This window comes from Protopterus annectens, chromosome 2.part1 (assembly GCF_019279795.1).
Source record: "Protopterus annectens isolate FY-2018-M chromosome 2.part1, PAN1.0, whole genome shotgun sequence".
Classification (NCBI taxonomy): domain Eukaryota; kingdom Metazoa; phylum Chordata; order Ceratodontiformes; family Protopteridae; genus Protopterus; species Protopterus annectens.
This window is the reverse complement of record NC_056729.1, coordinates 1,681,713,024-1,681,785,112: the sequence shown is the minus strand read 5'-3', so window position 1 is coordinate 1,681,785,112 and position 72,089 is coordinate 1,681,713,024.

The following is a 72,089-nucleotide window of genomic DNA, read 5'->3' as shown; positions in this document are numbered from 1 at the left end:
GAACATAATTCCTGTTTCAGAAAACAATAAAAAGGTTTCCTTACCCTGCTCGCATTTCATTCAGTTAAATCCGTTCAGAGTGCCGTTCCCGCTCGCAGAGCATTTGAACAGCCGGAAATGCGTGCAAGACATGAGCTCCTTGAGCTCAATTTCGACAGGCTGGTAGCCCTGACAGAGCTGAGGTCATCATGCACGTGATGACATCAGCTCACAAAGCGCAAAGTGCGAAAAATAAAAAACAGAGAGAAAAAAAATTGGAATTTGGATCCAAAAACCAAGTAATGCAAAAAGTAATGCACATTTGCATTACTTGTTACTAAAAAAAGTAACATTACTATTACTGCGTTACTATACTGAAAAGTAATGCCTAGTATTACTAGTTACTAAAAAATGTAATGTATTACAGTAACACGTTACTTTTGTAATGCGTTACTCCCATCACTGCATATGTATCCTGGGTAACATGACTTAAGTGTCTGGTGACAAGGGCACCCATAAAGAGATTTAAGGCCATGGCTGGAAAAGGAATGTGTACTAATTAAAATCCCATAAACTTATTGTTCTTTGTAGCTGGAAAATAAGCATAGCATTGTGGGCTACAGGAGCTGTGTTCAAATGAAACGTGGGCTACAGGAGCTGTGTTCTAATGAAACGTGGGCTACAGGAGCTGTGTTCTAATGAAACGTGGGCTAATGAAACGTGGGCTACAGGGGCTGTGTTCTAATGAAACGTGGGCTACAGGAGCTGTGTTCTAATGAAACGTGGGCTACAGGAGCTGTGTTCTAATGAAACGTGGGCTACAGGAGCTGTGTTCTAATGAAACGTGGGCTACAGGAGCTGTGTTCTAATGAAACGTGGGCTACAGGAGCTGTGTTCTAATGAAACTTGGGCTACAGGAGCTGTGTTCTAATGAAACGTGGGCTACAGGAGCTGTGTTCTAATGAAATTCAAATGCTCACATCAGACAAACTGAAACACTGTGTTTCAAACATAGTGCATTTTCTGAAATCACCAAATAAAAAAAAGACAAATATTTGATTTTTTTTTCTGAATAACAATATTCAACTGCAGTTATAAAGGGGGTTTGATGAGATGCAACTTACTCTAGTGTACATACATAGGGGGTGTTGCAGGTTTGCCTCCATAATAAAACATTTACCTCCACATGCAAATTTAATTTCAATCAAATATCCTTTTGCAGTTTTATGGATAGAGCTTTGTTCACTACAGGTGGAATGTTAACTGTTTACTTGGTCTATTGATAAGAATCCATTCCAAGGTGTGGTGATTCACACTAAAGGTATCTAGCCTGGTGAGTGTGGTGACTGTTTGATCAAGGTTTCGGTTAGTAAATAACTGACCAGTTGTGGACGTTACCTATTCTCATAGCTATGGCTGATTTTAATGTCTTCTGTGAGTAGATGGTGCTCTTTACCTAAATGTAGAAGGATTTTGGATGGTGCAGTGGTGCAGCGGTAGCAGTCTCCCTCACACTAAGAGGTTCTCCAGTTCAATTCTTGGCTGGGGTGCCTTCTGTTCAGAGTCTGTATGCCCTCCCTGCACTTGCGTGGGTTTAGTCCAGGTGCTCCAGTTTCATCCCACATTCCAAAGACATGTGTCTGGAGCATTTCTCCCTGGGCCTCTGCTGAAAATGGGCTTTGTTTCAAGTCAGACTTTCCCGGTAAACAAATGTTAAATAAAAAAATAATTTTATCCAGGCTGTTTAGTACAATTTGTGACCAGGTGAGTTACACCATATACATTTATGTAGGTATGTCTAGTATGTATCTATGTATGTGTGTATTTATGTATATGACTATTTATTGAGTGAGTATGCCTCACTGAGAATAGATCATTTAGAGGGAAGCCCATGGAGAAAAGCTTCACAAAGAGACAAATAAAACACACAGTAACATAAACAATATTATTAACTGTAATGCAATCATGCTATTACTTTTCATACTATGTGTATAAAATGTGAAGACCTTCATACATCACAACAATTCATAGGAGAACATGCAAATAGTCAGATAATAGAAGCAGTATATAATTTAGGCAAAATGTATAAAATATATAAAGTACCTTTTAATGTGAGCATGTCAGTCCATCGAAGGCAATTTCAGCAAAGGTGAAGAATCCAAACCCAGTTCACTGAAACCACCTTTGATGAAAATGAAGATTGCCTTTTTCTCCACTGTTGTGTGACTTCAGAGTTGGTATATATAATTCCAGGGGGCCTTCCCCCCACCACATATTGGGTGTAGTGGGGCTTGCCCTCCTGCAAAAAAGAAAAGTTACAATTTTCTCTGAAGGCAGTTTCAGCAAACTGATTTTGGTTTATTTGCATTTGACAAAACTGCTTTGGATGGATTGGCATGAACTCCCTTTAAGTATACTGCAGTTTGGTGTGTCAGAATATTCTCATAGCAGTAAACTAGCTATCAATTTTATTTATCCTTTGTTGACTTGGTTAGTACCACTAGGCTAGTAGCTTCTTTTTAAGGGATATCCAAGGTGGTAGTCATAATACAGTTGTTGTTGTGTCTTTCGGCTTTTCCCGGTTAGGGGTTGCCACAGCGGAACTCTGGTCCGCTAATGATTGGCAGTAGATTTTTACGTGCCGAGTTGCCAGCCCTGATGCACAACCTTCAGTGAAGGTATGCCCATTCATGCATGTCTCCACACAGAAGACGCTCTAGCTGAGAATCGAACAGGACAACGTCTTACTGTGAGGTGACAATGCTACCGCAACACCACCACCGCAGTTGGGTATTCATAATCCAGTAATTGAGGAAATTTGGTCAGGACATTGAGGACCTTCCCCTAATCTTTTTGATTGGTTCCATGGGATCTTTTACATTGACCTGAGCTACCACCAACTCACGTAGATAGGTCATCAGTTGAATGTCTCCTGAAAAGGACAACACACTCAGAAGTGTAGCACACCCCTATGCTACACTGCCAGAAATCTGTCTGCCTGGTTTGGGACTAGAACCTACAGCCTTCAGCTCCAAAGGTGAGTATGCTACTTGTTGCACCACTAACACTGACAGACTCTCTGATTGGCTGTAGATGCTGTATATAAGGAGACTGGTTGACAGCAGCAAAGCACAAAGTTAGTTTCTCATCTGAAAGATTATATGAAGAAAAACCTTGGAAGCATGTAGCAGAAGAGCTCAGTTGGGCTTAACCTATGGAATGTGCCTTCTGCCAAATAACTTGCTTACACAGCTTGAAGGAGGGATTCGGAGAGGCCTACAGCCTCGTACTTTAAAAAAGTAGCCTGTATGCTGGAGGCTTTCTGTGAACTGTTAATATTTGGGTGAAAGCAGCCTAAGGGACTGTTATTATTATATGACAATAGAAAACAAAGTGGGTTATTATTTTGGTTTTCTTTTTGACTTGTGGTAATAAATTTGTTCTTTTATGTCTCCAGTGTCTAGTCTCATATCGGACTTACACTGGTGGTATGCGAATGAGCAGGTGGTAAGACACTTGCCAATTTTCAGCTCCTGTCAGTACCTATGCTGGGTTTTAATTCCCTCCCTGCTGCACCACGACTGTTGTTTTCCTGGCATGGCTAACTGGACACTGCAGCCAGGGAGTAATGATTAGCAAAGCTGTGGAATCATAGGCTGGGACTGATCAATGCTATACTTCTCAAATGTTGAGATTTTGCAGGAATGCTCTTAGATTCTTCTCAATTTTTGTTCCATCTGTCCTAAACTTAGAAAATATTTTCAGACGTTCTAAGCTAGCAGTACCATAATTTAAAAAGTGTCCACAATTTGGCTCATTTTCCCTTATTATTTGTTCTTTATCCTTAAATCTGTAGCTCACAACTGACACTGCTACAGCTACTTCACTGATATGTTATTTATTTATGTTATACTTTTGTTGGCTGGGTTACTCCCACTAGGACAACAACCTTTTTTCAGGATTGACTTCAGATGGTACTCATACTAACTAGGGAGATTTAGTCAGAGCTCTGGGGAACTTGACCTATTCTTTTTTAGATAAATGGGGTGGGATCTTTTACAATCACTTGAACTACCACCAACTCAGGCAATGGAAATGCCAAAACTAGAACTGTACTGTCTCTGAAGAACCTAATTAGGGAGGAAGCACTGATGTTTATTTGATGGCATTTGAGTTCTATGCCACCACAGAGACATGGAGCTGAAGACACTGGGAAAAATGTTTATCCCAGCTGAGGGAAAAGGCAGTGAAAACACATATGGACTTTTAAAAACTGACTGTATGGGCTATGATAAATTAGAAATAGTGTAGTTAGGGCTTATATAACTCCAGAATTGCAACCGATATTTTATAAATGGAGTTTTAATGTGGAAAGCCTAGAAAACTCTGAGATGCATTTCAGGTGCATGTTTTAAAACATACTTTAAAGGTCTATCTGCATTAGATATCAACAGTAAAGCAAAAAAAATTTAGAATGTTTCGAAGTAGAGAGGTTTAAAAGTGCTTTACCTAGTAATAAGAAAATGGGAAATGCACCTTGATCACAAGAAGTCTAATAAGTCAGTATCTTTAGTAGAACTCTCATTTGCTAATGTTACAATATTTAAAACTGATTTGTCTGCTTCAAAGGCTAACAATGTAGTAAGAAATATAACATTTGTGAAACAAAAAAGCAGGAAGTAGTGTTTTAATTTATTATAAGTGGTGGTAATGGGTCCCACTGCTACATTCTATGCCACAAACACTAAAAGTGCTACTGTCAGCAGTGTGAAAGCTGAAAGGCATGCTTTAGATAATGTAGTTTCTGTCAAGTGTGATAAAAACTACACCTAGAATAACTGAGCCTGGGGCGGAGCCTAAATGGCCAACTGGTAACAGCTTTTTTCTTGTGCTCCACATCAGTTACTAAGAAACAGGGACATTATTATTTAAAATTCTATTATCAGCTCCTTAAAAGTTATACAAACTGTTTGAGAAACTATAATCTACTAGTCTTTCAATTATGGAGCCTTTTCCTAAAAAAATTCCTGTCAAAATTAATGATTATACAACTGAACAGAGATGAGCAACTCAAAAATCTTCACACGCTGATTCCACACTGAGGAAAGAGATCCAGTCTATATCTGCCACATTCCAGGAATTATCCTTAAAAATGGATAGATTTACTGATAACCTTGAAACTTTAAAGATGAACTGTCAACAACAAACTGATGTTCTGAAGGAAATTCTCCAACAGCAACAATCCAAAAATTCTGAACATTGAAACTTCACTGAATAATTTAGACAAAAGACTTAAAGAAGATGAATCCCACTGTGAGACCATCTTGCAACAAAATAACTGGCTGATAAATAAGGTAGATGATGTTGAAAACAGAAAGAGGAGAACAAATATTAGAATCTTTGGTCTCCCTGAAAAAACCGAAGGAGAAGATATTATTTCCTTCCTAAATTCCTGGCTGCTTGAATTCTTGGACTTAAAAGAAGGTTTGTCCTATGGGATTGAAAGAGCGCATAGAGCCATTGGAAAATCTATTCCTTCTTCCACTAATGCTTCTCCAAGATCCATAGTTGTGAAGTTCCTATCCTTCTTAGATAAAGAACTTATACTAAAAACAGCTTGGAGGAAAAGTCCCTTGTTATTCAAAGGAAATCAAATAAGGTTTGACAATGACTACTCCACAAGAGGCCTGGAAAAGAGAAAAAGTTTTTGGCCACTGGTAAGGCTATTAAAGCAAAATAAAATTAAGGCATAATTAGTCTATCCAGCTAAAATCAAACTCATTCATCAGAATGAGATGAGATCTTTTAACAGTATTGAGAAAGCTGTCTCTTTCATCCAAAACAACAACATCATTACAATCCCAGAAGGCATGGACTGGTCACCATCTACAACCCTTAAAAGAACATCTGAGAAAAATAATTGGATGGATGTAAGACAGAAGAAATTAAAAACTGGTTCTAAAAATACTGGACTTCCTAGTTCTCTCAAAGATCAAACTAAATCATAAAATGTGTATGGAGATTTAAAAGAAGTATGTATCATTACTTTATTTGTTTGAATACTTCTTCATTTATTTTACCAGTGAAATTTGCAATCTAAAATTAATATTACTACACTCGTATTAGATATAAATGCTAAGAATACCTAAGATGTATAGTTAATCAGACCCTGCGCTTCCTCTCTTGAATTGTCTGTTCCCCCTTTATTTCTTTCTCTTTTTTTCTTTATTAAGTGAGGAAGGGAGAAGGGAAAGAAAGTGAAGAAGAGAAAAGGGAAGGGTTAAATTACTGATTATTTAATCGGAAACCTGATATAGGTATTATCAAAACTTGGTTTATGTATGTATTACAAAGTAACATCTGTTTTATTGAAGTTGTTTCAAGCATTTTCTATCAATATAAGGTTTAAACATGACACAGTCTCTTTTTCCATTATCCAGACCAGCCTAGTGTTTTAACATTCTAAACTTGTATTCATGAAACACTAACCACGAGTGTTACTTTGAAATGAAGAGAAGTTTCTACATTCAAGTGCACTCATGGTTGTCTGTGAGCTAACTTTGTCTAATATAAAAAAGCTTGCTTTGATCGTACTTTGGGTACTGTATTGGATTCCCATGTTTTTGTTGAGCTAGTGCTACTGACATGTAACATAATTAGTTTTATCTGTATTACTGCTTCAGTAGTTTGAAAGTTGTTTTGAAGTATAAAATGCAAAAGAATTACATATTTAAGTGCTAGCAGTTTGAAGAAATACTGATCTGTTCTGAATAAATCCCGTTAGTAATGGGCTCTACAGCAACCAGGGCGGAGTTATGCAAAGCACGATGACCTCATCACTGCAACCTAAAAATCCACGAGTGTCTGAGGAAATTAACAGTTCAATAAAATAAGCAGCTTGACTTTCATAATACGGTTTTAATAGTCTAACACATTAGTACCCTTGTATGTTCATGGGCACAACTTTCAACGAAGGTACGCCCATTCATGCATGTCTCCACACAGAAGACGCTCTAGCTGAGAATCGAACAGGACGATGTCTTACTGTGAGCCGACAACGCTACCGCAGCACCACCACCGCAGTAGTTACTTTTAAAAGTAATAAGTTAATATTACTAGTTACTTTTAAGCGAAAGTAATATATTACTATTACTTATTACTTTTCTAAAAAAGTAATATATTACTATTACTAGTTACTAACTAAAGTAGTTACTTTTAGTTACTTTTGAGTTACTTTTACAAAAGTATAGTTTATCAATTCTCATATTCAGATTTACTCAAACAGTACTTGTGTGTGAGGAATACATGCTTACTGCACACGAATACAAGTGTATTAAAGTTGTATACACAGTGTTACTATAATGATGAGTAGCATTTTACAGTTTATAAAGTCCCACAGACTAGTCTTTATAGTCAGAGTCACAATTTAATACTTAAACCAAAGTACATACAACTAGCAACACAAGACCTATAACAAGTTACAACCCATCAAATTTTCAACAACATACATTAGGCTAATCTGCTAAAGCTTTCAACCATAAAGGGCCACTCAAACATCTGTCATTTCATTACAATCCACCAATATCAGTCAACAATAAGCACATTCTCTGTGGAAGTAAAAATTGTCTGAATATTTCCACATTAAAGAGAAGTGTAACTAATGAAGAGGTTGCTACGAGCAAAGAACTTTTCATTTACAAATTCAGTGCCTGCTGCCCTTGAAGAATTAAATTGCTGATGTTACATTAAATGAACTTTCAGCAGTTGTTTTCGCATGTTCTAAGTTCAGTGACTACATTTATGGTAGACCTGATCAAACAGACACTGATCATCAACCTTTAGTCACTATTTTGAAAAAGACTTTACACCCCCCCCCCCATGACTGCAAAGCACTTAAAAGTATGTATAGCAGGGGTGCAGGGGAGCAGCAGCCCGCTTGCTGGATGTATGTAGCCATCTTTCCAAGACACTGTGCCACTGATGCCTGATATTAGAGTTTTAATTTTTACACTTTAACCTTAATAAACTTTTTAATGTTCAAGAAATGTAGAATTAGAATAACATTTAAAAGATGTGCAAACTCTTAACTGACAGCCCCATCAGGATGCTAATTAAGTCAGCATGCTCACATCTGCATGACATGTGATGATGTGAATTAAAGTAAATAAATCACTACCGGGAAAATGTATGTCAGCAGATCTGTATCTAGGTCAGCTCACTGGGGTGTGTCCAGACTGACAACCCCTCATCCCAAAGATGAGGACCAAAAAAATAAATAATAAAAATGATCCTCAGAAAATGGACTTGGAACTGCATCAAAGAGTTTACATATGCTCCTTGCTATAATTACTAACACCCTGAGCTACTAAACCCATTCGTTTAGGGAGCCATAATATCACCAGTGGTGTCTTAAATCAGTCTATTACATTTTCACCCAATCTGGAGCTTCCAATTGCACTTCCTAACAGTTTGCACCCAGGGCAGCTATCCTTTTGCCCAGCCCTAGTCATGGCTCTGCATATAGGATTGCCATTAACTAACAATATCATTTATATGTTCTTCATTGGTCTGTTCTGGTATACTCAACTACTCAAACAATAGGCTTGAACTCAATCAATGAAAATTTACTAAGAGAATCCTATTATGTGTGGACTAGCATTATGCAGCAAGGTTACATTAACTGAACCTTCACAATATCAACTACAGACGTATAAGGGGAAGACACTTCCTGGTTTACAAGGCCTTCAGTGATGAGATACTAACATTAACTTTATGTCTGAAAATGTATTCTAGGATATTTAAGCATGTACATTCTATGTTTGCTATCCATTTCAATAGGACTAGTAAGGAAAGTGTTTTTTGAACTCCGTTTATTCTCATACTGTGAGATAAAGTCTCCAATGATATTCAGACATCTAAAACTTTAAACTTGTTTAAAAATAAATTGGATTTATGTACGGGTATTAAAAAGCTTCAGTACAAAATTCTGGAGTTTGTGTCCCATGCTGGCCTACAGGCCTGAACACTGGTAACTCAAACCTGACGATCTATTCTTTATGTGTAATGCAAACATGGAGTCAGCACTTTGTGCTTGGCATAAAGGGTTCATGAGTCCTGGCCTTTCTATTTACTAAGTCAACCATGGAGTGCATGTAGTGCCTGATGTCAAATTATTCTACTTCTGAAATTTAACATTTGTAAATCTTTTACATATATATTTTGTTCTGATGCACTAGATAAATCTTATTTAAAAATGTTTTAATATATGTGTGTAGATTAATAACGTAAAGGTGAAACACAAATTTTTATTGAAATACAATACTAAACATGAAATTCTGAAAATATGACCAACTTTTGATCCTTGTTAAATGAGGTTTGCCATACAGCTTCTGCCAATAAAGTTCACAGTATAGATTTATGCCAGAAGGTACTCATTGCAGTCTAAACAAATATAGGATCACAGTACGTCCAACCATGATAACATTGATTTGAGAGTCAAAGGGCTGACTTTGTTTAATGAGTGTTTGTTTGCAGATCTAACAGGGATTGCAAATGCGCTTATACTGCCCTCCCCAAAACACACACACACACACACACATAAACACACACACACACACACACACACACACACACACACACACACACACACACACACACACACACACACACACACACTCCCTTCCCTGAACATAATTCCTGTTTCAGAAAAAAATAAAAAGGTTTCCTTACCCTGCTCGCATTTCATTCAGTTAAATCCGTTCAGAGTGCCGTTCCCGCTCATAGAGCATTTGAACAGCCGGAAATGCGTGCATGACATGAGCTCCTTGAGCTCATTTCCGACAGGCTGGTAGCCCTGACAGAGCTGATGTCATCATGCACGTGATGACATCAGCTCACAAAGTGCGAAAAATAAAAAACAAAGAGAAAAAAAATTGGAATTTGGATCCAAAAACCAAGTAATGCAAAAAGTAATGCACATTTGCATTACTAGTTACTAAAAAAAGTAACATTACTATTACTGCGTTACTATACTGAAAAGTAATGCCTAGTATTACTAGTTACTAAAAAATGTAATGTATTACAGTAACACGTTACTTTTGTAATGCGTTACTCCAATCACTGCATATGTATCCTGGGTAACATGACTTAAGTGTCTGGTGACAAGGGCACCCATAAAGAGATTTAAGGCCGTGGCTAGAAAAGGAATGTGTACTAATTAAAATCCCATAAACTTATTGTTCTTTGTAGCTGGAAAATAAGCATAGCATTGTAGGCTACAGGAGCTGTGTTCAAATGAAACGTGGGCTACAGGAGCTGTGTTCTAATGAAACGTGGGCTACAGGAGCTGTGTTCTAATGAAACGTGGGCTAATGAAACGTGGGCTACAGGAGCTGTGTTCTAATGAAACGTGGGCTACAGGAACTGTGTTCTAATGAAACTTGGGCTACAGGAGCTGTGTTCTAATGAAACATGGGCTACAGGAGCTGTGTTCTAATGAAACGTGGGCTACAGGAGCTGTGTTCTAATGAAACTCAAATGCTCACATCAGACAAACTGAAATCACCAAATAAAAAGAAGAAGACAAATATTTGATTTTTTTTTCTGAATAACAATATTCAACTGCAGTTATAAAGGGGGTTTGATGAGATGCAACTTACTCTAGTGTACATACATGGGGGGGGGTGATGCAGGCTTGCCTCCATAATAAAACATTTACCTCCACATGCATATTTAATTTCAATCAAATGTCCTTTTGCAGGTTTTATGGATAGAGCTTTGTTCACTACAGGTGGAATGTTAACTGTTTACTTGGTCTATTGATAAGAATCCATTCCAAGGTGTGGTGATTCACACTATAGGTATCTAGCCCGGTGAGTGTGGTGACTGTTTGATCAAGGTTTCGGTTAGTAAATAACTGACCAGTTGTGGACGTTACCTATTCTCCTAGCTATGGCTGATTTTAATGTCTTCTGTGAGTAGATGGTGCTCTTTACCTAAATGTAGAAGGATTTTGGATGGTGCAGTGGTGCAGCGGTAGCATTCTCCCTCACACTAAGAGGTTCTCCAGTTCAATTCTTGGCTGGGGTGCCTCCTGTTCAGAGTCTGTATGCCCTCCCTGAACTTGCGTGGGTTTAGTCCAGGTGCTCCAGTTTCATCCCACATTCCAAAGACATGTGTCTGGAGCATTTCTCCCTGGGCCTCTGCTGAAAATGGGCTTTGTTTCAAGTCGGACTTTCCCGGTAAACAAATGTTAAATAAAAAAATAATTTTATCCAGGCTGTTTAGTACAATTTGTGACCAGGTGAGTTACAGCATATACATTTATGTAGGTATGTCTAGTATGTATCTATGTATGTGTGTATTTATGTATATGACTATTTATTGAGTGAGTATGCCTCACTGAGAATAGATCATTTAGAGGGAAGCCCATGGAGAAAAGCTTCACAAAGAGACAAATAAAACACACAGTAACATAAACAATATTATTAACTGTAATGCAATCATGCTATTACTTTTCATACTATGTGTATAAAATGTGAAGACCTTCATACATCACAACAATTCATAGGAGAACATGCAAATAGTCAGATAATAGAAGCAGTATATAATTTAGGCAAAATGTATAAAATATATAAAGTACCTTTTAATGTGGGCATGTCAGTCCATCAAAGGCAATTTCAGCAAAGGTGAAGAATCCAAACCCAGTTCACTGAAACCACCTTTGATGAAAATGAAGATTGCCTTTTTCTCCACTGTTGTGTGAATTCAGAGTTGGTATATATAATTCCAGTGGGCCTTCCCCCCCACCACATATTGGGTGTAGTGGGGCTTGCCCTCCTGCAAAAAAGAAAAGTTACAATTTTCTCTGAAGGCAGTTTCAGCAAACTGATTTTGGTTTATTTGCATTTGACAAAACTGCTTTGGATGGATTGACATGAACTCCCTTTAAGTATACTGCAGTTTGGTGTGTCAGAATATTCTCATAGCAGTAAACTAGCTATCAATTTTATTTATCCTTTGTTGACTTGGTTAGTACCACTAGGCTAGTAGCTTCTTTTTAAGGGATATCCAAGGTGGTAGTCATATTACAGTTGTTGTTGTGTCTTTCGGCTTTTCCCGGTTAGGGGTTGCCACAGCGGATCTCTGGTCCGCTAATGATTGGCAGTAGATTTTTATGTGCCAAGTTGCCAGCCCTGATGCACAACCTTCAATGAAGGTATGCCCATTCATGCATGTCTCCACACAGAAGACGCTCTAGCTGAGAATCGAACAGGACAACGTCTTACTGTGAGGTGACAATGCTACCGCAACACCACCACCGCAGTTGGGTATTCATAATACAGTAATTGAGGAAATTTGGTCAGGACATTGAGGACCTTCCCCTAATCTTTTTGATTGGTTCCATGGGATCTTTTACATTGACCTGAGCTACCACCAACTCATGTAGATAGGTCATCAGTTGAATGTCTCCTGAAAAGGACGACACACTCAGAAGTGTAGCACACCCCTATGCTACACTGCCAGAAATCTGTCTGCCTGGTTTGGGACTAGAACCTACAGCCTTCAGCTCCAAAGGTGAGTATGCTACTTGTTGCACCACTAACACTGACAAACTCTCTGGCTGTAAATGCTGTATATAAGGAGACTGGTTGACAGCATCAAAGCACAAAGTTAGTTTCTCATCTGAAAGATTATATGAAGAAAAACCTTGGAAGCATGTAGCAGAAGAGCTCAGTTGGGCCTAACCTATGGAATGTGCCTTCTGCCAAAGAACTTGCTTACACAGCTTGAAGGAGGGATTCGGAGAGGCCTACAGCCTTGTACTTTAAAAAAGTAGCCTGTATGCTGGAGGTTTTCTGTGAACTGTTAATATTTGGGTGAAAGCAGCCTAAGGGACTGTTATTATTATATGACAATAGAAAACAAAGTGGGTTATTATTTTGGTTTTCTTTTTGACTTGTGGTAATAAATTTGTGCTTTTATGTCTCCAGTGTCTAGTCTCATATTGGACTTACACTGGTGGTATGCGAATGAGCAGGTGGCAAGACACTTGCCAATTTTCAGCTCCTGTCAGTACCTATGCTGGGTTTTAATTCCCTCCCTGCTGCACCACGACTGTTGTTTTCCTGGCATGGCTAACTGGACACTGCAGCCAGGGAGTAATGATTAGCAAAGCTGTGGAATCATAGGCTGGGACCGATCAATGCTATACCTCTCAAATGTTGAGATTTTGCAGGAATGCTCTTAGATTCTTCCCAATTTTTGTTCCATCTGTCCTAAACTTAGAAAATATTTTCAGACGTTCTAAGCTAGCAGTACCATAATTTAAAAAGTGTCCACAATTTGGCTCATTTTCCCTAATTATTTGTTCTTTATCCTTAAATCTGTAGCTCACAACTGACACTGCTACAGCTACTTCACTGATATGTTATTTATTTATGTTATACTTTTGTTGGCTGGGTTACTCCCACTAGGGCAACAACCTTTTTTCAGGATTGGCCTCAGATGGTACTCATACTAACTAGGGAGATTTAGTCAGAGCTCTGGGGAACTTGACCTATTCTTTTTTAGATAAATGGGGTGGGATCTTTTACAATCACTTGAACTACCACCAACTCAGGCAATGGAAATGCCAAAACTAGAACTGTACTGTCTCTGAAGAACCTAATTAGGGAGGATGCACTGATGTTTATTTGATGGCATTTGAGTTCTATGCCACCACAGAGACATGGAGCTGAAGACACTGGGAAAAATGTTTATCCCAGCTGAGGGAAAAGGCAGTGAAAACACATATAGACTTTTAAAAACTGACTGTATGGGCTATGATAAATAAGAAAGAGTGTAGTTAGGGCTTCTATAACTCCAGAATTGCAACCAATATTTTATAAATGGAGTTTTAATGTGGAAAGCCTAGAAAACTCTGAGATGCATTTCAGGTGCATGTTTTAAAATATACTTTAAAGCTCTATCTGCATTAGATATCAACAGTAAAGCAAAAAATTTTAGAATGTTTCGAAGTAGAGAGGTTTAAAAGTGCTTTACCTAGTAATAAGAAAATGGGAAATGCACCTTGATCACAAGAAGTCTAATAAGTCAGTATCTTTAGAAGAACTCTCATTTGCTAATGTTACAATATTTAAAACTGATTTGTCTGCTTCAAAGGCTAACAATGTAGTAAGAAATATAACATTTGTGAAACAAAAAAGCAGGAAGTAGTATTTTAATTTATTATAAGTGGTGGTAATGGGTCCCACTGCTACATTCTATGCCACAAACACTAAAAGTGCTACTGTCAGCAGTGTGAAAGCTGAAAGGCATGCTTTAGATAATGTAGTTTCTGTCAAGTGTGATAAAAACTACACCTAGAATAACTGAGCCTGGGGCAGAGCCTAAATGGCCAACTGGTAACAGCTTTTTTCTTGTGCTCCACATCAGTTACTAAGAAACAGGGAAATTATTATTTAAAATTCTATTATCAGCTCCTTAAAAGTTATACAGACTGTTTGAGAAACTATAATCTACTAGTCTTTCAATTATGGAGCCTTTTCCTAAAAAAATTCATGTCAAAATTAATGATTATACAACTGAACAGAGATGAGCAACTCAAAAATCTTCACACGCTGATTCCACACTGAGGAAAGAGATCCAGTCTATATCTGCCACTCTCCAGGAATTATCCTTAAAAATGGATAGATTTACTGATAACCTTGAAACTTTAAAGATGAACTGTCAACAACAAACTGATGTTCTGAAGGAAATTCTCCAACAGCAACAATCCAAAAATTCTGAACATTGAAACTTCACTGAATAATTTAGACAAAAGACTTAAAGAAGATGAATCCCACTGTGAGACCATCTTGCAACAAAATAACTGGCTGATAAATAAGGTAGATGATGTTGAAAACAGAAAGAGGAGAACAAATATTAGAATCTTTGGTCTCCCTGTAAAAACAGAAGGAGAAGATATTATTTCCTTCCTAAATTCCTGGCTGCTTGAATTCTTGGACTTAAAAGAAGGTTTGTCCTATGGGATTGAAAAAGCGCATAGAGCCATTGGAAAATCTATTCCTTCTTCCACTAATGCTTCTCCAAGATCCATAGTTGTGAAGTTCCTATCCTTCTTAGATAAAGAACTTATACTAAAAACAGCTTGGAGGAAAAGTCCCTTGTTATTCAAAGGAAATCAAATAAGGTTTGACAATGACTACTCCACAAGAGGCCTGGAAAAGAGAAAAAGTTCTTGGCCACTGGTAAGGCTATTAAAGCAAAATAAAATTAAGGCATAATTAGTCTATCCAGCTAAAATCAAAATCGTTCATCAGAATGAGATGAGATCTTTTAACAGTATTGAGGAAGCTGTCTCTTTCATCCAAAACAACAACATCATTACAATCCCAGAAGGCATGGACTGGTCACCATCTACAACCCTTAAAAGAACATCTGAGAAAAATAATTGGATGGATGTAAGACAGAAGAAATTAAAAACTGGTTCTAAAAATACTGGACTTCCTAGTTCTCCCAAGGATCAAACTAAATCATAAAATGTGTATGGAGATTTAAAAGAAGTATGTATCATTACTTTATTTGTTTGAATACTTCTTCATTTATTTTACCAGTGAAATTTGCAATCTAAAATTAATATTACTACACTCGTATTAGATATAAATGCTAAGAATACCTAAGATGTATAGTTAATCAGACCCTGCGCTTCCTCTCTTGAATTGTCTGTTCCCCCTTTATTTATTTCTCTTTTTTTCTTTATTAAGTGAAGAAGGGAGAAGGGAAAGAAAGTGAAGAAGAGAAAAGGGAAGGGTTAAATTACTGATTATTTAATCGGAAACCTGATATAGGTATTATCAAAACTTGGTTTATGCATGTATTACAAAGTAACATCTGTTTTATTGAAGTTGTTTCAAGCATTTTCTATCAATATAAGGTTTAAACATGACACAGTTTCTTTTTCCATTATTCAGACCAGCCTAGTGTTTTAACATTCTAAACTTGTATTCATGAAACAATAACCGCGAGTGTTACTTTGAAATGAAGAGAAGTTTCTACATTCAAGTGCACTCATGGTTGTCTGTGAGCTAACTTTGTCTAATATAAAAAAGCTTGCTTTGATCGTACTTTGGGTACTGTATTGGATTCCCATGTTTTTGTTGAGCTAGTGCTACTGACATGTAACATGATTAGTTTTATCTGTATTATTGCTTCAGTAGTTTGAAAGTTGTTTTGAAGTATAAAATGCAAAAGAATTACATATTTAAGTGCTAGCAGTTTGAAGAAATACTGATCTGTTCTGAATAAATCCCGTTAGTAATGGGCTCTACAGCAACCAGGGCGGAGTTATGCAAAGCACGATGACCTCATCACTGCAACCTAAAAATCCTCGAGTGTCTGAGGAAATTAACAGTTCAATAAAATAAGCAGCTTGACTTTCATAATATGGTTTTAATAGTCTAACACATTAGTACCCTTGTATGTTCATGGGAATCCACTTATATATCAAAACAGAAATGCCTGCAAGAATTGGAAAAATATATATATATCTTCTATTGAACAGTTGATTGATTACAACTGCCATTGTTTGAAAGGTCTGATCATTAATGACAAATACAATTTAGAAATGAGTAAATACTTTCCTATTACCTTTGCTCTCAGTTCTGGTAAAGACAGAACTTTTTCCACTTTGTTTTAAAATATGGTGCTTTTCCGTTATTGGGGCACCATTTAAAAAAAAAAAACTGCTTGAACCTAAAGAGGAGTTCGCAGTAATCTGATGACTGATGCTGAACTTGGCGACACACACTTACTTTTTCCTGTCTATAATAATTATTGTATGTGAGCCATAATGCTAGAGTACCCTGATGTGTCTACTTCACAAAAAATACCATTACAAAAAGAAGTTAAAAAAACGTATGCTGGGAATAATGTAAGTGATGCAAAGTCAAGCGTTTCATCGTGCAGGGATTGATGTACAATCACTTTGGGCTTCTGAGTAGACTCTCAGTAGAATAACAAACACCTAGAAGTACACATGTCATGGCAGTTTACTATGTCAGTACAATTACAAGCACTAAAAATTATACACATTGGGGTAGTTTTACTCTGTTGGTAGAATAAGAAACAGTGAAAGTACACACCTCAGGTTTACAGATTCAAATCAGAAAATGGTCTGATCGTGAACCAGTATTCATTCTCACAACTGACACCTGAGGGAAAAGAGCAATCCTAATTGCTGTTCAATTCAATCTCTCTCTCTCTCTGCAATCACTAGTAGGTTAGTAAAACTCAAAATTGCAATGTAGCTGTCACCTTGCACATGCTATTTTCTGCCATTCAATGAGTATAAGAAATTTGAACATCACATGGGGCAGTGTCGTATTAAATGAAAAGCAATCATTATAACTGTTGCCCTGACGATGGAGGAGTACCAAAAATATATATTAAAGTACTAATTACTTGAAGATCTATTAAAACCTTATTGAGACATACCATTCATTCCCTGATTTGTTTCTTTCGAGGTATTACATTTAAACTTAAGAATATGAAACACAGAAGGTTGTCTCACTATAGGAATGTTTATATTATGGTTTCTTTAATAAGGTTTCATACATTTAAAAAGATTTCAGGGGAAGTGCTGTTTTCATCAAGTTGCATGACCTCAGTGAGGAAATACTACAGCACACTGTAATGTTTGCTTTTACATACTCCTTATTACACACCACAGAGGTCCAGGAAAGTACAGCAAAGGAAATAACTTGACAGCAAATTATTAAAATACGACATTAGTATTTCATTAAAATTGACTCTAAACACACCTAGACTACTCTTGCTAAAGCCTCCTCAATGAGTAAAATAATAAGTATTGCCAAACGGAAGCGTATAAATTTGCTTCCTAGTACCACCACCTCATGTTTGGGCTCTGGTATTTTCAGATTCATGTTGGGGTGTTCACTCTATTTTGCTGTGGCTTGCTGCACCCTATAGTATTCTTAATTGAGGAGATGCATCATACTGTTGTTATAAGGGCTGGTTCAAGTGACACACATGCCCAGGTCATTGATAACTCTTTGTTTGTCATGCTTAGTGCTAAGACAAATAAACTTTACTCTGCAGCTTGGAATTTGAATTAGTTAAACTAATCTCAAAATGATAGGGCTTTAGAAAATTGCCACTGTTAAATGACATTATGTTCTCATATGAAATAGTAGGGGAAAAGGGTGAGGAATAGATATTTAGCTAGATAGGTGATTTATGTTTGCCTTTGAATTGTTTGTGTCTTTCGGCTTTTCCCGGTTAGGGGTCGCCACAGCGGAACTCGGTCCTCTAATGATTGGCAGTTGATTTTTATGTACCAGCTTGCCAGGCCTGACAAACAACCTTCAACGAAGGAACACCCATTCACACATTTCTCCATGCAGAAGACGCTCTAGCTGAGAATCGAACTGGACAGCGTCTTACTGTGAGGCGACAACGCTACTGCAGCACCACCACCGCGGGTTATATATTTCTTGAAATTGGGGCTAAATGAAAGTGAGCCTACCTTATTATTTACACAGAACAAAATTCGCAATATAGACTCTAATAATTCATCAAGACAAACGCTAAGGATTATAGGGTGAATTTGTTTCATTTCATTAAAAACAGGTTGAGGGAAATGGAAAGAGAAAGCAGATAATGAGAAGAGGAGCAAATATATATATATATATATATATATATATATATATATATATATATATATATATATGTATATAAACTCTTGACAGCAGCGAGACTAGCTGCAATAGGTAATATGATATTTAAACATTATTGTGCCAAACCAAATCTGCAAAGTATAGAAGACCTAATCCCATTAATACAGTGTAAATTGGGATGTCTCTCACAAGAAAACAATAACTGACTAATTCATTTTTTTTTAGTTGTTATATTCATGGTTATCACATAGTTACACACTACTTTATAACTGTAATGCCGCTCATTTGTTTGAAATAGTAGAATGAATAAGAAAGACTCTTGTAGTGCAGTAAAAACTAAAAAGCATTTAGAAGAGAGAGAATCAGCAATCTGAAATAATTTTGCAGACTTGTTGGTACATAAAAAAAATCCTCTGAATAAGTAATAGATTCTTTATTTAAATATATTTGAAACTGCTTAATCCACCAAGTTTAACCTCATAAAGGTGAAAATTATTTGATTGTTGATGAAATATTGAAACATGCTTCTGTATATATATCTGTACATAAATTTAGAAATCAAATTGGTGTTTGTTAATTAATGTTGATATCTCTCCATGAATAATTGAAATTTATGAAGTTTGAAGATAGATAAGAAACACTTGAGCAGTTTTCTATTCCTTCAATCACCACCAATTGCAGATGTACACTCTAATTCCATATGCCTTTATACATGATTATAATATTGTAATGCTGTCAATGATTAGTGACAGTAGGGCAATATGGGAAATTATTATATAGAGAAGTACCATTTATAAAACACTTCATAATAAGGGAAGTGATTTAGTCAGTTATATAGAATATTTGTCACTATAAAAAAAATTAAATGCCGATCTACTACTTTACTGAATCATTCTAGTAAATGTTGTTGTTATTTACCCATCTTTAAATTTAATAGAATATTTATGTAGCCAATTATCTCTAGAACTCTTTCTTTGATAACTCCACTTGTACATGTTCACTGTTAAACTATTAGTTCTTTGACTCTATAACTACTCATACAATAGTGAGAATATAAATCCTTTAAACAAATAGAAGTTAATTAGTGAAATCTAAATGCACTGATTACAATCAAACTATATATTACACCAACATATTGTTGTTCTCTCATACCAATTAGTCTAAAGAATTTTATAAAAAGCATACTCCGGAGCCTCAAGCTGAGCAAATCTTTTTTTCAAAATTTTGGAGTGATGGTTAATCTGACTGGATATTTTTATTCTGTCAGATTAGGAATGTTCTACATTCCATGTCAGTTAATGGATTTACTGAGTACAAAACATTTAGTTTTAAATGTTTTTTTTTCTTTTATAAGGCCTCAGTCAAATATTAAGTTGTATTTTTTATTGGGAATTAGCACCTTCTCATCAAAACATAATTTTTCTAAAAAGGATATACGAGTTTTAAATATTATGAATGTTTGCTGTCACATCATATTAATACTCTAAACCTTTAAACAAATATGACGGCTTTGACCTTTCTTTCTTTAAATGTTAATGGTTTAAATAGTCCAGGGAAAAGATCCAAGCTACTAAAATACTTGAAACTAAATAAAGCACAAGTAATATTCTTACAAGAAACCCACTTCAAAATGAATGATAGCTTTAACTGGATCCCAAATGAATACCTAAAATTATCTAATTCTTCACACACCAAAAAGACTACAGGTGTTCTAACATTGTGGAAGAAAAACATTATCTCTCCTCAAATTATATATAATTATGAAGATAAGGAAGGACTTTTGTCAATTATAATAATAACATTTAGAAACAGAATTTGGACACTGATTAATACTTATTGGTTCCTGGGAATTGGGGTAACAACAATAAAAAAACACTTAGAACGTATTATCAACAATACTAAAGGTAGTCTGGTTTTAGGAGGTGACTTTAATTGTTTATTTAATGAATGAGAAACTACTAATAAGAGACCTTTTTTGTATTACTCCTATAGGGATAAATCTCAAAAAATGGACAGATAATTTACAACTATATGATTTATTTTATCTCAAAAATGATAATTCGCTAGAATTTTCTCACTGCGATTTTAGATACAGGACTCAAACCAGAACTGATAAGATTTTTATATCCCAAGACCTAAAAACAAAAATATCACACTTTGCAACAATCCTGTGCCCTATATCTGATCACAACGTTCTTATTTTTAATCTTCAAATGGATTTTAAAAAACTGTCTTTCACTAAAAGAATACCAGCCTATATTACTAAATTGAAACAGTTCAAACCTTGGCTGGACTCAGAAATATAATTCTTCCTAGATACAAATCTAGCCAGTGAAGTAAATGTAGTAATCCTCTGAGATTCATTGAAAGCCTATCTATATGGCAAAATTATTGCATGGTTTAATAATAAAATGAAGGAATGGGAGTCTGAATTATCTAATATACAAAAACAAATTGTATTAATTAACAAAGATAATACAAGAATCATTTTGCATAAGAAAAAGGAAATTGAATCCTTAAATAAAAAATATAATGACATCCTAACTCATAAAACCAATTTGGCACTAGAAAAATTAAAACTAGATTATTTTTCTGTATCTCCAAAATATATGCGTAATCTAACATTGAGAGTGAAAAGAAATTCCATTGAAAATAATATTGTCAGTATGTTTCATGAAGAGAGAAATAATAAAAAAGTTTCCGATATAAGTGATATCTTAGATGCCATTAAATATCATTTTTCGGAACAGTACAAAAACAAAGACTCTCAACATGAAATCTCAGACCTCAGTCTGGACCTCCCGGAATTACAAATCTACCAGAGAATTTGATTAATGAGATTCAGAAACAAATCTCTCTTAAGGAAATTAATGAAAAAATTAAAGAATGCAAAAATAATAAATCACCAGACATTGATGGTATTATTAATGAAATATATAAACTCTTACCATCTTCAGCTATATCAGTCTTACACAAAGCTCTGAATGAATCTTATTTGCAAGGTAAAAATCCACCCTTGTGGAGATAATCATTAATTACTCTCATACTAAAAGAAAATAAAGATTCTCATTCGTGCAAATCATATAGGCCAATTTCTTTGATTAACAATGACTATAAACTATTAACGTCTATTCTAGTTAACAGATTTAAGAAATCATTAACCCATCTTATCTTTCAGGATCAAATGGGATTTATTTATAATAGACACACTCAAGACAATATTCAAAGAATTCTAACTACTATAGATATCTTAAATAGAGATAACCAAGAAGCTCTTATAATCACTCTTGATACTGAGAAGGCCTTTGATTCAATAACCTGGAAATATCTTTTTAAAATTCTTGAATTATATAAATTCCCTACTCAATTCATTACTTTTATAAAAAATATTTATTATAACAATCTAGCATATGTAAAATTAGGTCTATTTATGTCAGAATCTATTAAAATTACTAAAGGTACCAAACAGGGTTGCCCAATGTCTTCAATTTTATTTGCTTTAGCAATAGAACCCCTTTTCTTGGCAATTAATTCTGATTTTAAAATTCTAGGCTTAAATATAAATAAACAATTTAATTCTAAAATAATGCTATTTGCAGATGATATCTCACTTACTTTAATAAATTCAGAAGAATCCTTACAGGAATTGGATTTACTAGTCAAAAAATGTTATTGTATTTCTGGCCTAAAAATCAGCAGCTCTAAATCTAACCATATGCTTTTAAATAAAAAAAAACCTTAATGATAATATTAATTTGACTACTAATGAAATAATTGGGAAACAGTTTTTTTTCTTTGAAGTACTTAGGGATTGACATATGTGAAAATACTGATCTAACTTTAAACACAAACTATAAAAACATTATAAGCACATTAAAAATTTCACAGAGAAATGGAATAAATTACATTTCAAATTTGAAGATAGATTACAATTAATTAAAATGATCCTGTTGCCAAAAATAAATTGCATAGCTCTCTGTATTCCTATATTACCCAGTAAAAACGTTTTAAAAGAAATAAATAAAATTCTCTTAAAATTTTTGTGGTTTCCTAAGAAACATAGAATAGCTTTATCAAACCATATTAGGCCATGGGAACTTGCAGAAATAAATTTCCCAGATGTAGAATCTTACATTAACGCTTCTAACCTTAAAGCAATATTAAAATGGATCCCCTAATATTCTTCAGATTAGAAATCATTACATGCAAGTATTATCCTAAACGAAAATAAATTAATAACAGAACTGCAATTAAGCAATCTAAGTAACAAACTTTGGCACGTACTCTGTATCAATATACAATATAATACTATTAAACTCACTAACCTAGATTATTTAAACCATATTTATAAGTCTTTAAGAAGCTTTGTTAACAACAATATTGATATTAAATTATGGATCCAGCTTATATTCCTCTTTAAGACTACAAAAAACATTTTTGATAATATTAATGTAGATACACTCAGTTACTGGGAACTGAAAAAAATACATGTTGGTATCATTGCACAAAGAACCTAGTTATTCTAGATGCACAAAATTTGATTAAAATGTATGATCTACCATCATCAGACTGGCTAGTCCTCAATAGTCTACTTCCCTTCACTAAAGATTTATGCAGGACAATACAGAGCTTTTCCTTTAACTCACCACCCAAATTTATAATTCTTATGCATGAAATTTTACATGGTGAATTAATTTGGAAAAAATTTTATCTCAAAAATATATAAAATTGTTATTAATTATAAATCTATTCCTAATCAGAAATTTGGGGATTTTGTTACTAGAGACTACACATTATCCTTAACCCCTACGAATAAATCTAATTTTTTACACTCTCTTAAATTAACTTCTAATTTACAAGTATGGAAAATGTTCTCCTGGAAATTTCTACATAGAGGTTTTTACACCCCTAGTAAAAATGCTAAATTTAACTCTTCTGAGCAGGTAATATGTTGAAGATGTTCTTTAAAGTGCAAGGCTGATTGGTCTCATATCTTTTATGATTGTTCTCACATTAAGAATTTTTGGAGTGAAGTTGAAAAATTTCTTCAAGCCATCTTTACTGATTCCTTTATATTATCAAAACCTTTAATTTTCTTGTATGTAAATGAATCTACTACATTGAATAACAAAAATAAATACCTTCTTTGGACAATTCTAGCAGTAGCCAAATAATGTATTACAAGAAGATGGAAGTCATCTTCCACTACAACCTTGCAAGACTTCATGAGCCTATTGGATGAAGTAGTGTCAATGGAAATAAAAGTTAAAGAATCAAGAATTTATCCCAGAAAATGGACTAACAACCCTTGGACAAAAGTTCTATATCTTATTAAGACATTGAATCCAGATATGTCATCACCTAATTAGTCATATTGCAAGCATGAAGTAGTGAATATTGTATGGCCTTCTTTAAATATTTATATTACTTGCTGTTTCCCTTTCCCCTTTTTTTTTCTTCTTGTACTTGAGGCCTTTGTAAAATTTGCACATAGTTTTATCATAATTTGTTGTTTAAATGAAAATCGTTTTCTCCTTTGTTTTATTGTCACTGAAAAATTAATAAAAACTTTTCAGTATAGAATAACTGAGCCTGAGTTAGCTCTGTGCCACTGTGTTGCAACCAACCTGGTAAAATATGATAAATATTTAAAATGTTGAGTCCTGGAATGTGAAGACTTTATGATCAAAAATGCAGATTTATATACTGCAAGTCCAAGATTACGATTTCTTAGAATATTCCTTTTCTCAGTGGTATGGCAGTCTTGGAGGTGTGTGTGTGTGTGTGTGTGTGTGTGTGTGTGTGTGTGTCTATATATATATATATATATATATATATATATATATATATATATATATATATATATATATATATATATATATATATATATACACACACATATATATATATACACACACACATATATATATATATATATATATATATATATATAAAAGTATGAATGTATATGGATATATACATGTTTTGAGGGTAGGGGACTTGCTGCACAAATTGATGGGTGCAGGGGAGCTTGTTCTCTGGAAAAACGAAGTTTAAATGAGAAAAGCAATGTTTACCATTTGCTGATTTTTCTGTATTTTTTTATCTTTTTTTTTTTTTTTTTTTTGCATTTTGAGATTGTGTTTGTGAGTGTCAACATTTTACTAGAAAGCTATAAATGTATTGCATTGCATTTCAGAAGGAAGGAAGGGAGGTTTAAGTCTTGTAGGATTCCAAAAGCATGATCTCCCTTCTCAAATGCTTGTTTCAAGTCTGCTAAATTGATCCATAAATGAAAATAAATTGCCCTTGCTATGGAAAAAATCATTCATTATTCCATTGCACAAGGGTGGAATCAATACACATCTTTCAAACTATAGACCATTTACCATTTTACTGCCCCTAACAAAACTACATTAAAAAAGCATTCGTAAGCCACTACTCAGCTATCTAATATGATGTCAGCTTATGTCTTCAACCTAACATGGCGTCCATCCTCATCAAGGCACGACTACTAGTTTGCTAAATTATGTTAATACTGTCAACATCCATAGAAATGCTGGAAGCCTAGTCTCCACCATCTTCCTAGACTTATCAGAAGCATTTTATACTGTCTCCCACCAAAAGCTCTCATCCTTAGGATCATCAACTCTTCACTGTTAGAGTTTCATTGCTACTTCTCAGAGCAGTGAAATAAAAAAAAATGGTGTCACGCAAGGATCTATAGCAGGCCTCATACTTTTCAACATATTCATCAAAGATCTCTACATTGTTGCAAAAATGCTATCCAAGTGCAATACACTAATTACTCGACCCTAATCGGCTCTGCCAAATCTCCTCTAAATTCCAAGACCTTAGACAACAATGCTTATTATCGATCGTAAAATGGCTAAATAATTTACAGCTACTTCTAAACCCTAAAAAAAAATAAGTTACTGCTCTTCACCCCAAAACACATCTTTACCAAAAGAACACTATTCACTATTTCTACTGCCAGCAACACAATGTATTTATTTATTTATTTATTTTATTTTACATGACCGGGATAGTCCGACTGGATATATATCCATTTTCAGCGGATGCCTGGGAAGAAAAGCTCCAAGATAATAATACACATTGAACATTTAGTAAATGCTAGTTTCAAGCAGATTACAGTCATAAGCAATACCAGCATTTAACATATAGTTGTTGTTGTTGGTCTTTCGGCCACAAGGGGTGGCCACAGAGGAACTCCGGTCTGCTAATGATTGGCAGTAGATTTTTACGAAATGCCTAGGTGCCAGCTCAATGCCCAACCTTCAATGAAGGCACGCCCATTTATGCACGCATGTCTTTCAAACGCTACCCAACCGCAGGGAGGACATGCAGACTCCACACAGAAGGCACTCCCAAGCCAAGTTGAGAATCGAATGGGAGAACCTCTTTCTGTGAGGTAACAATGCTACTGCCTATAGTACTAACTTATTATAAAACACTTTACAAAACATAACATTATTTTCAAAGTTATATATACATAACATTACATACAGGGTTAAGACACATTGAGCAGCAGCTATACAATTGACCCCACAATGATAGAACTAGTAAACCACACAAAATTACTTGGTGCCATCATACATGACTGGTTGAAATTCAACCACCATGTATCTCACATGAGTAAAAACAACTCATAAAAATAGGTATGTTATACAGAGCAAAAACCTGCCTCACTCACATATCCAAAAGATGTATAGCCTCTAATTTCTTACTGTCATTTCTTCTCTATGCTTCTCCAATCTTCACTAACCTTTAAGTCTCACAACTGTCCAAACTTGACCACTTTTATAATAAAATAGCCAAATTTGCAGCAAACTACAGCAATAAAATACAGTGCTGCCTAACCCTCAGAGAATTAAATTAGTTAGAACTATCGCATCACTTAGCACTTTCTCAGCCAACTACAATACAGAAACTTCTCTACAGCCAGAACATTGCCCAGCCCTTAACAAATTAATACAACACCTGTGCCCCAACAGAAATTTACAGTCTAGAGATAAATCACTAATCATTATATCCAAATCATCTAATACTACAGGTGAATGTCATTAATCAAATTGTGCAGTTAAACAATGGAACTACTCCCAGTGAAATCGATTCAGAATGTAAACTCATTTAAAAACAATTAACACTTCACTTATAAAACCAGCGGATCTGCTTCTGTACATCTCCAGGATAAATGCCACTATTATCTCCAGATCTCCATATTGTCCAACTACTTCGCTTCACTCAGAATCTTACACCCTACAACCAGTGGTCACCAATAGCTGAATAGCTTTCCTAGCATATCCCATCTATATACATTATTTGTAACACTGTTGACCCCCCACACATCTGTACTTCAAATAAACATGTTATGATATCCATACATATAAATATATATATAGATAATTGGTGCAGTGTTGCAGCGGTTAGCATTGTCACCTCACAGCAACTGGTTCTATGCTTCACTTCTCTGCTGGGATGCCTCCTCTGCGGAGTCTGTATATCCTCCCTGCATTCACATGGATTTCCTCTGGGTGCTATGATTTCCAACCACATTCCAAAGGCATGCATCTGGAGTATTTGTCCACAGGCCTCTGCTGAAAACAGGTTCTGTCCCAGTTGGACTTTCCCAGCAAACAAATAAAAATAAATACAGTTGTCTTTAAATCTCCTTTACAACCCACTTTGTAACTACAATATTAACATTATCTTCCCTACCTAGTTCCTTCCCTCACCACAATGTCTTTGATTTTCTAAGCACTAATCACATGATCTGTTATCTACCTGACAAACACACTAATATACCTCTTCAGTGCTCACTGATCAACATCTATTAATGCATAAGCATTTTTTATGATATAATAGTTGCCACTGCTTTCATATGAATGTAATCAATTAGTAGATGTATGTTATTGAATGTCTGTTTATGTATATTACTGAATGCCTGTTTGAAATGTTTGTAACATGTTTGAGCTTTTTCTCCGGGCCTCTACTGAAAAGGGTTTTTAATTTAACAGTCGGATAAACCTAGTAAGGCAAAGCAAAATAAAATAAAAAAAAAACTTCATAAAAGGTTTTCCCACACTAATTTCTGGCATAACTATTCCCTATTCTCTAGTTATTTCCTCAAGTCTTCCATTGTCACATGACCCATTTCCCATCCATCCCCATTCATCTGCTCATCTTCTGTCACAACCTTAATCCTTGTTTGCACAACATCATTTTCTCTCTTTTCTACCTCATCCTGCACATGATGTCTCCCCTTGAGATACTCCCCTTCTATATATAATTTTTTTTGCCTGTCTGTTAATGTCGTCTCCTATACAAGTACCATGCTCTCTATCTGACTGATTTGCTTAACACTCTACACTTTTTAAGTGAGTTTAACAGCTTTCCCTGTATTGCATGTAATAACTTTCAGACCACAATTTTGTACTCAGTTCTACCTCCCATCGTCCCGCCACTTCCTATGCACCTCCTCTTTCTCCTTACATCCTACCTTACCTCTGACTGAGCTACCCATAGGTACCTAGTCCTTTCATAAGCTCACAGCAGTCACTTCTCTCCTTCCTGTAGTTAATATTTCCATTCCTGTGTTATATTTATGCTCTCTAACTCTTCGAAGTAGCTAATTAAGTATTCTGTTCCTCTCTCTAACCCACCTAATACCCTTATATTGTTTCCTTCCTATTCTCCCCTGCATCTTCTTTTTCTGCTCTAACCCCTAAGTCTGCATCTCCTCTCATCTACAATGTATAGTTTTTTTTTTGAATACTTCCTGTCTACAAAACTCTTTTTATATTTTCCACTGCTCTTCCTCTCCTCTTCTTCTAATTCCCGTTCTTTCTTCCTTTTCCACTTGCTGTTGATTTCTTCAATTTTATTTACACCCAAGAGTTTGCCCTTACCTGCCCAAACCACTGAAGCAGTGGCCTTCCTCTCTACTAATTCTTCTGTTTTCATCCTTTACCTCTTTCATCCTCATTTAACCAGTATACATGTGGTTGCGACATATTAAGTTTCTCTGTGCTTTGGATGGCATGAATTAGGCCTGCAGACTAAATATCAAATAACCCCACACTGCTCCTTGTTATTATAATGGAGTCCATATGTCTGTATCTCAGCTTTTCTGATACTGACCGCATCTTACCCCTTTATTCAAAGCATCAGCTGAGTCTACAAGGCCACTCTGGGCCTTTATCAGTGCTCCTTGGTCAGTATCATTTATTTTTTTGCCTGATAAGTGAACTAGTCTGAGGAACATGTTTAGCCATCTTTGGAGCCTGAAGGCACTGAACACAATTTTGTAAAGTTATGTTGCATAAACATGTTCAGTTACATACAATACAGTCATAGAAAACAAAAAAGCACTGTTAATTGTCCATATCCTGTCCACAGCAATGGATGCTGTAATGTGCTTGTTACCAAGTAATATCAGCACTGCAGTGTACCAGACTGCCCCCACTTCCAGGACATCTGCATCACAGTATACCAGACTGTCCCCACTTCCAGGATGGGCAGACAAGTGACAAGCAGTTCCTCCAGATTCTAGGCTACCATTCTAGCTGGAATTGAATGGTTCATAGTCAGGGCTTCATTCCTCTTTGGATTTCTGAAATATTTTTGGAAACACTTGCTTAAATGGTTTTGTACTGATTTAATTTGGTTAAATTGCCATCTTCCCTCATATAAATTAGGATAAAAAAACTGGTTTGGTACATAGGGTTTTCCATCTTTCCACAAATCACTAACTCTTCAATATTTTGTTTTATAGGTTCATAGGTTGGTACTAGGCTTTCGGCCCTAGGGCCTATACAAGCCTATCCATAACAATTCCCTGGCTATTTCTTCCACAGTATTTACTTCTCTGGACCCCTGTCTATCAGGGTGACTGACATGATCCCTGGGGTGAATTTCCTATCTCCCATCCAATCATCAAGATTCCTTTTGAAGAGGGCCAAAGAGGCACTCGGCTTGACATGTATGGGCAGTCTGTTCCAGAGTCTGGGGAGTCTCTCGGTCAGGAACCTATACCTCCAGCATATTTTGTTCATTGTGATGACAAAGTTTAGCTCCCAGGAGTGTGTGGCTTTGAGGGTTAAGTGTAGCATGTCCAACAGCTCTGGGTTTGACATGGCCTTGTATGTTAAGCAGAGATCGCCTCTGAGTAGACAATATGCGACAGAGTATAGGTGGAGTTGTTTTAGATGGTCAGCATAGGGCATCTGCTTTAGGCCAGTGATTCTTTTAGTGAAGTATCTCTGTGGCCTTTCCAGTTGTTGCAGATGTCTTGAGAGGTACATACTAAACGGGGCGTTGTATTCTATAATGGGTCTAATGAGGGATGAGTACAGTGGGACAATGACCTCCTTTTTTCTGGACGAAAAGCCCTTAGTGATGAGGTGTGCCACATAAAAGGATTTCCTGACTGTTGTGGTGATGTGGTTATCAAAGGTGAGACCACTGTCCACCTATGACAATAAGTCTCTTATCACACTTTCGGTGTTTAGTGTACTGCCACCTATGTGGTAATTCACGGGTACATGTTTTTTCCCAAAGAGAATAACTATACATTTCTTGGCATTGAGCTTGAATCCATGGCACTAGTACCAAGCATCTGTTTCTGTAAGGCCCTTTTGTAGACTATCCACATCATTTGGGGATTCAATAATGGCTCCCAGTTTGCAGTCATCTGTGAACTTTGTTAGCCAGAGTCCCTTAGTGTTGGCCTGTACTTCAGAGAAATAGATGCCAAACAAGAGCAGTCCCAGGACTGAACCCTGAGGTACTCCACTTGTCTGGAGCTGGATTTGGAGTCGGCTTTACAGTGTGGGTTCTGTCAGTAAGCCAGTTGGGAACCCATCGAGTGATATAGGGATTAATCCCCAGCTTAGTAAGTTTATCTATGATTCCAGAGTGGGGGATGGTGTCGAAGGCCTTGGCGCGGTCCAGATAGGCTGTGTGGACCACCTTACCCTTGTCCACGGCTCTGGAGACTGTTTCGAAGAAGTCAATCAGATTCAGGAGATAGGATCGGCCCTTCATGAACCCAAACTGCGTGGGGTCCAGTGTTTCAAGGTTGCCAATGTCTTTGTTTATAAGTTCCATGATAATACGTTCCATGGCCTTGCAGATCAGACTCATCAGACTGATGGGGCAGTAGTTCCCAGGATCCAAGGTGGATCCCCCCTTGTGGAGTGGGATAACTGTAGATGTGCACCACTCAGTGGGCACGAAGCCTGAGGTGAGGCTATGATTAAACATGACACTTAGGTGAGGTGCCAGTTAATTTTGTAGTTCATGTAGTACACAGCATGGGATGTCGTCTGGTCCCATGGATGCTGTATTCTTAGCTTTGGAGAGTGTGTTTTTTACTTGTGTGGCCGTTATTACAGGAATTTGGCAATCTTTCGGTTTTGAGATGGGCCATTTAGGGTGTGAGAGGGGGGTGAAGTTTACACTGAATCGATCTGCCAGGATATTGACAATATCCTTGGAATCAGTATATTTAATGCCATTCCATTGTAGCTCAGAGCAGATCTGAGCATTGCCATTTAGATTCTTGACATAGGTACAGAATGCCTTGTGGTTGTCTTTAGAATCTTTGGCAATTTTATTTTCGTAACTAGCTTTGGAGGATATTATAAGGGATCTCAGCTTCTTACTTGTGGCTGATAAGGGTGTTTTTTGCATCCTCGGATTTTCCACTTTTCTGCAACAGTTTCTTCCTTTTGTTGTAAAGTTTGTTAATGGCAAGGGACCACCAGATTGGCTTCCTTTTTTTGGAGGAGAGCATCTTGGTTCTATTGGGCATGGCGCAATTCATGTATGAGTGGATGTGCTCGTACAGTGCCTTAGTGTAGGATTTAGCAGTCAAACTTTCAGTTCCCATCTGCATGGGTGTCATGAAGTTTGTCACTTCTGACTTGCGTAGCATGAAGTTGGCTTTAGGGAAGTTTTTATGGAGGTTTCCTTACTGCGGGGTGGAAGTGACATGTGGATGTCAAGGTTGATTAGCTTATGGTAAGACCTGACCACAGGTGTGGAGCATCGATTTCCCATGTTGGTAATGACCAGGTCTAGGATACTGGAGTGGGACTAAGGATTAGTTGATTCAGGGCATTGGAATTTATGAATTCTAAGAACCGTTGGGCAAAGGTGTTGGTATACGAGTAGTTTTTCCAGTTAATGGCAGGATAGTTGAAATCACCCAGTATTAGGGTGTTTGGTTGTATCTTAATATTTTCCAGTATGTTTAGAAAGGTGTAGTGAGAATCTTGGGGCATGGCGGGGATCTGTAGCAAGCTACAATTTGGATTGAAGTCTTACCTAGTGTTAGTTGCACCTGGAGAATTTCAGATGCATTGTGTTGGGCAACTAGCCTGGTGTTGTGAATATCCTTGGTGAATATGGACACTCCTCCACCTTTAGTGTTTCGATCTTGGTTTGGTGGCCGAAAAGTGTGGTAAGAGTTGTAGCCTGGTATTGCAGGGGTGCTCTCTGGAGCCTTGAACCAAGTCTCAGTTACTGCACAGATATCAATGTTCTCCATTTTTAGGAGTGTCTCGAGAGAGAGTGCATTTTGAAGTTTAGATTTCCAGCATTGAGTAGCATTACCTTCAGATTTTGCATGCTTGTACCTGTTACGGTGGTGGTTTTGTCCTTTGAACGTTGCCTAAAAATGTCACTATAGGGGTGGCAAGAGCCTTAGCCAGTAAGCTGAATCCCAGGGGCGCCAGGTGCAGACCATCTCTGGCAAAGCATCGTGGTCTGTCGGTCATGTCATCCCAGGCAGACAGATAATGGACCCTTTGAATGACACCAGAAACTTAGCCAATTGTTGAAGTCAATCATTTTGTCCTTATACTGTGGTATCATTTTGGGTGAAGGCAGGATGCTACTCAGGGCTACGGTCCTACCTGCCTGGGCTACATGATCCGAGAGCTCTTCCATGTCTTTTTCATGTAGTCCAAGGAGGTATGTCTCAAGTCATTCACTCCAACATGGACAATGACAGAGTCGTATTTGTACTTGCTGTGGAGTGACTTGAGTGCATGCATTATGTGGCGGGTCCTGGCACCCGACAGGCAGCTGACTGTAATTTTCTCCTTGTTCAGCCTGGTGAGTGGGACGTCAATGTGCCTGACTATAGAGTCACCTATGACTAAAGTGTTGGGTACGTTGTCTTGCCTTAGGGGCTTTTGTTGAGTGGCACACTGGTGTTGTGAGCTATGTGTCACTTTGGTTGTGACTGGTGTTTGTTTGCATTTCAGCTTCAGAGATCCTTGTTGCTTGGGCAGGTTACTGTTAGTTTCAGTTTCTTATTTCTCCCCTTCTCCATTGTTTTCCTTCCCACTGTCAACCTTTAAAAGAGCAGAGGGAATTCTTAAACATCTGGTGAACTAATAAGCATTAAAATATTTTGATAAAACATTTGTGGATATTTGTTCCATCTTCTAAAATCCATCTTACTGTAATAGTCATTAACTAATATTTAGTAACAGGAGACTGGTGTTCTATTCTATAGTTCTATCTGAAACAAGGCAAAAAAAAGGCCACAACCATTGGGAGTTGACTGTGCTCACCATACCACTACCCTTAAATATACCAGTTCCAAGGTCACACAGTATCAGAGAAAACAGGAGTATTTAATTTAGAAAATAAACTGAAATTCCATGTTTATATAATGCTGTCTGCCCAAGAAGTGTTTGCCTGATGGTGATCATCTCAGAAAATGAATGCAAACTTTTATAAATCTGTAGTCTAATGAACTCGCAATTGTCAGTAAGGCTAAGAAATGCCACTAGACTATATGATTCCATAAATGTCCACTAACATTTATTTTTCCTCTAATAAAGTCACTCAGGCAAACCAAAGCATCAGAGTCATCCCAGAAAAGAGGCATTCAAGTCTTGTGAGTCTTAGGTTCATAGGTAGGTACTAGGCTATCTGCCCAAAGGCATTTATAAGCCTAGCCAGAATGTGTTGGCTTTCGCTGCCCCCTTAGATTAGTTCCCTGTGCCTCTGTCCAGCAGAACCACTGAAGTGATCCCAAAGGTAAACTTTCTGTTTCCCATCCATTCGTCAAGGTTTTTTTTGAAGAGTGTTAGCAAGGAGCTCTGCCTAATGTAGCTTGGGATCTTGTTCCAAAGCATGGGAAGTCTCTGAGACAGGAATGGTGAGGTACTTCTGTGGTCTTTCCAGCTGTTGCAGGTGTCTTGTAAGGTACATCCCAAATGGGGCGTTGTACTCTATGATGGGTCTGATGAGTGATGAGTAGAGGGACACAATGACCTCTTTTGATCTGGATGCGAACCCTTTTGTGATTAGGTGGGCCATGTAGAAGGATTTTCTAACCACTTTGGCAATGTGATTATCAAAGGTGAGATTACTACCTACTTGGGTCCCCAGATCCCTTATTACGTCTTCCGTATTTAGGGGACTACCACCTATGTGGTAGTTTGTGGGTACTTTTTTTTTCCAAAGGGGATGACTATGCACTTTTTGGCATTTAGCTTGAGGCCATGATTTTGACACCAGGTATCTGTCTCGGTGAGACCCTTTTGGAGGATGTCTGTGTCAGCCGGAGAGTCAATTATAGCCGTTAGTTTGCAGTCGTCTGTGAACTTGGTCAGCCATAGTCCTCCCGTGCTTGCCTGTACCTCTGAGAAGTATATGCCGAACAGGAGGAGCCCTAAGACTGAGCCCTGGGGAATGCCACTTGTAACTGGTTTAGAGTCGGACCTAGCTCCCGCAACTCTCACCAGTTGGCAACCTATCTTGTGACGTAGGGGTTTATGTTCAGGCTGATGAGCTTGTCTATAATACCAGAATGGGGAATGGTGTTGAAGGCCTTTGCGAGGTCTAGGTAGGCTGTGTCTACCACCTTTCCCTCGTCTATAGCCTTGGTAACTGTCTCAAAGAAGCCAACAGGTTTAGGAGGCATGATCTGCCCTTAACAAAGCCGAGCTAGGTAGGGTCCAGTGTTTGGAGGTTCCCAATGTCTCTGCTAATAAGTTCCATGATGATGCGCTCCATAGCCTTGCAGACCAAGCTAGTCAGGCTTATAGGGCGATAGTTCCCGGGGTCTGTTGTGGTTCCACCTTTGTGGAGCAGAATAACCGTTGCTGTGCGCCACTCTATGGGTGAATAGCCTGTGGACAGGCTGTGTTTGAACAGTGTGTTTAGGTGATGGGTTAGTTCGTCTTTGAGCTCATGTAGGACGCAGCCCGGGACACCGTCTGGTCCCATTGATGCTGTGTTTTTGGCTTTGGAGAATGCTGTTTTAACCTAATGTCTGTGATTTCAGGGACTTTACATTCTTCTGGTATGGTTATGAGCCCTTTTGGGGGTGAGAGGGGGGTGACGTTTGCGCTGAATCTGTCTGCCAGGATGTTGGCGATATCAGTCAGTTCAGTGTATTTTGTGCCATTCTACACTAACTCTGAGCAGATCTGAGCATTGCCACTTAGATTCTTGACATAGCTAAAGAATGCCTTGTGGTTATCTTTGGAGTCCTTGGCAATTTTTTCTTTCAAAGCTCGCCTTGGACAATTTTATGAGGGATCGTAGTTTCTTGCTGATACTGATCAGGGATGTCTTCCCTTCTTGGGATTTTACTCTTTTCTGTACTAGCTTCCTCCTTCTATTGTATAGCTTGTTTATGGCAGGAGTCCACCAGACTGGTTTCCTTTTCTTGGAGGAGTGAGTCTTCATTTTGCTTGGGATGGCATGATCCATGCATTCTTGTAGGTGCCTGTAGAATGCATTAGTAAAGGATTTTGCAGCTTGCACAGCGTTATCCTTCAGCATGGGGGCTTTGAATATTTCCACCTTGGTCTTAAGTAATGTGAAGTTTGCTTTTGAAAAGTTTTTCACAGTGGTTTTCTTGTCCGGGGGTGGTGGCGGAATGTGGATATCCAAAGTGATTTGTTTATGGTCAGATCTAACCAGCGAGGGGTTGACCTCCGGTGTGGAACACCGGTCGCCCATGTTGGTGATGACCAGGTCCAATATGTTGTCACCTCTGGTGGGAGTGTTGACCAGTTGAACCAGGGCATTTGAGTTTATAAATTCTAGGAAATGTTGGGCAAGGGAGTTAGTACTTGAGTGGTTCTCCCAGTTAATGTTTGGGTAATTGAAATCACCCAATATTAGGGTATTTGTTAGGACCTTTATGTTTCCTAGTGTTTCCTGAAAGGCGGAATGGGGGTCCTGGGACATGGTGGGTGATCTGTAGCATGCTACAATTTGAATTGCAGTTTTGCCCTTGTTAGTTGCATGTGGATGATCTCTGAAGCATTGTGCTGTGCCACTAACCCGTAGGAGTATCCATATTCTTCAAAGATACCCACACCTCCAGGTTAGTGGCACTGCATGAAGCATCGGAGACCATCCATGTGAAACTAACAGTGGGCAAAACTGCCTTTCTGTTTGTAGCCTGCTACAGACCCACCTCCCAAACTCAGGAACCCCACTCAGCTTTCCTGAGAACACTGGGGAATATGAAGGTCTCTCCAAACACCATTATATTGGGTGACTTCAACTACCCAAACATAGACTGGGAGCACTACTCAAGCCCCAACACCCTCGCCCAACAGTTCCTAGAATTTATAAACTCAAATGCTATGGAACACCTGGTCACCACTCCCACAAGAGGGGAAAACATATTGGACCTGATCATCACCAACATGGGGTCTCTATGTTCCATACCAGAGGTATACCCCTCATTGGTAAGATCTGACCATAAATTAATCCCACTGGACATCCATATCCCGTCCCCACCCCCAGCCAAGGAAACCACGGTGAAGAACTTCTCAAAAGCAAATTTCACACTTCTCAAAACCGAGGTGGAATTCTTCAAAGCCCCCGGGCCACTGGAAAATACGGCCCAAACCACAGAATCCTTTACAAACGCTTTCTATGGACACCTACAGGGATGCATGGATCATGCTATCCCAATTAAAACCAAGACTCATTCCTCCAAAGTCAGGAGACCTGTCTGGTGGACCCCAGCCATAAATAAGCTATACAACAGAAGGAGGAAGCTACTACATGATAGAGCAAAATCCCAAAAAGGGAAGGCATCTCTGATCAGTACTAGCAAGAAACTACGATCCCTCATAAAATCATCTAAGGGCAGCTTCAAAAGAAAAATTGCACAAGATGTTAAAATTAATCACAAGGCCTTCTTTAGTTATGTCAGGAACCTGGGTGGCAACTCCCAGATATGCTCTGAGTTAGTTCAAAATGACAAAATATACACTGAACCCACAGACATTGCCAACATCCTGGCAGACAGGTTCAGTGCAAACTTCTCCCCCACTTCCCCCCCAAAAGAGCAAATGTCTATCCCAACAGAGTGTAGCTGCCCTGACATCACAGATGCACAGGTGAGAGCTGCCCTCTCCAAAGCAAAAAACACAGCATCAATGGGACCGGACGGTGTCCTGGGCTGCGTCTTACATGAACTCCAAGAAGAACTGAACCCTCACATAAAGTCACTGTTCAATCTCAGCCTTACTAGAGGATATGTACCCAAGGAATTGCGTACAGCAACAGTGGTCCCACTCCACAAAGGTGGTGCCACAACGGACCCCGGAAACTATCGCCCTATAAGCCTGACTAGCCTGGTCTGCAAAGCTATGGAGCATATCATCGTGAAACTTATAAACAAAGGGTGGTCAGGGTGTTCGTGTGGTGATCTGGGTTTAGGCTTGTCCGCCTGGTGAACGGAACTGCCCTGACCATGTTCAAATGTCAAACAAAGCACATGGACAGGGTTTGTCCATTTTAAACATTTAATCTGTGTTTACAAACACAGGTGTTTGGGCACCTGTCAGCAGCTTATGATGTTGGCAATACATAATATGGGTGGGGGCAGTTACGATACATAATCCACGGTGAGTGGTGTTCCCATTCACATTTGACTATTTCCTGTATTCATTCTTACGAGGGTTATTATTTTGCACATGACTTAACTATGGAGGGGTTGGGAGGGTGGCCTAATGGTTAAGGTGCTTGCCTTAAAAACACAAAGTGCAGGGTTTGAGTCTCACAAGGAATAATTGGCTAAGCTTAAAATGGCTCACAAGGGCAGTTAGCTTAGTACTGATCTATGAACTTCTATAAAGACATTGGGAACCTCCAAACACTGGATCCTACCCAATTCGGCTTTGTTAAGGGCAGATCTTGCCTCTTGAACCTGGTCGACTTCTTTGAAACAGTCAACAAGGCCATAGATGAAGGGAAGGTAGTCCACACAGCCTACCTGGACCTCGCAAAAGCCTTCGACACAATACCCCACTCGGGCATCATAAATAAGATCACCAGCTTAAATATCAACCCCTATGTCACAAGATGGGTTGCAAACTGGCTCAGGAATAGAACCCAGATGGTCAGAATTGCAGGTGCCATGTCAGACTCTAAACCAGTTACAAGTGGCATCCCACAAGGCTCAGTCCTGGGACCTCTCTTGTTCAGTATATATTTCTCTGAGGTACAGGCTAACATGGGAGGACTATGGCTGACCAAGTTCGCAGATGACTGCAAACTCGGTGCCATAATCGACTCGCCGACTGACACAAGCATCCTCCAAAAGGGTCTCACAGAGACGGATAACTGGTGCCAGAGTCATGGCCTAAAGCTAAATGCCAAAAAGTGCATAGTCATCCCCTTTGGGAAAAACAAAGTGCCCACAAATTACCACATAGGTGGTAATTCATTAAATACAGAAGAAGTAATTAGGGATTTGGGGACCCAAGTATATAGCAATCTCTCCTTTGACAATCATGTTGCCAAAGTGGTTAGAAAGACCTTCTATATAGCCCACCTTATCACAAAAGGGTTCACATCTAGATCAAGAGAGGTCATTGTGCCCCTTTACTCATCAGGCCCATAATTGAATACAATGCCCCATTTGGGATGTACCTTACCCGAAACCTGCAGCAACTGGAAAGACCCCAAAAGTACCTCACCAAGAGGATCAAGGGACTCAAACAGATGTCCTACACAGTTAGGCTAAAGAAACTCCAGCTCTACTCAGTTGCTTACCGCCTACTCAGAGGTGATCTGTGCCTGACGTATAAAGCCATGTCCAACCCAGAATTAATGGACATGCTCCACCTCAGGAAATCCAAATCCCTTAGAGCTACACGCTCCAGGGACTTAAACCTCAGCACAGAAATAAATAGGACATGCTGGAGGGACAGATTTATATCCCAGAGGCTCCCTTCACTCTGGAACAAAATCCCAATCCATGTTAGGCAGAGTCCCTCAATGACCCTCTTCAAGAGAAATCTTGACGAGTGGATGGGAGATCATAGGTTTACCCCTGGGATCTCTTCTGTGTCCCTACTAGACAGAGGCACAGTAAACTAACCTCAAAAGGGCTATCTTCTCTGACCTACTATACAGAGGCACAGTCAACTAATCTAAAAGAGTGGTGAAAGTCAAACACACTCTGGCTAGGCAGATAGCCTAGTATCAACCTATGAACCTATGAACTATGAAGGTGTGGGTATCCTTGATGAATATGGATACGCCCCCGCCTTTTGTATTTCAGTTTGGGTTCTGTGGCTGAAATGTATGGTATGAGTTGTAGCCTGGTAGTGCTGGGGGGCTCTCTGGAGCCTTAAACTGGGTTTCTGTTACTGCACATATATCGATTTTCTCCATACTGAGGAGTGTCTCAAGTGCATGCATTTTGAGGCTTAGACTTCTGGCACTGAGTAGCATTACCCTCAGTTTTTTGTTACTTGTGCTATTTACAGCGGTGGGTTTGTCATTTGAGACTTGCCTAAAAAAGGCACTATGGGGGTGGCAAGAGCCTTGGCCAGTATTCGAAAGCCTAAGGGTGACAGGTGCAAGCCATCTCTAGTGAAGCAGCGTGGCTTGTCGAGCATGTCATTCCAGGTGGACAGACACCAGAAACTTAACCAATTGTTGAAATCATTGAAATCGAGAATTTTTTCCTTATACCATGGTATTATTCTTGGTGAGGGTAGGATGCTACTCAGGGTCAGGGTCATACCGGCCTGGGCTATGTGATCAGAGAGCTCTTCCATGTCTCTTTTCATGTAGTCCAGGGAGGTACGGCTCAGGTCATTCACACCAACATGGACAATGACAGAGTCATATTTGTACTTGTTCTGGAGTGACCTGAGTGTTTGTGTTATGTGGCGGATCCTGGCATCTGAAAGGCAGCTAACAGTAACCTTCTCCTTATTCAGCCTAGTGAGTGGGACGTCAGTGTGCCTGACTATAGAGTCACCTATTACTAGTATGTTGGGTATGTTATTTTGCCTTAAGGGCTGTGATTGCATAGCACACTGGTTTTGTGAAGTATGTGTTTCATGGTTTGTGTTGGGGAGTGGAGGTTGCTTGGATGTTTGCTTTGGGCATCTCTGTTGGTTTTGCAGATTTTTATTTAGAGCCTCCAAGTATGTTTTCATGTATCTTACATGGTTAAATAAGTGAACCGAGGAAATGCTGTAATTATATGCCATATACAGTATATTCCTGCATGGGACTTTGCATGATAAACACAGTTCTATGCTTTTCTCACTGTACCTTATTTAGGTGAACCTATAAATATTAACCAAACAATACTGTTATTATGATGTGGATCTAAAGTACATTTCAAATTGCTGCTAATACTCACAAGAGAAATTTTAGTAATGATTATTTTATTAATTAGCTGTTCCATTCTCTTTTTATTTATTTATTTATTTTGCATTTGTTAAACGGGAGAGTACGACTGGATTTTGGTCCATTTTCAGTGGAGGCCCAGGGAGAAAGCTCCAGAAATACATACAGACAAAGTAACTTTGACAATTAGGTACATTTGTACAAGAACGCATACATGAATATTCCAGATATGCCAGAATTTATAATAAGACTTAAAAATTATAAACTTTTATTCGAGAACTCATTTATTTTAACAGTACATAGTTGTGTCAGTTGTCCTCTAGTTCAGTAGTACAATCCAATAATCAATCGTCTGAAACAGCAGAAGTATCAGAGTTATGGTAATGATAGTTCTTTCTGAATGGTGTGCGTGTGTGTGTGTCGGGTAACTACTTGGGTGACTATTACACTGTGGTCAGAAGTGTTACTATTCCAAGGAACAGCATGTATATTTTCCTGGGCTCCTCTACTTGATTATATCCAAGGCAGTTCCTATCTGGGTCACATCTATGTCTGTATTTTCCACAGAGAGTTTCTGCAACACTTTGCTGCTTACTGCTTAGGTGGTCTTTCCCTTGTGGTTTTCAGATTTCCTCTTTTCTGGTGTCATTGCCGAAACTAGCTTCTTATTATGTAGTATACTGTTTGCTGAGGTATTAGGTGGAACACTTCAGATATGTCATTTGCTCTTCCTTCTGTATAATTGTTTTGTTGTTTCTAGAAGCAACATATTCATTGCTGTGTATTTTAAAAGCCCATAATCTGCTGCTTTTTGATATACCAGCCCATGGCATTGTGGCCATATCCTATTTTCTGAAGCACTGTTAATATGATTGCAACATTACTTGCAACTCCACCTGCTCTGTTTTTTTCCATTACTTATAGCGATCTCAGATATTGTTTCTATGCTCTGGTAAACACACTAAATAACACTGAAATAGATCCAGGTCAAGACCCCAGCCTTATCTCTTTTTATATCTTGTGTTGGCAATACGCCAGGCCCTGAAGTTACTCAATAAAATGGATTGTGCTTCCAATGAATGACCAAATGAATGATTAATCAGCTCAAAGTCTCATTTTGTCAGTGATGTACTGCAGAGGTAACTGAAACATGGCTAAACCAGTTACTGTCTGTAATTAGTAGAGTGCTGGCACATACGTACATTCAGTCTGATTGACTTTAGACATTGGGCATTAAAACAGTCCTGTGTGTTTATCTCACTTTAGTGAAAGTGAATTTTGCATGCACATGACTGTGCGAATGTGAGTTTATACGATGCAAGTCTGGAAGTATTTTGTTGGAAATGCAAGCTACAAATTTACATTTTTATGTAAAATGACATATTTAAAGAAAAGCAAAATAGTGGCCCTTCTGCCTTTCTTGGGGTGAGTGGTGGAAGACATAAACTTACAGATGAACTCTATGTATCTGAATCTTGAAGACAGGAAAAAAGATGAGATAAAGAATATATGGAATGGATTGTTTCCATTCACAATAGTTCGTAGGGAAATAACTGGCTGCCAGGAAAGAATGTTTCTTATATAAGGAGAATAAAAAAAAATGATGGGTGAATAAGAAAATAATTAGAGAGAAAGAGAAGAAATCGATACATAAATGAACTAATGGTGAAGGAAAGTATGAACTGTAACATATTATACCATGACCCCCCCCAAAACGTGCACGCTGATTGGCCAGCGTGCACATTGTAAATCGAGTTATACTAATGGAAAAAGGTCCGGTCGCCCGGACTTTTTTCCATTAGTATAACTCTACTTTTAAAACACTGTCTCGCTATGTTAAATGGGTTTAACATAGCGAGACAGCTTTAAAATAAGCAACGGAGATCTCCGTTGCTTATTTTAAATCTGTCTCGCTATGCTAAACCCATTTAACATAGCGAAAACAGTAAAAAAAAAGCAACGGAGATCTTGCTTTCTCCGTTGCTTTTACCCACAGCTCTGATGTACTGCGCAGGCGCGCAGTACATCAGAACTGCCGCGGATGCCAGACATCTGCGGAAGGGCAGTAAACAGGCATTATACTATGCCATTATTTAAGAAAAGTAATAGTTTCTTTTCTTAAATAATGTCATGGTATAATAGCAATAACCCACTTCACCCTCGGGACCAAACCACGCCAACCGTGGGTAAATCCAGCATTACCCACACCCAGGCGTGGGTTATTGCTATAGTAACAAACACTTTAAAAACAGGAAGCACTGAGTTGGCAGGCAAAGTAGTAGAAAGTGACGTATTTGGGTTATCCAGTTATAAAAGCATTCAAGCAAATTGCTTATAGCAACAGTTACAGGGTAAGTAGTTAAAAGGGATAATGTATACTTTTTGCTTAATGGAAACTGGCTAAATTCTTACAATAATGATAATATAAATCATAGGGTGATGCTATGCATAATTAATGGTTTTGCACATACTATGTTTTAGAATTTGATAAGGAGGTAAACAGTGCACCTTATTCCATATATGAATGTATTTTGGGTGGCACTATTAAGATTGGGAAATGGTGGGAGGAAAGGGTGCACCTTAAAGCTTTTATAGTAATCGTATCTATGAATAGTAAAGCTTGATATGCTAAATGGCTGGTGGGATTAGATATGTATATCTCATCCTTTCTGTCATATGCTGATAATATTATTTACATTGTGAAAAGAAAAAAGCATGTGATATACAATAGATGATTTACAAGATATTTGGGTGTGGTAGTGAATAGTCCTGACAAGTGTCAAATTTATGGAGAGCTTAAACACATATACATAACAGTGTGTTTGTAACTATGACTGAACCATGAGGCTAGGTTCATGAGATGGAAATTGGTTGTGACTGAAATACAGCGGTTATATTCATGACACTGGAAACTGGCTTACATGGAATGGAAAAAAAAGAAATGAATGCGATTAGAAAAATAACTGAAATATGGAAAGCCTACAGTATGACTTAAAGGGAAAAAAGGGCTTTTTTATGCCAGTGTTGTTGTAGAGGTTGTGAACTGACAATAAAATCTAGGCACATCCTTCTCTTGAAAGCAATACAGAGTTGCCAAGTTTCTCCTTTCTAATTTTTATTAATTACTGAAACTATGGTGAGCAAGATAAAGAAACCACAAGAAATGAAAGGATGACAATATTAAACAACCTTTTGAAAAATCAGTTATTTGCAGATGACTGCCTCATTATCACAACAAACCTGAAATGCTTTTGCTACCACAGAGATTAAATTAATTTGCAGAGGTGTATGTCCTCGAAGCCGACCATACAACAACTAAAATATTACCAATGAACGAAACAGCAAAAAAAAAAAAAAAAAAAAGAAAAGCCCATCCATTTGCGCTACATAAAGCATTTTAATCAACACAATTTCTGAAAAAGAAAAAGAATGCTGAACTTACCAATACGTGTACTAGACGATTGCATAGACTAGTAGGGTGCTTACCTGAGTAGTTGTTTAAACTGCTCTAGGGAATGATTCTCACACATGTAACTTGTTAACATGATTCTGTGCCATGCTGAGCATGTGTCACTTAGAGTCACATCATTGCTGAGCGAACCTATACGGCTTATCTGAGGAGCATGAGCTGAGCTCCTATTCCAGCTTTACTAAGAATACCACCTTGCATTTCCATTCAGCCCAACATAAACATAAGAATTAAATGTTTTTCATAACCTTGAAGCATCTCAATATAGAACCAGGCATCAGCACTTAGTTATAGACTTTTACTTGCACCTGATATCTTTTTAGTTGGAATGATATGAATGTATTTGAGACATATTTGAGACAGCTGCAAGCAAATGTTTTAATAATACAATTAAAGTCAGCCAACGTGATGACACAACAAAAACAGAATGGTCTGAAAGAATAGTATAGTCACAAAAATCTATACCAGAAAGAAAAACAAAAGCAAACAAAATGCTTTTTGAATCTCATGACCTAAATACCTCAGCAAAAGAAATAAGTTACACTTAACTTAAACAAATCTGGCCAAACGTTTTCTAACTTTATAAGTATTAAATATACTGCCTCCATCTAGCCCTTACATGATTTTCTTACTAGAATTTAATATGTTTTCTAACTTACACCCTGTGCAATTAAAGATTCAGTGGTGTGTGTGTGTGTGTGTGTGTGTGTGTGTGTGTGTGTGTGTGTGTGTGTGTGTGTGTGTGTGTGAACATGAGTGTATTTCATTGTATTAACTTACACCTTACCGTAAGTGGGTCTATATCACATTATCGAAATTCCAAAATATCGAACACCATAAGCTAGACCTTGGAAAGAATAGTCTAGTATAGTCACAAAAATCTATACCAGAAAGAAAAACAAAAGCAAACAAAATGCTTTTTCAATCTCATGACCTAAATACTTCAGCAAAAGAAATAAGTTACACTTAACTTAAACAAATCTGGCCAAACGTTTTCTAACTTTATAAGTATTAAATATACTGCCTCCATCTAGCCCTTACATGATTTTCTTACTAGAATTTAATATGTTTTCTAACTTACACCCTGTGCAATTAAAGATTCAGTGGTGTGTGTGTGTGTGTGTGTGTGTGTGTGTGTGTGTGTGTGTGTGTGTGTGTGTGTGTGTGTGTGTGTGTGTGTGTGTGTATGTGTGTGTGTGTGTGTGTGAACATGAGTGTATTTCATTGTATTAACTTACACCTTACCGTAAGCGGGTCTATATCACATTATCGAAATTCCAAAATATCGAACACCATAAGCTTGACCTTGGAATCTCGAAATGTGATATACTCGAATGCTCAGAACAGCAAATTTTTTCCAAGGGAAATAATTTGCTGTTCCGAGAAAACACACAGCACAACCACACCAAAATACATAATCCACACATACACACATCACAAAACCCTACACTAAACCGTACATACACTTATTAGTTATCCACTTACCTTAACCCAACCCTAATCCTAAGGTCCCTAACTAACGTACACTCACCTTACCCGCTCCCTAACCCTAAGGTCCCTAACTATCGCACACTCACCTTACCCACTCCCTAATCCTAAGGTCCCTAACTATCACACACTCACCTTACCCGCTCCATAACCTTAAGGTCCCTATCGCACACTCAGCTTGCCCGCTCCCTATCCCTAAGGTCCCTAACTATCACACACTCACTTTACCTAGGTCCGTTCACACACTTACCTTAACCCGGTCCATCACCTTCTCACCACAGTCAAGGAAATAGTGAAGCCGTAGAAACAACCCATCGAATACTTTCCCTAGGAAAATATTCGGTGTTCTGCAGCTTCGCTGTTTCAAACATTCGCTGAATAGGGGTCGATATTAGAACATTCAATGTTTTAACACTTTGATGTTCTAATATAGACCCCTCTAAGCAGTGATACTTGATATGTCTCTGTTTTTCTCTCTTACTGTTCTTTATATCAAGCCTGTAGATTATGATTAATTTTCTTTGTACAGAAAAAATCACTTTAATTTCTCTAACTTGAAAAATGATTTGTAATGCAGTATAAAAAAAAAGCAAATATAAATAAAATACTATGTTATTCCTTAACATTGCATGGTGTTTGCTGCATAGTTATAAATAACTACTTAAAAAAGCTGGTTCTGACTTAAATAAAAATTAAGTTTGATTGTATTGCTTTCTCACAGGTCAAAAACCAAACTGCAATTCATCACTTTGGAATGGACTTAATGTTTAATGCAATCTATTATTTAAGACAAATAACATACCAATACTGTTCGAGTACATGAGTTTATGTCCCAGATACATGCTTTATTTGTGTAATTCACGTGTTCTTTAATGAACTCTACATGACAGGTGCAATTTTTGTTTTTGTCCAGTGTGGAATGTTAGTTCAAAGTTCCCCTCTGTTTCACTTTGCATATTTATTTTAACATACTAGAAGTGTTATGTATGCTCTGAAATGTTCCAAAGACAACCTGCTGTATTTTAAAAGATGCAGTTCAACTCTAACTTGAATGTGCCAAAAAGCTCTGCAACAAAGAGATCGTGAAATGTACAGGTTTTCTTTGGCTTCCCTACATACATACTTCAAGTATCTCTGCAAAGTTCTAACTATATAACTTTACATTATGAGAAACAGATGAACAAACATAACCTTAGGGAATGTATTATTCCTTTCTGTGTTGTTGAGGTAAATCACTGGAACACAGGGAAAAATGGACAAGTGATGTGATCTGTGATGTATTTTACCTACAGCTCTAGTTCACAAAAATGTAATGGTTGGCAGTGTTCCTAGAATTAACAAGATAATCATTTCTGTCAGGTTAACTCTTTGAAAGGCTTGACTTTTTTGTGCCTTCTTATTTAAGTGAGAATGAAATGCTTTCAATTCCCTGTAATTTACTGCTACCATCCATACTGTTCTTATGAACCATCGGCTAGCAGTATCAGCTGTTGCCTATTGTCAACTATTGTTAAATTAGGCTCTTATGCTGCATTTTTATCCCCAAATAAGTAACAATCAGTTTGTGCATCCCCATATCATAACAAGAAAATTACCTATTTTAAATATTGATATGAATAAAAATGGTTATTTGTGTATTCAGACTGATCAGGATTTTATCAATCATTCTAATGAGCCCCCATTTAAGAGGATGTTACCTTTCATCCTTGGTACACAGACACTGCTGTTTTTCAATTGTATTTGTGTAAATGGCAGTCTGATGGTCACTGCAGAATTAAAGGCAAATGGTGGAATACATCTCCCTCCTAATGTCCTTCCTGTACTGCTTTTATATGTGCAAGTATCCATATCCATATTAGGTGACCTTAGCCTTTTCATGTGTGATGTTTTATGGCATTGTACTGGATTGCAAATCTTTGTTTTGGTGTCCAGTAGAGTAATTTTTTTCGAATAATTACATCATTACCTCCTCCTCTTTCCTGATAACAAGACCTAGGCATAATCATTTATTAGGATGTAAATAGATTTATATCCCATGCAACATGAAACGTCTGCTGTAAGGGAAAGAGGATCTCTCTTTACATAAGTGATTGTGAACCTGTCTCATTCATCCTTCCTAGCTTAAACTATAACAACTACAACGTTTTCTAAGTAGGACGGTTTCTGCGTGCGAGTATTTGGTTAAAGAAAAAGAATCAATCTGTATACGAGCGAAAATTCTGCACTAAATACATAATAAATGTGTAGAAATATTAAACCCTGCATTAAGCTGTTTTGCGTTATCTTATTTGGCAGGCATCTAGAGTGCATTAATGCGTTATCTTTTGTACTTATAAATTAGCCGTATTTTATTTATTTTAATTTCAGTTTGTTAACCAGGTACACTGAAATGGTTTAATAAGACTTTCCAGCAATGACCTGAGTCATAGGTATGCACAGTAACATCCCGCCAACATATAGTGTATAATTATGTATTAAGGATATTAAATATTATATAGAGACAGTGTATGTAATTATGTATTCAGGCTAATAAACATTATCTACATAGATGAGGTAATATTCATGCAGTCTCTACTTAACTGCAATGATTACACATTCATTAAAAAACTGTTTTCAATACCGCAGTCTACAGGGGACTCTGTGCTCTTACATGTAGCATATAATAAGCAGCCAAGCAGTAGTCTCAGATTAGATAAATCCTTATTACAGACTCACTTCAATGCTTAATTGAGAATCAGGTACTATAATTACTAACAGCAAATTAGTGTCTTACTTATAAGGGATTTCTATCAGAAAAAGTTAAACTATCTAGTTCACTAAAACACTTAATGTGTCACCTTGCACGACTGTTCACAATTCAGATGCACAGGTGGAAACCCACAAGGAAGTAATGTAGCTGCATACACACATATTGTTCTCTGATCTCTTCGGCAATGTGCAATGTGAAAGCAAGTTAAACTGACTTAAGCTGAGGAAAAATTGTCCACAAATAAAGACAAGAGTCAATATTATATCATTAAAAAGGCAGTTGATTCAGGCAGGGGACACCTGCTGATGTAGGTTCCAGTGCCTACCTATAAATGAAGAGCCAATCAGCTAGGCTTTAAAAGATCAAGTGAAACAGGCTGATGATGGGCCCTGCTGCACCCCCAGCAACCAGACAGTATTGCAAATAAGAACTATTCTCAATGCAGAGAGTCCTTCAGCATAAAATATATGGCAATGCCTATAGAAAAAGGATTCCCAAAGCAGTAAGCCCTTCCTTCTTTTCTTCTTTCATTTTTCTAAGCTACCTGCCCTGGTGATTCTCATCATGTTAGCAAGCTGAGCAGGACAGACCAGATGTTCTTATTTCCAATAACAGTCTTCAGCTCATTGGATTATGCTACAATATCATCCTAATGGTTATTACAAGCCTAGCTAATTACCAGAAGTCAGAACCAAACTCTGTACTTTGTATCTGTGAGGTAAAGACCTTAATCATTTTGCCATCCCCATCTGTGTTATCCTGCAGGATTCACAGGAAAGCTGAGCAGTATATTCTGCCTAGCATGCCCTGCATCTGCCCCAAATCTTTCTCCCAGTATACATTATACACGTTCTGTGAGGGGCGCCCAGGGGGCAACCTTACTACATGCTCAAACTACCTCAGCTGATTCCTCTCAATTCATAAGGCCAGTATGGACCATAATTCCCAGGATAGACAATCTCATCATTCTACTATTGGGATCAGTCCCAAAAACCCTGTGAAGCACCCAGTGATTATTCCCAATAACCCTGCGTACCACCTAACTTCTGACACTTGCATCTGTGATGTCATACTTTTGTTTTACTACCTCATCATCACAAGCAAGAACAGAGGCATAGAATGACCAGTAAACTATGAACTTCCTCTTCAGACTCATTTTTTTTTTATTTTATTGCCACAGTCTGGTAAAATGCCTGCAAGTACTGCTGCTATTGTAGCCATGCTGTCATCAACATCTCAGTCATATCTACCCTAACTCACAAAAAGGATTCTGAGATGTTCAAACGCCTCTAATTGACATCATTGCTCCCTTCACCTAACCTGCAGAGAGATCAAGCTACTATATTTTTCCAGGCAAAAACCATAAACTGATATAGAGATGCTGAATGTTATCCTATATGTTTGTAACTCAGCACTGAGAAACACTGCTGCACAGAAGAGCAAACAGACATTTGGTTCAACAGGACAGCACTGCCTGCAAACAAAAAGATACATCCTTCATGCTCCAAAAATGGATCATTTTCAAGCCCTGTTTAAGCCTTGTTGTTCTGTTCAGTGAATTCAGTGAATTCACAAACAGGACAAGCAGGAATGTATGCTCAGTGACATCCTGCACCCACCATGAATATATCTGACTTAATGATGAGAAACAAGGCACAGAGCTTGCCCCATAAATACAGGGACTAAACTACATGTAGCAGCCCAAGAACCTATAATTGTTGTATTATCTCTGACAAACAATTTCACGTTTTTTGGCAAAATGCATGGAGACCATGATGACAAGTTCCTGGGAACCCTTCAATATTTGTAGAATGAACAGAGTTGCTCCACTATCATATGGCCAGGAAAGAACATGCATTTTTACTCTTGAGAAAATAGGCTCAACTTTCATGTAAAGTCTACTTTCTAGCACCCTGTTTTATACTTTACAGCAGATTGGAGAGAATGACCCCTTCATAACTATAACACACCCCTTTGTCAAAATGGTACCCTGTTTTGTCATAACATACTTAGTGGACCCAACTTCCACCCAACACTGAAAACAGTGCATTAACAATGACATAACAACATTGAACGCTTTCAGCATTTCCATTCAGATTGCATTCACTCTGATAAGCTCAGGAATGTAGAAATGTTTAGTCATTACAACGGCCTCATCAAAAGATATAAACTCAAAACTCGTCAGTTGCTTCTGGCACTACCTTTTCAAACCAAGGCATGCTCACTGGGTTCCTTAAAGTGTTTTCTCCTGTCTCACAATGTTCCCATATGAGATGACTTTCCCTCTGTCATACTGGGAGCAGTATGAATAGTATTTTGACTCCGCCTTCCAAATCAATATTTGCCAGCATGTCTTTCAGGCTTTCCAAAGTCTGTTTCCATGTCTGTGCCAAATTACTTTTACACCTGGGCCTGCTGTTTTCCTGCTCTGTCCATACCTGCCAGTCGAATCCATAGTCTTACACCCAAGTATTGCAAGGAAAATGTACTACAGTTGTTTTACAGTGCTAAAACATTGCAAACCTACTTAATGCTGTTCTAAGTTATGAGATGAAATAATGCAACAGTATTTAGAGGTTTTCCAGAAATCAGAACAGACTGTAACAAAATATATTGTGCAGCTTATTTTCCTTGTGGATGCCGAATATAGCTTGAATTCATACAATGCCCTGAAACAATATTAAAACAAATAGTTAAGAAATATTCTTAGCTTATACATCTTGCTCTTATATTTGTAAATGGGAGACTTGATAGTTCTGTAGAAGCAATTGCAGGGAAAAGGAATTAACTCACAGTACCATTTTCCAGGGAAAATCAATGTGACGGATTCAGGAGAACTCTACAAACACCGGATATTTTTCCAAACATTTCATATTTATTCAACAGATGATGTATTTAACCTCATATACAAAATGCTGAGGTCACAACTGCACAGTTCACTGCATTTGAACAGCATGCTGGTGTGTAGCTCTGTTTGAACAGGTGCATTCCAAACAAAGCAAAGAAACATGCAAACAGGAAAAGAGTTCTGTTAGTACTCCTGTCTAACCAGTTTTATGCAAATATGTACTGTACATTTCTGATTCACCACCTCCATGTCCTTTTCAGCGACTAATGTTTTTTTCTTTTCATGATTTTCTTTGAAGAGATGTCGCCTACCATTTTCCTGATCATTCAGTTCTAATTGAAGTTCTTTTTCAGATCATTTATATGACACTGATACATCTCTTCTCTGCTTAGCTATGCCACTCTGTTCTGTGACTACAACTTCTCCAGAACATTTTTTCACTGATCAGGAAAAGGCATTCACTACAAAGGGGATTAGCACAAATGGGGGAACATTTGCTTTGTATTCAAGAGGTAGTATAGGAGCAATACCCACATTTTTCATGCCTTTTAAAGAGGATGGAAATTGACATAAGGGTTAAGTTGTTTACCTCAAAGATGCACGGTGATGGTTTAAGTCTCATGTTTGGTCGCTTTGTAATTATTGGCTAAGCTTACATATTAACCTAAAAATACAGTACCAAAGCCATTCTTCAGCCGTGCAGCCCTGTGGCTATTTTCCCAGCTGTTGGCATACAACTACATTTTAGGTAGTTCTATCAAATAGCAGGAATGTGGTTTCACGATGCAGCCTTTTTCTTTATTTCTTTAACTTCACAGATTTCCTCATAACTTGTGTCCACTGTCATATACAGTGGTTGCCACCATAACAAGCACAGACATATTTCTGACCATATCTTCTTGCCACTGCCCAAATTAATGAGATCTTGAACAGAGCTCATTCTGGCTTGACATCCATAACTCCCAGTTGTATACTGGAGAGGCTCCTCAGCAGTGGGAGATGAGCTCATCATGCAAAAGCATTTACTAGGTTTTCCCAAGACATACAACATGGTTGGGTTTCCTCAGTCTGTCTAGAAACTCACTATCATACAGCTCCATATCTGATGACATATGGGCAAAATCAATCAATGAATGACCTTTGACCTAAGGTGCTCTGCTATCAAGACCAGGATTATGTTCAACTAACATGTTCATTATAGGCAATTTATGGCTAGCACAGAAGTCCAATAATAATTCATCAACAGGATTCAGATGACGTCATCATTTCTTCCTTGACTTCATCAACTCTAATGCACTAGTCCAGCTCGTTTCATCCCCCACAAGGAGAAATAACATTCTGGACTTGGTTCTCACCAACATGGGGGACCACTGAACCACTCCCATAGCATGTTCCTCCCTTATGAGATCTGATCATTGGACTGTCTCATTCAAAGTTTCTATCCCACCTAGCCCCTCCACCCCAGCCATAATCAAGCTAAAAATCTTCTCAAAAGCTGACTACAACCTCCTAAGGGAGGGTATCAGCAGCTTCACACAACTGCTCCCTTCAGAGGATGCAGACAACTATGCTGAACAGTACACCAATGCAGAATACAAGCACTCGTACAAATGCATGGACTCAGCCATACCCAACAGAACTAAAACCTGCTCCTCAAGGAAAAACAGACCTGTCTGGTGGACATCCTCTATCAACAGACTTTACAACAAAAGGAAGAAACTGTTGTCCAAGGGTAAAAATGGAACAAATTCCAAACTGGAAAAACTACCTCATTAGCCTCAACAAGCAAATTAGATCACTAATAAAAACCTCCAAAGCCAATTATGAATCAAAACTAGCCTCCAAAAACAAAAGGAAACCACAAAGCCTTTTTCACTCATGTCAGAAACCTCCATGGCAAGGCCCAGGTTTGTTCCAAATTAGTACTTAACAGTATCACTTACATTGATCCTGTTGACTTAGCCAACCTGCTAGCAGATTGATTCAGCACACACTTCACCCCCTGTCCCCCCAAAGCCCTTTTGACATCCCTGATACATGTCCCACAACTTATATCTCCGTAGATCATGTTAAATGCCCTATCCAAGGCAAAGAAAACAGCTTCCATGGCTCCTGATAGTATCCCAGGCTGTATTCTGCACCATCTCCAGCAAGAACTGACTTAACCATTGAGCACCCTATTCAACCACAGCCTAACTACAAGCTTCATTCCAGCAGAGTGGAGAGCTGCCATTGTCATTCCCTTGTGCAAAGTTGACGTCACTACTGACCCTGGAAACTATCAACCCATTAGCTTGACAAGTCTGATCTGTAAAGCCATGGAATGTATTATTATTATCGTTCTCATAAACAAGGACATAGGCAATCTCCAAGCACTTGACCCCCACCCAGTTCAGATTCGTCAAGGCTTTCTCATAAACAAGGACATAGGCAATCTCCAAGCACTTGACCCCCACCCAGTTCAGATTCGTCAAGGCGTTCTCATAAACAAGGACACAGGCAATCTCCAAGCACTTGACCCCCACCCAGTTCAGATTCGTCAAGGCGTTCTCATAAACAAGGACATAGGCAATCTCCAAGCACTTGACCCCCACCCAGTTCAGATTCATCAAGGCGTTCTCATAAACAAGGACACAGGCAATCTCCAAGCACTTGACCCCCATCCAGTTCAGATTCGTCAAGGCGTTCTCATAAACAAGGACATAGGCAATCTCCAAGCACTTGACCCCCACCCAGTTCAGATTCGTCAAGGCGTTCTCATAAACAAGGACACAGGCAATCTCCAAGCACTTGACCCCCACCCAGTTCGGATTCGTCAAGGCGTTCTCATAAACAAGGACATAGGCAATCTCCAAGCACTTGACCCCCCACCCAGTTCAGATTCGTCAAGGCGTTCTCATAAACAAGGACACAGGCAATCTCCAAGCACTTGACCCCCACCCAGTTCAGATCCGTTAAGGCGTTCTTATAAACAAGGACACAGGCAATCTCCAAGCACTTGACCCCCACCCAGTTCAGATTCGTCAAGGCGTTCCCATAAACAAGGACACAGGCAATCTCCAAGCACTTGACCCCCATCCAGTTCAGATTCGTCAAGGCGTTCTCATAAACAAGGACACAGGCAATCTCCAAGCACTTGACCCCCACCCAGTTCAGATTCGTCAAGGCGTTCTCATAAACAAGGACACAGGCAATCTCCAAGCACTTGACCCCCACCCAGTTCAGATTCGTCAAGGCGTTCTCATAAACAAGGACACAGGCAATCTCCAAGCACTTGACCCCCACCCAGTTCAGATTTGTCAAGGGCAGATCTTGCCTGTTGAACCTGGTTGACTTCTTTGAGACTATCAACAATGGCTCTGGATGAGATAAAGTCAGTACATACAGCTTATCTTGACTTGGTCAAGGCCTTTGACACAATCCCCCACTTGAGCATCAATGAGAAGCTAACATAACTTGATATAAATCCTGTCTCATCAGGTGTGTGGCCAACTGACTCACCGACAGGACCCTCAAGGTCAAAAATAGGTGCCTCCCCACTACGAGTTCAGTGACAAGAACTTAATGGCATCTGACCATGGTGGCAACTGCATCCCTGAACTCTTACTTCACTTCAAATGGCTGATTGGTGAGGAGGCCAGTGAGGAAATAGCTGCTCAAGCCCCTGGCTGCATGTTAGTGGATTTCGAGCAGCTGAAGCACAGGTAACTGTATGACTATTAAGGTCCCATATGGTTAAAGACAGAAAAGAATTAGAAGTGTTTTTTTAGAAAAGGGACAGATAAATTATAAAGAAAGATATGGGATTTGTGGGATGAATACATGCACAGTAATGTCCAGGAGGTGGTTTAAGGGATGACAAGACTTGAACAATTTATATAATATTGAAGTGAATGAAAATTGTTAAAATAAATACTGCATGAACATAACAAAGGAATGTTAGTATAGTTTGTTTTCTTTTCTATTAGTCTGTATGTACCTATGCCATTTTTTAAAAAAAATGTCTTCTGTAATAAAGACATTTAAAAAAACTATTTGGTCCACATAGCAGAGTACTGGCTGCAGCTAAACATGTTTATGACAAACAGCATGTACTTATAATTTCAATTATGTATGGTCATGTGCAGGACTTCTGTTATCTAAATCTCTGTTACTGATAACAGAGCAGTATGCAATGAACAGAAATGTATTAATTACCAATATCCCAAGTAACAAATGACAAATTGTGGAGCATCTCTACATTGAGGGTTACACATTTCTCGAATCTGCTTTAAACACTTGGGGTCTTCCCTTGATTCAGCCTGCACAACAACACGATGAGATTCTTCTTCACCTTCATACACTGTTGGTGAAAATGAACGCTCACTTTCAATGGTTTCTGACCCTGATTGGATCAGAAAAATGAATGCCCTGGTATGTGCATCTTTATTAGAATAAGCTACTTGTATAAATATATCATATTCCTGTTTAAATATTCTCCATTTTTCTGTAATGTTCTGATCAAACACAAGTGGTTGTGGCTTGCAAAGTCCATCTGCCATACTGATATATCTCAGTGAAAACTCTTGCAAATATGCACGAACACACACACTTGTACATACATGTATACATGCGCTTGAAATTTATGCCAGTACTTGTAACAACACAATGAGCCTTTTTATAACTGAATTTCATGAAATAAGTCTCCTGGGCACTGCAACACTTTGAAATCTCTTTAATGTAAACCTACTTGCCTTGAAATTATTTTTAGCATACAAGGCATTTAGCTTATAAAGGCAAAATGCTAAAGTAATTTATCATTTTACTGTACGAGCCTTTGTCTTGTAATCGCTTTAATGCCAACGGCATTTATCAACATTTTATTGCCAAAGTTATTTATCACCATTTTAAGAAACATTTCGAACAACTGCACAGTGCAAATAAACTGAGCAATAGAAGCTGAGGGCAAGAAACCTTTCTTGGAGCAATGGCATTTTATGAATGAACTGCTTTGAAGTAATTGCAATTTGCGAATAAGCTATCTCGAAGTAATGGCACTTTATGAATGAACTGTTTCGAAGTAATGGCACCTTGTGAATAAACTTTTCAAAGTAATTGCAATTTGCAAATAAACGTTTTCGAAGTAATTGCAATTTGCAAATATATTGGGCAGAAGAAGCTCAGAGTAAGAACCACCTTAAAATAACTGCACTTTGCAAATAAACAGAACATAGCACACTGGAATCACCCCAAAATGGCTGCACTTTGCCAAACAACTCTGTATAGTGCGAAAGACACTCTGTAATGGCGGCACTCTATGAACAAACCCACCCAGGCACAGGAAGCATCTCTAAATGGCTTCATTTTACTTCACTTCATGAAATAATTGCACTTTGCACACAACAAACTCTTTAGAATTAACGCACAGCAATAAGCACACACTGTATGCACTTCTAAATACTTTGAGATACTTCAAACAACTATAGTTATGCTATTCAAGGCTTCAATCAATGCGAAGTAACAATTTTTTACCAAACGCAGTAATTCGCCCAAAACACATGCAGTCGTCTTTGCTTTATTTATACTCAATGTGTCCTTTTCTGCCCTTTCTATAATAGTTGTTTCACTCATTGAATCATTTAATGTGCCTTTTATACTCTTTATGCCCTTGTGTTATATTCGTTTTGCTCATTTAATCTCTTTTCATGCTCATTATACTTTATTGTGCTTGCTTTAACTCTAAACATGCTCATTTTACTTTAAATATGCTCGTTTTATAACTTTGAGGCAATTCTGAGTCCTTTATGTACTTTTCTAATGCTCATTTTGTAAAATAACTAATTTTTAAACATTTTGTCTGATTAATGAGCTCTTTTCTACTTCTCGTTTTCTTAATAAGCTTTTCTGTACTGTTTGTTTGCTTAACAATAAATTTCATGCCCTTGTAATACTCTGTTTAACATCTTTCAATAAATAAATCATTTGTGTGTGTTCTCCTTACCTTTAACATGTCTCTGGCCCTTTATTTTGCACTCAGTTCTTTTAGTTTGCCTTTGCCATTACCTCTGCACCTCATGGCTGTGAAGATAGTCTTTGCAATCCCAGTTCTGACACCATGTCATTCGCCAGGTCAGGAAAAAACAGGCGAGCATCGTGGGTTCTTGTTCAAGCAGCATTATCGTATGCAAACGCATCATAAACGAGGTTAAGTAACTTTAACTCATAAACAGATTAGCTATCATGTACATGGATGTTAACATTCTGGCTGCACCTTCAAATCTGTTCTAAAGCTAACACGTGTTTGGTATTTATATGCACACACAGATCTTGGAAATGTTTCTTAAAGGTACAACATACCTATTATTCTATACCCTCCACCATCAACAAAGCCAGGGAACTACACACTCTTCAGTCTAACAAGCCTAATATGCAAAGCCATGGAATGAACTACCATGGAAATGATAAACAAGGGCATTGCCAACCTACAGACACTGGACCCATCCTAATTTGGCTTTATTAAGGGAAGGTCATGCCTACTTAATCTGGCAGACTTCTTTGAGAGGGTCACCAAAGCAATGGACAAGGGTAAAATAGTGCATACTGCATATCTTGATCTGGCCACAGCATCCAATATAATACCCCACTCCAGCATTGTTGACAAGCTGTCTTAGCTTTGCATAAATTCCTATATAACCTGCTAGATTGCCAGCTGACTCACAAACAGGACCCAAGAAGTCAGGATCAGTGAGACCACTCCCACCAAGAGACTGGTCACCAGTGGAGTACCCCAGGGCGCCATGGGAGGGTGGCCTAATGGTTAAGGTGTTTGCCTTGCAAGCACAAGGTGCAGGGTTTGAGTCTCACAAGGGATAATTGGCTAGGCTTAAAATGGCTCGCAAGGGCAGTTAGCTTAGTACTAACCTATGAACCTATGCTGTGCCCGCTCCTGTTTAGCAATATTTCTGTGAAGTCAAGGCTAATGCTCAAGGCCTCTGGCTCATCAAGTTTATATATGACTGTAAACAGGTAGCTATTATAGGTTCCCCTAAAAATATCAAAGCCTTGCAAGAAGGTTTAACACAGACAAATGACTAGTGCCAAGCCACGTCCTAAAACTGAATGCCAAAAATTGTAATGCCCTTTGGGAAAATGCCAACCCAAGTGAATTACTCCATGGACCCAGTAGTAAGGGGTCTGGGAACATATGAAGACAGCAATCTGGACTTTGACCAGTACATAGCTAAGATAGTAAGAAAATCATTCTAGGTGACCAATCCTATAGGTAAAAGTATGGCATCCAGGTCCAAGGAAATTATAGTACCAGTCTACTTGGCGCTTATCAGACCTATCATTGAAGAGAATGCCCCCTTTGGCTTTATCAGACCTATCATTGAAGAGAACGCCCCCTTTGGCCTTATCAGACCTATCATTGAAGAGAACGCCCCCTTTGGCCTTATCAGACCTATCATTGAAGAGAACACCCCTTTGCCCTTATCAGACCTATCATTGAAGAGAACGCCCCCTTTGGCAAGGCTCTGATCAGACACTTGTAACAGCTGGAATGCCCACAAGGGCTTCTCACCAGGAGAATTCAAGTCATGAATACCCTGTCCAATGCTGATCTCCTAAAGGCTCTGTCTCTGTATTCATTCTCCTACAGGCTGCTGAGAGAGAATCTTTGTCTTGCTTACAGGGCTCCCTTAGACCCAGGCCTGATGGATCTCTTGCACAATCAGCACCAGAAACACTAGATGCAGGCATCTGAACTTCACTTGTGATATAAACAGAATGTGCTTGAGAGACAGATGTGTGTCCCAAAGGATCCCAGCATTATGAAATAGACCCCATCCATGTAAAACAAAGTTCATCACTGACCCTATTCAAACAAAACCTTGACAATCAGATGTGAAATTGTAAATTTATCCCTGGCCTGCCCCCCCCCCCCCCGTCTCTTATGGACAGTGACTGTCAATAAGAAAACTATTATCCTAACTAAGACCCCCCGTACAAATCCTTAGTTACCTCCCTACTAACATGCCCCCCATATATATGCCCATGATACTCTGCACCCAAATGGTTTGGGGTGTGTGGCTAGGCTTGCAAGAGCCTAGTAACAACTTATGAACATATGAATTTGTATGGGGTAGAGCAATTATCAGCATAAATCTAGAGAAATAAAAGATCTATTAAAAGTTTACAAAAACAGGATAAATTAACTTTTAATAATTAAAAAAACAGGATAAATTACAGTAACAAAGAGGTCATTATATATAAAGAGTGTATGTGAAGACTACAGTGCCTATTTTAATTAAAAGCATTATTTTCAATAGCTCCAGTCTATATTGAGTTATGTTATGTTACAGTAACACATACGTTGTTATCTACACATGAAAATTAAAATGCATGTCCTTGTAACAGACATAATTTTAATTTGTAACCTAAGAAATCATCAAAGGTACAAATGTCAGAGAATGTCTTACTTTACAGACACAGCTAGTGTTACCAGTGAACATACAAACTGGTAAATCCATTTCAACGGATGTCTGATTATACTCACGCAGCCTGTGCTACCAAGGAGAAACTTGTCTGTCTGTTTCACAATTTGATAGTCACACCCCTGTGAACACGATGCAAATGAAGAATGAAAATTCATCAGCAAAGGGCTAGGGAGTTCATCAGCTCTCACAGAGTATCGGTAATGGAGTAAGATGAGGGAGAACCATGACAGGAGCTGGTTAATATGAGGAGGGGAGAATTTTTAATCCATATATTCGCTGGGATAAGAGCAGGTGGGATTCACACAGGACAACATTAGTCTGGTGCATAAACGTGAAGGACTACATACGGGGCAGTCACAGTGACACTGACCGACAGATCAGGGCCCTGTGCATTGTTTGAAGAGAATGGTGGATTTGCAGAGCATTAAGGTGACACAGGCATGCTGCACAATTTAAAAATGAATGGGGAAATTGGCTTGCCACATCTGGTGTGTGCTGTAGACAGTACAAGGTTTGCTTTAGTGGGTCTAAGTTTGACTGTAGCAAGCACAAAAGACAGCATCAATGAGGTATATGGAAGTAGGACAAGGCAAGAGAAATGTGAGTGATAGCAAAGTAGGTTTTAAGATTAGCTCATTTTATGCTTGGAAGCATGAGACATTGGTGTGGCTTAAATGGGTTAGTATTAGCTACAAAGTTTACAATTTTATGATAAGGAATGATGTGAACACTTCCATATACCTCATTGATGCCTCCCAGATATGCTCAGAATTAGTTCAAAATGATGTGAAAATTACTGAACCTACACACATTGCTAACATACTGGCTGACAGGTTCAGTGCAAACTCCCCCCCCCTCCCCCCCAAAAGGAGAGATATCTATTCCAGAGGATTGTAGCCCCCCAAACATCTCCAACGCCCAGGTGAGAACTGCCCTCACTAAGGCAAAAAACACAGCATCCATGGGACCGGATGGTGTCCCCGGCTGTGTGCTTCATGAACTCAACGAGGAATTAAACCCACAGTTAGGACAGCTGTTTAATCTTAGCCTCACCTCAGGATCGTACCCAAGGAGTGGCGACGGCGACTGTGGTCCCACTTCATAAGGGCGGTGCCTCCACAGACCCTGGAAATTACCGCCCCATTAGCTTGACAAGCCTTATCTGCAAAGCCATGGAGAGGATCATAATGGAACTCATAAATAAAGACATAGGGAACTTGCAGACTTTGGATCCAACCCAGTTTGGCTTTGTCAAAGGCAGATCCTGCCTCTTAAACTTGGTTGACTTTTTCGAGACAGTCACCAAGGCCATTGATGAGGGAAAGGCAGTCCATACAGCCTACCTCGACCTGGCAAAGGCCTTCGACACAATACCCCACTCAGGTATCATCAAAAAACTCATCAGCTTGAATGTAAACCCATACATCACAAGATAGATTGCAAACTGGCTAAATGACAGAACCCACAGGGTCAGAGTTGCTGGAGCCATGTCAGACTCAAAGCCTGTCACAAGTGGTGTCCCACAGGGCTCAGTCCTGGGTTCACTCTTGTTCGGCATCTACTTTTCTGAAGTACAAGCAAACACAGGAGGGTTATGGCTGACAAAGTTTGCAGATGACTGCAAACTGGGCGCCATAGTCGAAAACACATCTGACACAGATATCCTCCAGAAGGGCCTCACAGAAATGGATAACTGGTGCCAGAGCCATGGCCTGAAGTTAAACGCCAAAAAATGCATAGTCATACCCTTCGGGAAAAACAAGGTTACCCCTAGCTACCATATAGGTGGCAATCCACTGAGCACAGAAAAAGTCATCAGGGATCTGGGGACCCAAGTTGACAGTAGCCTTCGCTTGACACTCATGTTGCTAAAGTAGTTAGGAAAACCTTCTACATCGCCCACCTGATCATGAAGGGATTCACATCTAGATCAAGGGAGGTCATCATCCCCTGTACTCATCACTCATTAGACCTATGATTGAGTACAATGCCCGTTCGAATGTATCTGACCAGACACCTGATGCAGCTTGAAAGGCCCCAAAAGTTCCTCACCAAAAGGATAAAGGGTCTCAAAATATGTCTTATGCTGCCCGACTGAAAGAACTCCAGCTCTATTCAGTCTCATACCGCTTGCTCAGAGGTGACCTGTGCCTGACATATAAGGCCATGTCAAACCCAGATTTGATGAATATGCTTCACCTCAAAAATCTAGATCCCTCAGAACCACAAGGGCGGAGACTTAAACCTTGACACGGTTATAAATAGAACGTGCTGGAGGGACAGATTCATCACCCAGAGACTCCCTATGCTGTGGAACAAAATCCCGGTACATGTGAGGCAGAGCACCTCGCTGGCCTTGTTCAAGAGGAATCTTGACCAATGGATGGGAGATCGCAGATATACCCCAGGGATTACTTCAGTGTCACTGCTTGACAGAGGCACAGAAAAATGATAGGCATAGTTTTTATTCAAACTAAAGGGGTGGCGAAAGCCACATAACTATGGGCTAGGCTTATAAATGCCCTTGGGCAGATAGCCTAGTATGAACCTATGAACCTATGTATGATCCAACCTTGGTATACCCCATTGTAAAGGATTTGACACAGCAAAAAAGGCAAAGTTCTAAGTCCATGAGATGACAATAAGGACATCAGATCTTAGCTTTTGATCTAGAATGTTTGCCCAGATTAGAAATGAGATTAACTAATCACTGAAAGTGTTATACAAAGTTATTTTGAAGATCTTTAATTTTGTTTTAATTTTGTTGAGGTGTTGTATGGAATCTTCAGCCACCAATGGATTTTGTAAATGATGCCTTATAGCTTTGCTGCAAATGAGGTGGGATCTGAAGAGGAGACATAACAGAGCCTACATTCTGAACAAATCCTAATTCACTACAGTGATGTGACATTTGATATGCAAAGGCTGTGAAAAGGAGAGGACCAAAGACAGATTCTTCAGGCATCCCTTGCAGGCCGGGTCTATTTTGAATTGCCTTTTTAGTATGGTTACATAGATGAGAGTGCTGAAGACATTGGTGAGATCAAGAAATATGCTACAATCTGCATGAGGTCTATTTTGGTTCTATAATGTAAAGCTCAGCAAGACACATTCTTTGCTCTGGCCTGGACAGAAAAACATGCTAAAAAACTGAAAATAAGCACAATTCACCCCATGTGCCTTAAGAGGGGATAGAACCCATAACTTTATGATCTACTGACAATGAGAATAACAATGCAGAATGCTCAGTTGTTTTTAGTGTTATTACATTTCCTCTGTCTGTAAAGCTCCCTAGGTAACTTGCACATTACTTTCCTTGTAGTGAATTCTCATGATACTTATTGCTTGCCTTTTTAATTTGGAGGTAATACTATATTTTAGGTGTTGATGGTATGTTCTATTTGATTTGCAACACTTTTTGCAGTGTTACGTGGAACACTGCAAAAAGGCAATTATTTTCAAACATTTTAGACACAGAATATGAAAGAAGAAAGGCAGCTAACTTGTCCCCATAATGAAAACAGAACTGCTCTATGATTTTCGTGGTTCAGAATTAAACAGTGCTTCTTGTAAGCATATAGATAAGAACATGTAGTGATGTAAAGCAAAAAAAAAAAAGGTTGGTAATATTTAAAGTTCAGCTGAGTTTTTGGTTGGGTCATTGACAGTAAGAAAACTAATAAATTAAGTGAATCATATACAGTAAACTCTCGGTTAACCGGCACCAATGGGGATTGGTAGATGCCGGATAACTGTAGTTTCTGGTTGCTTGAGAGTTACTATTAAAAATAGGCCTGAATAATACTGTACCCTATAGTTTTTGGTTTAACTTGTTCTTAGGTTAGGAAGAGAAGGAATTTATTCCTATCTTCTTTTTTAAAACTCTAAAAACATAAGGTATGTTTCTGGGGGGGGGGGCAAAATGCAACATATGAAAAGTGTACTGTTTTTCTTCAATTTTTTTCTGGTTAACTGAGAGTTTACTGTATATTTTTTATAGTAAGGAGAGTCTGGAAAGGCCACTTAAATTAAAGTGTTAAAGCAAAATATTTCCTGAAATGCCTAAAATGTGTATTTCTTCTAGCAGGACAGACCACAGATATATAACTGAGTTCATTAACTCAGACGATTGTACACAGGAAATCATTACATCAGCACAGCAGACACAATAAATAACAATAGATGCTTCTGTGGGTTTTATGTCTTTTCATGTGCTTTGAAGAAAATAACATCATTCAGAGGCAGACACGTACAGCTGCAAATGCATAAAATTCTTTTCTGTGTGCTGAAATTATAAAAAAGTGCAACAGTGGAAGTCTGCAACATGAAACGATTTTATTTCTGTAATCAGTAATGTCAGGGTGTTTTATTATATCAATCTCCTTTCAAGTATGAGGCTTAGATGAGTGCTTTTAATAATGAAAACACCCATAAGCACAACAGAAAATACCCCATCCTGTATCTTACTATACATATGAAATGAAATGGTTTAAACAAAGTAAATCATTTTTTAAGACAGTAAAATCAGCTAAGTCATTGATCTTGTACAACAGGTCATCTGAAACCCAGACTGGAGATTGTATTCTTTCTACATAATTATTAGACATTATCATAACAAAATCAATAATATCTGGGCATACCTATTTCAGAGGTAACTGAGAACTTCAGTCTGGTTGTGTTACTGATTGTGACACAGAATATAGATATTCAATATTCTTCGTGATTTTGCAAAACAATCCTGATTTTTGCTTCATACTTTTTCCCTGTCAGATGGAAATTGATTTTACTGGTAAAACACTGTGGATTACAGTCACTAATGTCCAACATTAGAGTTTCACCCCGGTTATTGTTCAGAGAAGGCATGTTGATGTAAAACCTATTGCTCTATTAACTTTTTAACTGAATTAGAGTCATATTTAAAACTTATGTCTGTTTTGAGTCTTTGTCCCTCATCATTTTGGCTGTGGGCTTGATAATTGAACAATGCATTTGAAAGACAAGGTTCCAAGTACAGTGAATTAGACTCTGGCATTTGATATAATCACACAATGCGCTTCACTAGCATCTTGAAGGTGTTCATGTTTGGGAATATGCCATTCCTATCCGTTTGGCTGCACTCTATGCAGACTACTTTTGACCTACTTGGCATGTAGGTCCCTACCACTCTGTGATTTCATTGCCTACAGATTTACTGCGTTACATCTGAACTTAAACACACACATATTACTACTGAGTTCCAAGCTATTATGTTTTGCAATACATGCTGAATAGAACTCTGGGAAATTAATGGACTGGGACTGAGACGTGTTGAGAGCATGTCTGCAAATGAAAGGATGCTGAAGATTAAGAATGACCCAGATTAATGCACATTAAAAAAGAGGGCAAAATACAATGTTTCTAATCTTTAGGTAGACTTAGCCAGGAACTGGGAGATTACCTGTCTTACCCAAAAACCACAAAAACCAACACTACTAATACAAAGGTTGACAAAGATAAAAAAAAAACATTAGTTTCATAGGTTGGTACTAGGCTATCAGTCCTAGGGCCTATACAAGCCTAGCCATAACAATTCCCTGGCTATTTCTTCCCACTTCCCTGGACCCCTGTCTAGCAGGGTGACTAACGTGATCCCCGGGGTGAATTTCCTTTCTCCCATCCAATAATCAAGGTTCCTTTTGAAGAGGGCCAAAGAGGCACTCTGCTTGACATGTATGGGCAGTCTATTCCAGAGTCTGGGGAGTCTCTGGGTCAGGAACCTATCCCTCCAGCATGTTTTGTTTGTTGTGATGACAAAGTTTAGCTCCCTGGAGTGTGTGGCTTTGAGGGATTGAGATTTCTTTAAGTGTAGCATGTCCAACAGCTCTGGGTTTTACATGGCCTTGTATGTTAAGCAGAGATCGCCTCTGAGTAGACGATATGCGACAGAGTATAGCTGGAGTTTTTTAAGGCTGTCAGCATAGGGCATCTGCTTTAGGCCTGTGATTCTTTTAGTGAGGTATTTCTGCGGCCTTTCCAGTTGTTGCAGATGTTTTGAGAGGTACATACCAAATGGGGTGTTGTATTCTATAATGGGTGTAATGAGGGATGAGTACAGTGGGACAATGACCTCCTTTTTTCTGGATGAAATGCCGTTAGTGATGAGGTGTGCCACATAGAAGGATTTCCTGACTGTTGTGGTGATGTGGTTATTGAAGGTGAGACCACTGTCCACCTGTGTCCCTAAGTCTCTTATCACACTTTCGGTGTTTAGTGTACTGGCACCGATGTGGTAATTCATGGGTACATGTTTTTTCCCAAAGGGGATAACTATACATTTTTTGGCATTGACCTTGAGCCTATGGTTCTGGCACCAAGCATCTCTTTCTGTAAGGCCTTTTTGTAGAGTATCCACATCATTTGGGGATTCAATAATGGCTTCCGGTTTGCAGTCATCTGCGAACTTTGTTAGCCAGAGTCCCTTAGTGTTGGCCTGTACTTCAGAGAAGTAGATGCCAAACAAGAGCAGTCCCAGGACTGAACCCTGAGGTACTCCACTTGTCAGTTGTCTGGGGCTGGATTTGGAGTCGGCTACTTTTACAGTGTGGGTTCTGTCAGTAAGCCAGTTGGCGACCCATCGAGTGATGTAGGGATTAATGCCCAGCTTAGTAAGTTTATCTATGAGTCCAGAGTGAGGGATGGTGTTGAAGGCCTTGGCGAGGTCCAGATAGGCTGTGTGGACCACCTTAACCTTGTCCACGGATCTGGAGACTGATTTGAAGAAGTCAATCAGGTTCAGGAGACAAGATCGGCCCTTCATGAACCCAAACTGTGTGGGGTCCAGTGTTTGAAGGTTGCCAAAGTCTTTGTTTATAAGTTCCATGATAATACATTCCATAGCCTTGCAGAGCAGGCTCATCAGACTGATGGGGCGGTAGTTCCTGGGATCCAAGGTGGATCCCCCCTTGTGGAGTGGGATAACTGTAGCTGTGCGCCACTCAGTGGGCACGGAGCCTGAAGTGAGGCTATGATTAAACATGACACTTAGGTGAGGTGCCAGTTCATTTTGTAGTTCATGTAGTACACAATCTATGATGTCATCTGGTCCTATGGATGCTGTATTCTTAGCTTTGGAGAGTGTGTTTTTTACCTGTGTGCCCGTTATTACCGGAATTTGCCAATCGTTCGGTATTGAGATGGGCCCTTTAGGGAGTGGGGGGGGTGAACTTTGCACTGAATCAATCTACCAGGATATTTGCAGTATCCTTGGGATCAGTATATTTAATGCCATTCTGTTGTAGCTCAGAGCAGATCTGAGCATTGCCATTTAGATTCTTGACATAGCTACAGAATGCCCCCTGTGGGCTACAGTTATGCAGTTTCAGAGATCGGTTCATCTTTTGCAGTGCCAGCATTGGTGACTAAGGAGAATGAAGGTGACCTTCATGAAGGACAACCACACGGACATGATGTTGAATTCCAAATCTGAAAGATGAGAGTTTTGATGGAAGGCAGTATTGTTTGAGGAGGGTAGAACTAAAGGAGGTAGGGGACATAATGATTAGTTATACTTCTTGCAATACCTATGAGACACTGACAGCACATTTCCTGGATTACACGAGTAACAACAAAAACAGGACGTGAAATGTTACTATCCTTCAAGGATTTATTGGCTGGAAAAATATAAGAGCAATATATATGCAGGCTGGCTTGAATGAATAGGTCACACAGTATACTCAAAAGTGCTACCTGTCAACAGAATGGGTTAGGCTAGAAGGGTAAACTCATTCCCCCCAGTACAGCTCTTTTGATTATGTACCTTTAACTCCTAGTGGGCATGGCTCGAGTCTTTAAAAAATAAAGTTATCACCTTACAATTCTAACAAATACTCACTGACATAGGTCAAATATCAATACAATTGTGTGTGTCATCATGTATGCTTCAAGATAAACCATTCACATACCTCGTATAGGGCATGGTTTTGGAATTATTAATGCAAATATGACCAAGTAATATTTGACGCCTAGAGGAGCAGTAGGAGGTAACTGCAGATGCACCTGGAGGCGTCACTCGGATGTAATGAGTAGTGTTTGAACAACTAGGATGGGGGTTGGCATAATGGTTAAGGTCTTTACCTCTGTATTTACAAAGGACAGAATTATGTACCAAATTCTATTTGACTAGGCTGGCAGCCTTCACCCATATCTACCAGTCTTCACAACCTCACAGATGCAAGGTACAGGGTTAATTCTGACCTCTGGTCATTGACCAGGCTTGTAATAGTCTGCTGACTGATAGCATAGTATTTACCTGTAAACCTGTGATTGTGCCGGCAGTTTAGATTAGGAACTGGCCAGTTTGTCTGTTTCAATGAAACTATAAATATTGAAAAAGCAGAGTTTATTCCTAACCCTTCTCAAAAGAAACCTTGATCATTGAATGGGAAATTCAAAATTCACCCCAATATGGCCCCCATGTCTCTGATGGGGAGAAGTTGACAGTAATGAACCCCAAACTAATATATCCCCCTCTATAACCCTTAGCTATCTGTTTACTAACATATCCCACCATATAGGCTTCCAAAGAACTCGGGCGTAAAACTAGGTTGGGTTGCATGGCTAGGCTTGTAAAGACCCTTGTGGTCATTAGCCCAGTATAAAGCTATGAATCTATGTTTCAGAGCTCAAGGTTTGTTTTCACGTGGGACTGGGCAATCTGCTTGTAGGATGCAACTCTATAATGCCATGATGGTAGGCAGCCATCTAAGAACCGAACCAGGAACTTCAATGACATATTTAAATGTTTTACCAGAAAGCATTTTAAACCAAGGGTGTAGCTAGGCATACTCAGTGTACTGAAATGAGTACATTTTCTTCTGAGCATCTCTTGTAATGTCAACACTCAAACAACACAGAATGTCTAGAACTGTGTAAATGAATATTCACAGTATACCGGTACACAAAGAATTCTCATGCAAAAGGAATACACCTCTAAAATTAGCTTGTTATGGAAATAAATTGCAAGAGCTGAAAATAGCATGCTTCTTCCCATGTATCTCTGGGGGTATCATTTTGAGGGCTGAGTACATTTTTAAACTGACAAGTGGGTAGTGGGGGCAGCAACTTTAGGTTTGATGGCTTAGTGATGTAATGTTCTATTAATGAGAGCAATGTAATTGGTTTAGCTGTTGAATAAGGGAAAAAGCAAACACATTCTTAGAACATGGCTGGGACAATAAAGGGAAAACAAAAAAAAATGAAAGACAGTTGCTGGAAACACCCACAGTACAGACAAAATGCTAGATCTAGTGGCTTTGATGGACGAAAACTGTCTTGCCATTGTGGCAGTAACAGAAATGTGGTACACAAAGAACCTCAGACAAAATATCAGTATACTGGTACATGCAATTTATAGAAAGAGTAGGATTAATAGGACAAGGACTGAGTTTATCTTCTGTGCTTCAGAACCTCTCAGCTGCATGCATTGGAAATAGGAACAAAGGCCCTTGAAAAGTAGATACATCCAGCCAAAAATCTGAACATCTAATCAGCAAAAATCTGAATACCAAATAACAAAAAGTCTTCCAACTTCCAGTAGAAATGTGGGATATCACTTGGAAACACGTTTTAAAAAACAGATAATGACAAAAATGATGGAAAATATAAGCATATCAAAGACACTGTGTAAAATCTGTAGATTTTAACGAACTGTACTGCAAAATTCTACCACACATGGACATTTATTTTTGCTTCTGAAAAAGGGAGATGCAAGCCATGAGTTCTCTTTCTGTATATTATTGGTACTACTTGTATGTTGGTCAAGTAATTTGGTTTTCTGTGTATTAGACAGCTTTAAAAATTACAAATGATGAGAACGATTCAGAAAATTGTGTGAAGGGGTAAACGAAGCCTGAAAATAGGGCCTTATCTCCAAAAATAGGTACACCATGTGCAGGGGTAAATCAGACACAAAAATTATGAACATTCCTCTAGAATATGTATAGCTGAGAGGTCTGGTGGGGACAGAGCAAAGCAAAATAAATAATAAGAAGTAAAGATATCACCGGCGACTCGTACAGGAAAATAGAAATGCAGCAGCCAACACAATGGGCACATAATAAGCCTGCCTCAAAATGATGAAATAACATGGAAAAGTGCATGCTTCAAAAATGACAGCTAAAGGGACAGTGGAAATACTCTTGATGGGCGTGACACTTTTGTATGTCTGATGATATTTAGAAAAACTAACACCAACCATATCTAACAGTAGAATAAATCCCAAATGCCTTAGAAGGACCAGGCCTTGGAGAAGGAGCAGTCTTGAAATTTTCAAATCTGGAAGAAGGCATACACAGTCCATTTAATTACCGAGTTGTTAGTACTAAGTAAGGGTTCAGAACTTCAAGGGAAGAGATTTTAACAAAATGGGCACTGACTGAGAAATGTTCTAACAGGTAGTGATGAAGGTAAAATAGAGGAACAGTGACCTTTGCGAAAACAGGCATCACATAACATGCAAGCCTTTGTTCAGAACTTACGTGCAACTCAAAAAGATGGAAAAGCATTGTAGTTCTCAAATGCAGTAGCCTAAAGTTTCATAAAAACACACAGAATTAGGAAATATAAGGAAATTCGGAATAATGAGGTAAATAAACTCAGTTAAAAAGAAGGAATGAGAGAATGCCATCAGAAAGAAAGCCTCAAAAACTGAGGACACAGTAGTCAAAATGATTAAGAAGGAAGTTAAACGAAACAAGCTAAAAAGGAAAATAAAGAAGCTTAATAATATGGCTGAGGCAGCCGGCAGAAAAGAACACATAATAAGCCAGATCACTAAATTAATATTGCTGAACATTCACTTAAGCAGTGAGGAAGATTTGTTTTATCAGGTCAGTAGAGGAGGCAAAATGAGAATAAGAGGATAGATCCAAGTCCTTTTACTGAACAAAATTTCATGAAACAGCTCTAAACATTGAAGGTGAACAAACTGGCAGGCTTGTTTGGATTCACAATATAATTCTTATAAACATGATCTGTAAAAGTATACATTCTCCTTGCTTTCTTTGCTCAAGAATTATGGACAAAGCCAAAAATAACAGGTGGGCAATGTCTTTTTTTATGTTTATATAATTTCAGTTCACTTATAAACTCAATAAAATATCAACTTAGCATTAAAGTGTAATGTCTGGTATTGTTGCCTGAATATAATCCTCAGGAAGTTATCAGAAAATCAAAAATTTTGGGAGGGACAACAAAAATGTGAGTCAAAATCATGATCTTCTCTGAAATCTAGGATAGCAGAGCGGCACACTAAAGCTGGAATCAGCTGTTTACAATACCACTGGATAGTGTCAGTGAATGAGTCCTTAGGTTAGTACAGAAAGTCTTGCTGCAAGTGAAGCCTTTAAAAGTTTGTTCACGAGTGTGAGGATTACAGTACCCACTACCACAATATCCTACACCAGTACACTACACCAGCATGTGAACAACTGCATAGACGCAGCTGCAGCTATAGAAATAAGTGTGGGGCAAACTTGAGAAACAAAGGGTCTTGACTGAGGCGTATCAACAAGCTTTACAATAAAAGAAAGACAATTTCGACCAAATGTAAGAATTGTGATCCGCAGAATGACAGAGCCCTCTCCAATGAAATAAACAATTACTAGTTTCATAAAAGCCACCAAAGATAAATTTGAGGCTAAAGCAGCCACCTAAGCAAAAGCAATCACAAGGCCTTTTTTTAGTAATGTTTGTAATCTCAGAAACACAATGAAGCAATTTAGCAATTTTCAATGCTGATTGTGAACAATGTTACCTACACTGAGGCTGACAATATAGCTACCCTCGTCTCCAGCTGTCACACAAGACCAAGTCCTGAAAGCACTATCAAAAGCTAAAAATACTGTATCGATAGGGCCTAGTAATATCCCTGGATACATCTTGAATGGCATAAAGTACGATTTAGCCACCTCCCCCCACCAGCATTGTTCAACCTCACCCACTATACATATTTTGTACCAAGCAAGTGGAAAACAGCTATAGCTATTCCCCTGCAAAAGAAAAAACCTTAAGCAGACCCAGGAAATTACAGGTTCATAAGTCAGATCAGCCTCACGTACTACTACTTTAGTGCTTATCCATCATAAAATACAGCTAAATTTGAACTTTTCAAGAACCGTGCTCTTTATTTTAATGTAAATAGTTTTCCTGAGCTGGTTCATTTTCACCTTCATAGTGTATTGCATTATTCTTTGCACTCTCTAGATCAGTTCTCAGATGTTTCTGTAAATATGTCAGGCATTATCAATCTGGACACACTGTGGAGCACCATTTCACATGTGTAGCCATCAGAGATGTCAGGAATGCCTTCTTAGACAAGTGGGGTATCTGTAACTGAGAAAATCTGGGTTATTTTCCAGAAATATTATAACTATTTCCATTGGTAGATAGGTTCATAGATTAGTACTGGGCTAACTGCCCTTGTGAGCCATTTGAAGCCTAGCTATTTCCCCAGTGTGAGAATCAAACCCTGCACCTTGTCTTTATAAGGTAAACACCTTAACCATTATTTTCCAGAAATATTATAACTATTTCCATTGGTAGATAGGTTCATAGATTAGTACTAGGCTAACTGCCCTTGTGAGCCATTTGAAGCCTAGCTATTTCCCCAGTGTGAGAATCAAACCCTGCACCTTGTCTTTATAAGGTAAACACCTTAACCATTATGCCACCCCTC